Source organism: Chionomys nivalis, chromosome 5 (assembly GCF_950005125.1).
Source record: "Chionomys nivalis chromosome 5, mChiNiv1.1, whole genome shotgun sequence".
NCBI classification, from domain to species: Eukaryota; Metazoa; Chordata; class Mammalia; order Rodentia; family Cricetidae; genus Chionomys; species Chionomys nivalis.
In genome coordinates, this window is record NC_080090.1 from 39,552,143 (window position 1) to 39,624,012 (window position 71,870).

Genomic DNA, 71,870 nt, shown 5'->3' on the forward strand with positions numbered 1-71,870 from the left:
CCCCAATTTCTGTCTCTGGGTTTTTATTATTTGTGCTGCAGTTGGGACAAAGGCCCACCCATGGGCATACACGTTCTCTACCCCTCACTTGTCAGTGGAGGAATTTCAAACAGTTCTTTCACCTCTGAATCTATGGGCCAGGAAGCTACCAAGTGGCTCCCCATGCCGAGGCTGCGCATTCCTCCCTCTGCTGAGGAGCCTTCCAAGGACAACAGCCCACATGCTGCCTCGGGACCCTCCAAAGTGTCTCTCTTTGGAAAAGAGAGCATCTGATTCTGCACTGTCCAGCACAGAAAACCATCCAAAAGCTCACATAGTAGTGTCCTTTCCGGAACCATGGTGTCTGCGCATGCTTGTCCGGATGGACCCTATTACCAGGGTTAGATTCGAGATAACTGAGAATAATGCCTCTTCGAGTTCTGGAAAGGAAGTTTTTACAGTTCATGCTTATAGCTGAGGGTGGCAAAGCATCAGCCACGCAGTTTCAACTGTTGGGTGCACGTGAAGGATACGGGCACTGTTAGGATGTGCCGTAACTACTGTCACACCCGACGCCTCAGATCAGCTCAGTGGCTCAATTTATCACCAAAATGCTTCAAGTGGTTTTTTTTAATAGTGATTCCAAACAAAAAATGACCCAAACAACAGCATTAATATAAAGATATATTCCATAAAAGAGTTTGGCAGGTCAAAGAGAAGCATCACACTTCTAAAAACACAAGCATTCTTCTTCCTCTAATCTATAGAGAATTATTTAAAAAACTATAACGTCATCATCATCATGAACACACACCCACCAGTATCACCAGTATACACCACACTAGAATGTACACCTCGGCAAGTAACTGAAGGTAGGCACTCAACCCCTGAACGGTGAGGACAGTGAGCTACAGAGAAGCATTAAAGAGGAGCCCAGCCCAAGGGGGACAGACACCCGGCATGCCTCAGGAGTACCCAGTACTTAAGACACACATCATTTTCAAGAGCAGCCCAGAACAGCACTGACAGTGAACACAATGGCAGAAGAATGGCATCTGGGTGGAGGAGTCATCATGGGAGTTAGAAATAAGATGCGTTGAGCTTCTGTACAGCACCTGGTGTCTGCGGTTCGCAAGGGCCTGGCTGCAGAGTGTTGCCCTCCAGGGACAGCACACTTTGGGCCGCTAGCTGTATGTGGTCGTGAGAGGAACCTGGTTTCCAGCTAACAATCAGGAACGTGGGATTCCCCGGAGGGCAGCGGGGAGAAAGGTCAATCAGGATTCAAGTCCTGGTGGGAATTTCAGTAGCACCGAGACCAGAAGACAGTGAAGCCAAGCAAGGAGGGAGTGTGGACTGGGGGCGAGGGGGGGGCATGTCACAGCTGGTTCTTGAGACACTTAGGGAACGGAGAAGGACAGCTTGGCAACAGACATTGGGTAAGGCTGCTGAGAAAAGAATGCTGGAGAGAAGAGGCAATGAAGACATGGTGGCAGAACACTCTTACTCCTATAAATAACTATTTACATGCTTTAAGAACAGGAGAGCTGGCTCTCAGCAGGGCTTAATGCTATGGAGACACGAGGCTGTTCTACCCTGGGAGAGCAGTGTAGGCTTGGAAGGCAGTGGCAAGGTGCTTCCCTGGGACTGGCTTTGGCTGGCTCAGGCTTACTTCACTTGGACATGGCTGAGGATCCTGCAAATCCGTGGCTGTTTACACCACCATGAACCCTGTTGGCACTCGGGAACCCACTGGACCACTTATCCTCCCCTCCATGATTCTTGATTTGATCCGATGGAGCCACAAGTTGTCCTCAACCTGCTGGTCCATCACAAATGCTACACCCACAGAAGATAATAGTAGAGCATTTACCTAAGCCTTACTGAGTGGGTAGGGCCTGTAGATGCTCTTGGACTCCAAGTGGGCCATCAAGTCCCCCCTGCAGCCGTGGGAGTCATCAGTCCTCAGAGTTACTACTCCAAATGAAGCCCACATTCTCTGTCTCTGGGCAAACCCCTTCAGAGGTGCCATGTCAAGCGTGGGCAGAGGAGAAGGGGCCATCGTCTTCAGCACCAGCAAGAAGAAACAGAGAGGTCACGTCACACTGTTGCCGAAGACAGGGGTCTGACTGTGGGTGGCTTCACCTCCACATGTGGCTCAGCTCCACTTGCTGCCTCTGCTTCTCAGAAGTGATGACCTGCCTTCACTGCCTCGATGTCTGAGATCAGGGTCCTTGCCAGGAAGATGCCGAAGATCTGAAACCAAAGCCAAAGGTCAGCGGTGTAAAACAAGGGCAGGGAGCAGAGGAGCTAGTGGGGACGGCCTGCATGGACTCCCTCACCTACCCTACCAGTCAAAGCGCAAAGTGAGAACAGAGCTTGAAGTAGCCCAGGGTAGGCTACTGCATCCCTCAAGCATGGAAGAAGTCAGAGCAGGAGCCACAGACCAGAACAGATGCTCAGACTGCCTCCAGGGAGTGAACATGCCACACACCATAGGCGGGACCCACATATTTGAGTGCTAGGTCAAACTGAAAAATAACACCAACTGTTCAGAACCAGCTACCCTGTAGGCCTGATTCCCAAGAGAATAGTCTCACAGCCATGCCCTGATGTCTGCAGGCAGGAATGTAGGGGAGAAGGGAGAGGTTCTTCTACCTAAACACACACACGCTTGGGAGATGTGCTTGCTTTCTCCCCCTTCTAAGTTCTACACTTTATAATTGAAGACAGCCTCTGAAGTTATTTTTCTGCCCACTTCACGACCTTTTTCTTTCCTTTTCCACAAGCTTCTCTCTAGCCTTCTTCTGTAGTCCCTCAATGACACAGGGAAGAATAAAGAAGTGTTGTGTCGCTGCAGCCAGGTCCATTCCAGTCACCTCTTCAAGGCAGAACCACCTGACACATAAACAGAGTCTCCACTACCTCAGAAGCTGCTTGAAGGCTGCCAGTGCCTCTTACTCACGGGCCCTAGTAAAACCGAGTTTCCCCGAAAGAACTGGTTTTTGACTTTTTCTAGATTTTCCCATGGGCACCAGTCACCCCATTCACCACTGGGCTACCCATGTCTGTTCACATGAGATTATTTGTGAACAGGCAGAGCTTTAAGCCACAAAAGACAGTGGGACATAGGGGCCTCTGTGGTGAGAGGAAGACTCCAGGAAGCCCAGCCAGGGGACAAGGACAAAATAGTTCTGGAATGATTGCCCCAGCTAGAAGGAAGAGTCACCTCCCTCGCTAGAGCCCCTGACACCTCCTTAAATGCTGCTATTTCAATCAACCAGAAGGGAAGGATCCCAAAGAGGCGACAGTTACTGGCCATGCACTCAAGTACCCTGACCACCACACAGGTAATCCATACGAAGCTTACTGGGCCCTCCAGAGAGGGTCACAGTTGTCTTGTCTGTCCGCCCTAACTAAAGAAGGTCTCCCTTCAGGTAGCAGACTGTGGGGACAGAGGAGCCACAGCCCATCCTGGGTCCACCCTCCAACACACATGTACAGCTGCCACCATGCTATACATATACATGCACATGCAACTAGCCTTGGACACTCTTTCCTGGGTCATACCTGCAGTAGTGAGATGGCAATAAAGACACCAGCCACAATGTAGATGTTCCTGGGGAGCCAGCCTTCCAGAGCTTGGATGCATCCTTTTGTAAAGATGAACTCATCCCACTTGCTCTTCAACTGCAGAGAAACAGCACAGTGGCCTCAGCCTGAGCACACACAATCCCTGCCTGCCCCCAGAGAGCCTGGCTCTGGATGGGGCAGGGCAGGCACAACAACTGGATGATGGTCTTGGGGGGAGAGAAGACACAAGAGAAATCCTGCACGAGAAACACTCCAGCTTCAGTCTAGACCTCTCTCAGGGCCAGCTGCTATCCCATCTATCACTGAACTAAACAATAGCTCTCCTCTGGGAACTCAGTCTACATCCCCAGGCTGGAGACAACAAGGGCACGACAGCCAGAAGGATGGACCTGGGCTCAAGTCCCAGGTTACCCTTGAATTTTAGCTATTGTGTCCTGATATTTAGTTAGGAAATATAAGGTACAGATGAGGAAGGGGATCCCAAGCTTTCTCAGTTAAAGAAGTTGGCAGAAGAAAGGTCAGGGACTCTTTAGATTGTTTCTCCCACTGGTAAACTGGGAGTCAGAGTCAGCCAAGCCCCATCTACCAATCCTGGAAAAGCAATGTGTGGGGACCATGTAACAGCACACACCCGACTCGTACTACCTCATAAGTGGCAATCAGCCCAGTTTCCTCCCCGTCAACTCCCTCCATGTCAACATGGATGAAACATCAACTCATGCCAGGGGCATTATGGGAATTGCTGTGCCATACTTGCCCCCTCAACCTCAGATTGTGGATGTATTTGAAAATGGGTATTTGCAGGTGGCCTAGACCGTCAGGATGAGGTCTGATCCACTGACTGCTGTCTATACATGAGACCAGGACACAGGTGTACACAGAGGCAGACCATGTGAAGAGGAGGAAGGATGTGAAAACCCGAAAGATAGGCCTGGAACAGCTCCTCGACCCAGCTGACAGCTTTATCTTGGACTTCTAGGCTCCAGAATCGTGACACAATAAATGTCTGTCATTGAGCTCCCTGTCTTCACATAGAGAAGAGATCTTTAACCCGAAAGCCAGGCTCTATACAGCTGCCTCTCTTTGGCTTTCCCTATTCAGGATGCCAAAACAGCACAGTAACCTAAAAGCAACAGAAGTTCCTTCCTCCGCACTGCAGAGGCTGCAGCCTAACACCAAGGCACCAGCAGACTCAGAGTCTGGGGCTGCGTTCCAGTTAAACAGTGTCTTCTCGCTGAATTCTCACATGCTGGAAGAGGTGAAAGGCTCTTGGAATTTTTTTTTTTTTTCAGATTTATTTATGTGTGTAAGCATTCTGGCTGCATTTATGTCTTCACACCCTGTGTATACAGTAACTGCAGAGGACAGAAGGCAGCATCCATCCTCTGGAACTGGAGTTACAGATGGTTGTGAGCTACTACATGTGTGCTAGGAACCAAACTCTCTGCAAGAACAACAGTGCTCCTTATGTCTAAGCCATCTCTCCAGGCCACACAGGGTCTTTTAGTAAGGTCAGAAATCTCTTCGCTGAGGACTAGGCTTCAGCTTACGAATTCTGGGAGATAAAACACCTACCAAACAGCCTGTTTCTATGAAACTAAGGTTAACAGATTTCCAAAATGCAGATCAACTGCCCTAGTGTCCAAGAAGATGGATTTCTACATTCCGAGACACGTCCGCTTTCACAACAGCAGCCAACCATATCACCAAAACCCACCAGAGAATAGACCACAGTAGGGAGGGTATGCCTTTGTGGCTATCTTAACACATCCAAAGCCCTCACTCCATGTGGTCTGAAAGAAGCACTGGGTTTTAGTCCGCCCTAATCCAGGCATCTCCCTCTTGCTCTTACCTCCATGTAGAAACTGGAGCAAGTCACACACCCCACAAGCCAGCCTTATCCTTTTCCTTAATTCCTGTACAGTAGATAACTCTTACATAGCTTCTGTTCCCAATTCCATACTATTTCTTTTTTAAAAAATATTTATTTAATTATTATGTATACAATATTCTGTCTACATGCATGCCTGAAGGCCAGAAGAGGGCAACAGACCTTATTACAGATGGTTGTGAGCCACCATGTGGTTGCTGGGAATTGAACTCAGGACCTTTGGAAGAGCAGGCAATGCTCTTAACCGTTGAGCCATCTCTCCAGCCCTCCATACTATATCTAATGCAGTGAGAGGGTTAGTAAAACAAGGGTTTTTTAGTCACAGGGCTTTAAGTCTACACACACACGCGGTCAGACTCAGCTCACTGCAGGTTTAGATAGGACCCAAGTGAGTCCTCCTGTTTCCCCACTCCAGTTCGCACTTTTCCTGAAGCAGGAGGTTAGACCATAGACTGAAACCTAAGGAACAGTCCCCCAAAGTCCTTTGAAGCTCTGTGTTGATAATTTTACCTGAATCCTGACGTCATAGCCACACTGCGTGTTCACAACTTTTTGCTGTAAGAGAAGCAGAAAACTTAAGTCACTTTTGTCCTGTCAAAAACCTGGTGGTAGGAGGCGCTAGGAAATCGTAGCCCAAACCAGGAAACACCTGCAGAGATTCCATCACCGCTACACCCTGCAGCCAACTGCCAGCTCCCCTTCCATGCTAGCAGAGGGGTCAGTGAGCTGCTTCTGTGGTGGTTCAGCAGTGATTTTTGTAGACTCGGGGTACAGAACCGGACTTAATCTGCCTCATCAGCAAGAATACAGACCTGGACAGCACACAAACAATCTGGTTTGGCTATACTTTCAGGAAACAAAGGCCACTGAGCTTGGAATTTCATACAAATTCTTATACAAAATGTTTTTTTTTCTTCACCCATGTTTGAGGTTAGATGCAGAATATCCCCCAAAGGCTTGGTCCTCAGGGTGCTGCTACTGGGAGGTGGTAAAGTCCTTAGGAGATGGAGCTTGGAAGGAAGCCCTTAGGTCTCTAGGACTGTGTCCTGTAAGGGGACAGGGGATTCTGTTCTGTTCTTTAGCTATGTAGTGGGCAGCTATGTGCTCCTTGCTATCTTCACCAGGTACCAAATTCTGAAAGCATCAGAACCACTTCCAACACTGTCAGCCAGCGTAACTCTTTCTCCTTACATTCTAGGAATTAAATTTAGGGCCTCTTACATAATAAGTATACTCCTTACTACCACTGAGTCCCACAAACCTTTCCTCAGAGGGCTGGTTATAGTGATGGAAAACTGACTACAACAACCACTGAAAAGAAATGCATCTTTGGCACAGGTCATACAAAGCAACCAGGCAAATTTCGGCCTTGGCCACAGCTGGCCACCTTCGGGCCAGGAAGGAGGTGATTATTACACTTGCTGCACTCAGTACACCGGCACTTGCTGCGCTGCTGGACTTCAAACATTCCTGGACACCTCTGACGCCACTGTGCAACCTCAGCAAATAGGCCTCTCCCATCCAGGATCCTGCCCGGGTAATAACAGAGTGAAGGCGTGCTTCTCAGGGGCTATGACTAGGCATCACAGGGCTGTGCAGAAGCTTGTGCAGGGCTGATCTCTACTCCAGCAAAACATAGTCCTTCTCCATACATTACCCAAAGTGCTCAACTTCCAGAACCGTAAGCACTTAAGCCTTAGACTAGGAATGAAAGCAGGTGAAGAAGAGGCTAGACAATAATTAACCATGGAGTGGCTGTCCTCCATATGGGAGGTATACATAACTTTACAACCCGTGGGCTTCTGGGCACTGAAAGTCCAAAAGGGGGCAGACCAGAGCACAACATCTTCACAGTAAGGGCCGGGAGCACCCCTTGAAAAGGATGAGCTTTCTTCCTCCTTTATCCCACACAGAGCCAAGGTGCACCACTAAGAGGTTTCCCCGAATGTGTGCACAGTATTTCAGAGCTGCAAGGACCGGAATTGGATGGAGGGAGCGGAAGGAACGCACCACACTCCATCAGTGTGTTGGGAATCAGCAGCCTGGAGGGCTCTGGCAGTGGCAGGAGCTGCTGGGCTAGGGAAGGGACATACACTCACCGCAGGATCTGGCACACAGCAGGAGAAGGGCACTCCACATTTCTCTCGGCTGTAGCTGGCACCACTGCAGTTGAAGTAGACATTGAGGTCCCAGTCTTCAGGGCCATAGGCCCCACAGCACTGATTCTGAAATTGCAAAAGCCAAGAACCGCATGAGGAAGGCCAGGGTCACTTAGCCAACTCAAGGTGTCTCTGGATGGCAGAGCATATTCCCATTTACCAGACAGAGAGACACCAAGGCCCACAGAGACACTGAATAACACCAACAAATGGCAACCCGCTAGGAAGGAGCAGCAGGCATGCCATTTCCTCTGTGCGGCTCACAGCATGCTAACGTCCAGGCATGCCACTTGCCAGAACCCTCCCCTTTAAAGGCTCGCTGATGTACCCCTCTCCTAATCTAGAGAGCACTGCGAGACAAGCCTTACTCCCTGGTAAATGGTCACAGCTGCTGAATATGTACAACTAGGGTGAGCATCACCAGTAACTCATTAAACTCCTGCCTTGACCTGGGGCCACTGCCCTCCACTCCCCAGTACACTGTGCAGCTGACAATAGTCCTCATCGGCCTACAGAGGTGCAGCCCCTGCACACCATGAACAGACCCTGAGGGAGTGGCCTAGCCTCAGCAGGTCCCTTCCTACACTCACCTTTGAGGCTGGCCTGGAGGCCAAGAGCAATCTCTCCCTCCTCCACATCCTACTTTTCTAGTGAAAATCCCATCTTCCCCATCCACGCTCCTACACGATGCAAGAAGCGTTAATGACTTAGTGACCATCTAAGTCATCCCAAGGTCTAAAACTTACTGGATCCGTCTTTATTTCTAGAAGAGCTGGGCCTGGCAAAGCACAAACATTCCTCTAATTTCAATAATCAGAGGATAAGCTTGAGAGTAGCCTGGGCTACACAGCAAGATCCTGGGCCCCCTATCTCAAAAGAGACAGAGCAGAGACAGACAAGAGGCAGGAAGACAACATCACTTAGGAAAGAGCAGGGAAGAGTGCTAGAAACTAGCAGGTCATGCCATATGAACACAAAAGAAAGAAATGGAAGAGAGAGGGCAGCAAGGCCATCTGCAGGGGGCTAAAACGCAGGATCCTCCCAAGTCAGTTAGAAGGCACGGGAGCCTCTCTGTTTGCACAAACAGGTTTTGCTGGCACCCAGGCCACATGCAACAGGGTAAACAAGTTTTGGTTAATAACAGTGGGTCAGCCGGGCAGTGGTGGCGCACGCCTTTAATCCCAGCACTTGGGAGGCAGAGGCAGGCGCATCTCTGTGAGTTCGAGACCAGCCTGGTCTACAGAGCTAGTTCCAGGACAGGCTCCAAAACCAGAGAAACCCTGTCTTGAAAAAACAAAAAAAAAAAAACAAACAAAACAAAACAAAAAAAAAAAACAGTGGGTCAGTTATTTTTAGTGCTTTCTGGTTTCTCTTTGGAACCAAGTGTTCCACAGTAAAGACATTTTGGAAGCCAAGCTTCTGGGAGAGGCAAATCTAACAGGCCACTGTGGCAGGCAATGGGTTCATCCCAGGGGCTGCAGCAGCCAGTGATCCAAGCTTCCAGGTGCAGCTGCAGACAAGGGGAAGGGGCAGGAAGGCTGAGAGACACAGCTCTGCTTATTCAACTCCCTGGGGAAAGTTTCTGAGCGGTCACAGCCCTCCATCTGAGAAGGCTTCCTCCAGGCAGTTTGTCCTTCTCGAACAGGAAGGAGAAAAGGTCCCAGAGAGGAAGGGGACAGGAATAGCTCCTGTGGTGAGTCACAAGCCTGGGGGAGGAGCTCTATCCTCTCCATCCCCTCTCCATCCATGGGACCCAAGGTCCTGGGGAAAATTATGACTGAGCTGACCAGAGGTAGAGGAGATGCTCCATACCACCCTGCCATGCTGTGGCAGAAAAGTCACTGTGCAGGGAAGGCCTCATTCCCATCTCAGCTGCAGGGCACCCCAGAGTGACCAGAGGTGGCAAAGGGCATTCTCTAGCAGGAGGCCTGTGGGGAGCAGAGCTTACGGCTTTCTGAAGGGAGTCGATGAGGTTCTGTAGGTCAATGTCATCCCGATAGGATCGGATGTTGCTCTCGAAGAATTCCCGGAACCGGTCCCTCACCCAGTCCTGGAACAGAAAGGCCAGCACAGCCACGGCCAGTTCCAGGAAGAAAATGAGCACAATGGCCCCGCAGAACTGCATGGGCACAAGAAAGAGGGAGTCAGCCGTCATCAGCCTGGCAAACCCATGCACCCCACTAGATCCAGAGCCACCGCCTGCTGTATAGAACTTCATCTCCATAAATGGGGTTTACCACTACTCATGCCTCAGTTACCACGGCTGGAAACTGAGATGAGCAGAGAGGGAGGGAAAGTCCAAACCACCATTTCCTGGGAAGCAGCCCTCACTCCCCACCCCCACCCTGGGGAAAGAAGCCTTGTCAGTTGCTTCCACAGGGAGCCTCCACCCAGGCTTTATCTGCTCCCATCCCTCCACACTACCATCCTAACCCTCCACTCCCCTTTAGGAATGAAAAAACTGAGACTAAAACGCAGAGGGCATCTGAGTTCCCTACCACTCTAGAGGTAGAGTATGATCAGGACCCGCTCTGCATGAGCCAAGCAGGATCGCCAGCCACATGCAGGCCTCTCTAGAAGCATGGCTGCGCAGGCAGGCAGTGGTGACATTCTATTGGGACCCATGCAGCCATTGAGGCACAGATGAAACTATCTGTGGCCTTACAACAATACAGGCCGCTAAGAAGCTTTCTCACATCTAGGAAACAGGAAGGAGCCTGCCCAGGAAAATTGGAGATGAATCACAAGCGTGCAAAAACACGTGCACACAGTCTGTTCACGTGGACATGAGGTGCAAAACACAGTGTTTGGAAGGGGGAGGAGATCGAGAAAAATGTGTGCTTTGCTTTTCAGATGAAAAGCGCTTGACCTAATAAACTCAGCAAATAATAAATCATGAAGGAAATAAAAGTGTTTGCCTCACCAGGTGCTATTTAATTTTAACTAAATACATTTAAAAATGAAGTCGTATCTAAATATAAAACTAAACTCTTAGCAATTCATAATTCTGCCAGAAAATTAAGAACTCTACATTACATCCAACGGATTCACACCCAGGAGGAAGGAAATAGTTTCTTAATGCGACTGGCGACATTGTTTGATCTTAGCCAGGAAGGGCAAAGGTGAGCAGCAAACAAACAATCCCTTTAAAACTCCCTTTAGGTGAGCTGTAAGGCAAAGGAGGCAGGTAGAACCCCTGCATCAGCTGGTCCTATGCGGGGGCACAGCAAACCCCATTCTCCTAGGGTGAGGAACCATCATCTGGGCTTTTCTCCCCAAATCTTCCCTCCAATGAGACAGAGGCTCAAAGGCCTCCTCCCTGCTTCTACTGCCTGGGTCAGAAAAGATGTGAGCCCAGACCCCTAGCCTAGCACATCTCCTGCCTCCCACCCTCAACTCCAGGACCACTCACAAACTTGAGCAGGCAGATGTTCTCCCGGAGAGCCCCCACACAGCCTGCGAAGCCCAGTGTGAACATCACCACGCCCACCATCAAGACCAGCACCACAGGGTCGATTCCGTGCAACCGCGTCACCTTGGTAAGGTCGGACAGCACACCCTGGAAGAGGCAGAGAATACAAGGTAGCAATGCCCTTGGAATGGAGTCAAGGCCCTGGGGCAAACTCTGTCAGCAGCTATGGCAGGGGCCTGCTTCTCAAGACTCAGCCCTGCCATCAAGAGACAGGCCACAGTGTGCTCTAAACACTTCCAAGAGGCCCCGAGTCTAGTTAGCACCTTGTCCACCTTAGCCTCCAGATACTTTTCCCATGAAGTTTCCTGGTCCACATTGAAGATGGGGGCTCCTGTGAGCCCAGACCCAGATTCTTCCATGGCCCGTAGGGTACCTTGGCCAGGCCTCAGAGAAGTGGAGTCCAGTGGCCTATGGTCAAACTGGCTAAAAGCAGCCTCAAAATGAACATTTTTGAGGAAACACACTCAGCAAGGAGAGATGAAGGACTAGTGTTGCCTGGAGAGCTTTTTATGATGGCGCTGTCCTATCAGCACGGTTCAAAGAGAACCACTGTTGTTCTTGCAGGGGCTACGGACAAATAAGAACTGGTTTATCATTTTTATTCAAATACATATAGTCAGGGACTACTGAGATGGCTCAACAGGTGGAGGCACTTGCTACCTTGCCTGGCAACCTGAGTTAAATCTCTAGGACCCACATGGTAGAAGGAAGAGCACCGAACCTACTCCCGTAGGTTGTTTTTTGACCTCTGCTCATGCATATACATCACACACACACACACACACACACACACACACACGGAATAGCAGTAAAATCTTTAAAAAGATATATGGATTTATGCAATATTTAAAAATAATTATATATAACTACTGGCAACCACAATGGACAGATTCTGTGATATTCGAAGCAGGAGGAGTGGGGGAAGCTGCCAAAACAGATAGCTATAGCTACATAGGGAGCTCCAGGATCATGGCTCATACAGGTCAAGTCCATTGCAATCCCAAACATGGCCACATGGTGGCACTGTTAGGCATGGGTTACTGCCTGCAGGTCACTAGGACAGAGACCTTGTACAGCAGCTTTTGCCATCAGCGGTTCACAAGCCTCCTTGAAATTTGGAAATATCCAATTCTGCTCCTAAGACCATCACATGAAAGCTCATAGACCAAAGTGCTCTGCTTCCTTTTTCTGGAAGCAAGAGCAGGTTCCACCACAGAAGCAGGGGTGCTTCAGCTTTGGGTCCTGCTTGCTCCCCCTTCCTGGAAGAATTCTAGCTTTCCCACCTATAAGCTACAAGCACTAACCTTTCATAGGGTAAGGTCGGTACCAGGACTCCAACTTGCCCCTGGAGCTCAGACCCTCTAGAGTACCAAGTGCCCCCTTGTCTAGCTGTACAATGAGAGCTTGGTTTCTCCTTCCTCACAGACCAGCAAGCGGCACACAGGTTCTTGACCTCCTCCTTAGAAAGCCAGGGGCATAGAACCAGGCTCTATCTGCTCCCTTTGTTCTGTAGGCCAGGACATGCACTTAAGGAGTAAACATGACTGTGCACAGGAACCTGTTCACTTGGTCCCAGAAATAACAGAAAGGGTTAGCAGGCAGCCCCAAGCCTGCCTTGGGCACAGCTGCCAAGCCCAGCGGGTTCTCGTCCAGTACTGGCCTAACTGTCCATGACCTCCAGGAGCAGAGCCAACTTTTAGAGCCAAGTTCTTTCTGAGGGTTAAAATGCTACAAACCTTTCACGGCACAGTTAGTGCCTACTGAGCAGGCTAGAGGAGGGAACAATGCAAGTCCAATGGCTCTAGGCCTGGCTGCCTGGTAACCGCGGTTCCACCTACCTTTTCGCTCCATGCCCACAGCCCGACTCCAAGGAAGACAACGCCAGCCAACTGCAGGGGTAGAGGGAGGGAAAGACGAGAAGAGAGAGATCAGAAACCAGCACTAGGAACAAAGTCTACATTCTAGTCAAGTGAGCTGTCTCCTGTCCAGCGTGGCATCTGAATCTCGCAGATGAAAGAGCCATGGAGACTGCAGACAGAAGGGCCAGTGGCTGGTTTCTACCTGAGTTGGCTGCAAGACCAAAGAGGCAAGGTAAGGATGCTGAGATCAGTCCTAGAGAGACAGCCTCACGTTGACAAGAGACTGTTTCTTCTTCCTGTCCACCTTCACCCTCAACTCACTTCAGTGTGCAAGACCCTGTACTCCGTGCGACTGCCAGGGTTATCGGATGCCTCTGACCCAGCACGGCTCAGGCCAGCTGCAAGGCAAAGCTACAGGGGAAAAGCACAACCCAAGACCACCTGTTGCCCATCTCAGTCCCACAGCCCAGGGTTCAGACTCCAAACACAGACAAGCAGGTACTCAACGTGTTCACTGGTCAGAGCGGAGTCTCCTCATCACAACTGCACATAGCATGAGACAAATACACATATGCTCAGGAAATAGCAGGGTCTTAGCTGATAAATTAAGGTAAGCCACATTAAGCAGAAGAGAGGCACTGTAACCTCAACCTCCCCACTACCATCGCTCACTGACCCAAATACACCACACACTCCTAAAGCAGAGCGGCTTTTTACCATATAAAGGTCGATACCCCGTGCTCTGCAAATGGAGCTGCCTGTTCTGTTGTTGGTTTTTTCACTATCCTCTACTTTACACTATGCTGGCATTTCAATGCCATTTAGTGGGACCTCACAGTAAGTAAGCGCTAGGTTTCTCTATGACTCAACTTTGCAAGTGGTATTCTCCAACTTTAAGTGGTTTCTGCCTATTTTATTTGGCTTCTGCCTATTTTATTCAATACCAGACCCATGTAGCTGGAACAGGAAGGAAAAGCCTTGTGATGAAAACCCTGGGAGGTTTCGGTGCTCACTGAATCACAGGTCACTGTCACGAAATGCACATAGGCCTAATGTCTGGTTGTGGCTCTCTGAGGGCTCACAGCTTACCACGGTTGGTTCAGCAGGCATTTACAGATGAAGTCAGGCCAGGACTCCAACATTTCCATTTTACAAAGCATAACTCTGGCACCCAGAGAAAGCTAAGACCAAGAGACATGGCAGAGGGAAGCCTTGGTTCATCTGTTCACTGTTTCTTCTTAGAAGCAGATACTGGGTGAGCATTCTGAAGCTAGAAGACTAGTTCCCTGAGCGGTCATACACCACACTGGGTTCTTAGCAGTAAGGTCTTTGTTTTCCTGGACACTATATCCCCTCTCTCACAATGGCATGGGAAGTAAAGCAAAAGGCCACCCTACCATTCCTTAAGGTAACCAGTGACTGACTTGTCTTTCAGCAGAGTGGAGGCCTTTCATCTGACCTCATCAGAAGTAAGGTCACTGCTGGTCATTCCTCCTCCTCCTCCAATCAGGTTCAGAGACACCAAACATACATAGCTTGGAGCTGTCTTCCTCCCTTGCTGCCGCTCATCCTTCCCTTACAGATCCCACTAAATGATGGTAAATCTAATGGCTCAGTCAAAGACCCTTAGAACACTGAGGGCAGGGGCATGATGACCCAGCATTCACATAGCTTTAAATACTACCACATCCATGACCATCAACCTCACAGCTCACATTTACCATCTCCTTGTGGCCTCCAGGGCCTTTCTTCTCCAGCTCCTTTCCTTATTAAACACCACTACATCTGTTCACTAGCCATTTTGGAGAAAACTCACAAGACGGAAAGAGGCCTCATACTCACCAATTGGGACCCTCTGCTCATTTTACCTTCAAACCTTAAGAGTGTGTGTGGCCAGTTTTCTTCCTGATTCTCAGCTCCCCTCTGTCCATAATCTACCTCCTTCCAGGCCTGCAGTAAACTGGAACCATCATTTAAAACTCCTCTACCATTTGGTATCCAAAGGACTGGCCTTAATGCCCCCAGTACATACCAGAATTCTCAGGTCCTCAAAGTCCCTGGAGTAAGCCACACATCCTCCCTCAGGTAGACTATTTAATACACCGAATGGAATGCAGGTACCATGCACATAGCTGTTATACTATATTGTTTAGGGAACAATGAGAAACAGTCTTCTGTGCAGTTTTATAGCGTCTTCCATCATGGTGAATTGAGATGCAGAGCTATCACTTGCGGAATATGACTATGACCAGGTCACTCCACACTTCAAAACTCTGCAGTCACTTCCCCTCACACCTAGAGTGAAATTAAGATTCTACCACAGTCCGCCACTACCTGGCCTCAGTTCCTCGCCGCCTCCTTCCCATCATCTAGGTCTTCCCCCGAGATGTCTACCTTTGCCACCCTATATGAACTTAGTCCCTATTGGCTTGGTTCTTGGTGCAGCCCTGATCCTAACCCAAGTGGACCGTGCCTACCTTCAGCCACGTTCTCATCTGTGTGCTCGGGGCTGTAAATCACTCATGTGGAGAAGGATGGTGCAGACTGGGCCCATGTGAGAACCCCACCAAGGCTTCAAGACCAGAAGGCCCCAAGTCTGGGTTCTTCACACTCTCCTCTATGCATGCTTCTGGGTTTACTTCTGGGTCTCACGTACTCCTGAGGGCCAGGCAAGAGCCTACCTAGCCTGGCTTGCCAGGCTCATGACCAATCAAACTGCATACACAGAATTAGTGCAGTAAGATTGGAAGGTATCTTGACACTACTGCCATCCAATGTTCCCATTCAAAACCAGGCCTGCCTGACCACTGAGAGCAGTCCACCCACTTCTGGGGATCTAGGGACAGGTGAAAAAGAAGGTTATCTTGAAACAATCAGTGGCTCTCAGACTCCCCTTCCCTCCCCACAATACCTCATTTTTTTCTCCCTACATTAAATCAGCCTTAACTCCACATACACTTAGATGTTACTGAACTCACGCTGAGGTGTTTGGTTCGTTTAAGACACGGTCTCTCTATATAGGCCTGGTTGTCCTGGAACTTGCTATGTAGACCACGTTAGCCTTGAAGTGATAGAGCTCCTCTTGCCTCTGCCTCCAGAGTGCTGGGATTAAAAGCATGCACCACCACATCCGGCCTTGAGGTGCTGCTTTAACTTTTCCCTGGAGTAGCTAAACAGAAAGAAAGATGTTGGCTCTGCCAAAGCAAGTGTACAAAACTGTGCATATGTAGGCAGGCTTCAACTCATGTCACACACGGGCACGCACCCTCCTTCAAGACCCGCAGGAGACTGCTGCTGGATCTGTTACAGTCATTGTAAGAGAAAACGCCTTCTCCTGTCATCTTATAGAAAGAACTGAAGTTAACTCAGACCCAAAAGACAGGAACTTTACAGCCACATGTCTGCTCAAGGGTTCAGTGAATATTGCCCAAGGCAGGAACTCTGGAGACCAATTATGGTCAAGAACCTGCGAGAGGACCAGACAAGGGAAGTGATCGGCCCCTGGACCACATACCAGCTCCAGGAGTGAATGGTAGACCTGTCATTTCCTCCCCAGAACTCCCACAGATAGAGAACGAATGTGGAACCATGTCCAAGGTTACACTGGACCAACAGTTAGGGAGTCTGCATCAGACGGATCTGCAAGCTGGTGACAGACTTAAGAACCCCATCTAGGTATCTCGATCCCTGACAGCATATTATCTCACTACCCACAGGGACAGAAGAGTGGGCAGCACTCTGAGTCATGGGCCCTACAGAGCACCTACAGAAGACTGACCAAATGAGACAGGGCTCCACAGGAATTCTTAGGCTGCACAACCCTCAAACAACATGACTGTGTTAAGAAGGAACATTCTACGAGTCTACATCCCAGTCAGAGCAGAAGAATCTCTGAGAGTCTCTGTAAAGATTCAGAAGCAATTATAGGAGCAAGAGGTTCCATTGAACAATGGGTTAAAGAAGCTCACTGCATACAATTCAAGAATCCCAGGACCAAGGTTATTAAATGAAAATCTCTGGGCAACCTTCCCTACGGTAATTGATCAGAAAGCCCCCCCCCACATATACACATGCATGCACACATACACCCATACCCCTACATACACATGCACACACCCACCACACACATATCCACAGACCCATTCCCCCCACACTCCCATACACACTCCCATACAAGTCCCCCCACACCCCACACTTTCCCAAACCACACCCCATACATCACACACAACAAACCAACAACCCCCTCTGCATTAGTGAGGGTTCTTCTGGAGGGGAACAGAACTGGTAGGATGAGCAAGTAGATACATAAAAGGAAATTCATTAGAATATCATATAGGCTTGTGGCCCAGCTGGTCCAACAATGACTGTCTACCAACAGAAGGTCCAAGAATCCAGTAGTTGCTCAGTCCACAAGGCTGAATGTTTCAGCTGGCCTTCAGTATACACTAGAATCCCAAAGAGGCAGGCTCTAATGCCAGGGAAGGAATGGACTTACCAGCGAGAACAAACGGGCAGAGTGAAAGCTTCCTTCTTCCTTGTAATTTATATAGGCCGCCAGCACAAGGTGTGGCCCAGATTAAGGTAGATCTTCCCACATCAAAAGATCTGGATTAAAAGTGTGTCTCCCCATCTCAAACTATTTAATTAAGAAAATAATCCCAACAAGTGTGCCCAGACACTTAGGTTTTAGTTCCGGATGTAGTCAAGTTGATACGAAGAACAGCCATCATACCTTCCAAAAACAAGAACAAGATGCCCGACTGGAGCATCCTAAGTTGGCACGGGTTTCACTTATTTTGGAAGCTGCAAGAATGCCATCCCCAGTCCTCAAACAAGCATTGCACTGAGCTCTGAGAGTTTTGCAGAAGAAAGGGAGGAGGGATTGTATAAGCCAGGGGGGTCATGATGAGAGAACCCACAGAGACGGCAGATCTGAACTCATGAGAGTTCATGTACACTGGACCGACAGTTAGGGAGCCTGCATCAGACGGATCTGCATATGTGTGACAATTGTGTAGCCTGGTCTCTTAGTAAGGCTTCTAACAGCTGGAGCAGGACATCTCACTGGAGCTTAGCTGGCTTTTGCTAACCCATGCTGGATTACCAGACCCCACCTCAACCTAAAGAGAAGAGCTTGGTCCTGCCTCAACTTGAAGTACCAGGGTATGCGCAAGCCCATGGGAGGTCTGTCCCTTTCTGAATGGAGATGGAGGAGGAGTGGATGGGGAGGGGGGTAGATAGGAAAAGTGAGGGGCCAGAAGAATAGGAGGGGGAGCTGGTTGATATGTAAAATAAATGAAAAGAAAAACGTTATTTAAATTTAAAAAATGCCGCCGGGCGGTGGTGGCGCACGCCTTTAATCCCAGCACTCGGGAGGCAGAGGCAGGCGGATCTCTGTGAGTTCGAGACCAGCCTGGTCTACAAGAGCTAGTTCCAGGACAGGCTCCAAAACCACAGAGAAACCCTGTCTCGAAAAACCAAAAAAAAAAAAAAAAAAAAAAAAAAAAATTTAAAAAATGCCTAACCCAGGGCAGAAAGATTGTAAGAGCCAGAGGTGGTGAACAATTGTAAGGAAACAATATTGTCTAGATTCATGGAGACTGTGACAGTATGAACAACACCTGCACAAATTCAAGCCACAGAGAAATCCCAAACCAAAGAGGGAAGCAGCTCTATGTATTTACTGCCTTTCTCTTTTCTTTTTCTTGTTTGTTTGTTTGTTTGCTTGTTTGTGTGGTTGTTTGGTTGGGTTTCTTTCGAGACAGGGTTTCTCTGTGTAGCTCTGGTTTTCCTGGAACTCAGTCTGTAGATCAGACTGGCCTCAAACTCACAACAGAGATTTATCTGCCTCTGTCCCCAAGTGCTGGGATCAAAGATATGAGCTACCACCCCCAGACCTTTTTTTAAGAGAGAAAGAACATGAACTTGGGTGGGCATGGAGTGGAGGATCTGGGAACAGTTAGGGTATAGTAAAGAATATGATAAAAGTATGAATAAATTTTTTTAATAAAAAAAAAATCCCCTCACCATAAGCTTGCTACACTTTACCCAAGTAGATCAAGTGGCAATAAAAGTGTGAACATCTAAACCCTGCTAGATTGCAAATTAAGAGCATCCACCCAGGACTCAATGGCCTTGGCCCCTTGACTGATTGCTCTAAACACAAGTGTAATGCTTCGGCAATTCTTGCAGGCTCCACACATCTTAGCAAGGCCACATTTCCAGGATCTGCACTGCTGACCTCTGGTTCATGGTAAATCTATTTACACTGACTCAGGTGCTCAGAACCAATTCCCTGGGCCTCCTTATAGATATCTGAGGTAAGCAGAAGGGAACACATTAAAAATCCATGCAGTCCAGGATCCAGGGTCCAGGGTCCAGGGTCCAGGGTCCAGGGTCCAGGGTCCAGGGTCCAGGGTCCAGGGTCCAGAGTCCAGGGTCCAGGGTTGATCTCCTGCAATCTGGGACTTTCTCAACACAGATGGCCCTACTCACAGTTAGGTTGAAAGAACTGGGGAAAGACTCTAATGGAATCTGCTCACAGCAAGAAGCCCTGCTCTCCTGGGTTCAGGCAGAGCTGAAGCCTGAAGGGCCACCAGGTGACCCCCATACACCTCTACCTGTTGCACTGAAGACATTGCATGCCCCTAGTGGTGGTTAATTGTAATCTCCAGCTTCTGTAATTTAGAACCAAGTGAAGGACATTATCTCTGGATGTTTCTAAAAAGGTTTAACGGAGGGGTAAGACCACCATTCCACAGATCAGGAAGAAGCCCCAGCTTTCATCTCTCTGCATCCTGATGATGAGCAACCATCTAATGCTCCCGCCACCACGATGAACTGTACTCTCAAACCATGAGCCGAAATAAAACTCCCTTCTTCTTCTTCAGTGGCTTTCGTCAGGTGTCTTGTCCCAGCACGGAGAAAGTAGCTATTACAGTCTTACTCCAGGCAGTTCCCAAAAGGACTACTGTCCTAAGAAAAAGTCCCCTTTTCCAGAGTCTCAGCTTCCCCTTCTGGAGAAAACAAGAGATGCAGAGTTCAGGAAAACATACCAGGAAGGATGCAGACAGACAGCAGGGTAGAAAACAGGAGCCTGAAGAAATTATACTATCAAGTTTGTTCTTCACACATCCCAAGGCTCTAAGCAGTCACCCATCTCTGGGGCTCCATCTGACAATCAAGCACCTCATGGCTTTGCTTTGATACCTAAGTCCTGCCAGCAGGATGCAAAATCATGGTCATGGACTATCCCAGAACAAGAAATCCCAGGGTGAGTTCACAGACTATTAGAGATACCTGCGTCTCCTTCAACTGCCTATGATTCAACTAAATCTGAGGTCATATTGGCCTCCAGGAGGCACAGACCCTAAAACAGCAGTTCTCAACCTTCATAATGCTTCGACCCTTTAATAGTTAGTTCCTCATGTTGCATTGACTCTCAACCATATAATTATTTTCATTGCTACACCATTAACTAATTTTGCTAGTTAAGAATTGTAATGTAAACAACTGTGTTTTCCGATGGTTTTAGACTACCCCTATGAGGAAGTCATTTGACCCCTCCCCCCAGGTTGAGAACTGCTGTCCTTAACCCAACCTGGCCTTGAAAGTCCACTCAGTGGGCTGAGCCTTACCTGGGTCATAGTACGTCATTGGGGTTATGTAGCCCTGTCTACTATGAATGAGGACCCTGGGAGTTCAAAACAGGGCAGCGAACCTCTTTCCAAATAATCCCTTATCAAAAGTCTTAGCTGAGGGCTGGCCAAACGGCTCAAAGAGAAAAGGTATGGAAAACTGATGACATGATTTGATCCCCAGATCCCACAGTAGGAGAAAGCAGACTCCCTAAAATTGCCCTCTGATCTCCATGTGCACACCATAGACGCTAATAAATAAAATAAAATAAACACCCATTTTAAAAGTCTGAAAAGAACCACCTCTCAACGGAAGTTTGAAAGGTCGAAGAGCCATGGGGAGGCTAGGCCTGCTTCCTCATTACAGGGGAAATGGGTCCAAGGCAGGAGGCACCATGCCGGGGTCACAGAGCTGTCACAGGCCAGCTTTTCCTCCCTCCGGGGGGCAGCTGTGAATGAGAAGCAGATGGCCTCTGCAGCACTGCAGGGGACCCAGCGAGCGGCCTGCTCCAGGGGCAGCTTAGGGTGACACTGATAACCTAAGCCCCACCCAGCAAAGGTTAAGGAAAGACAATGGAGGAACCAAGTTATTACAGGGAGGCTCTGGGCAGCACACCAGCAGACTGCCTCTGCCTTCACTGTCCCATATTACATAGGGAAACATCCAGGTTACAATACCAGGGCGAAACAGTCAACATTCTGAGTTCTGTGTGTTCCCTGAGCTCTGCTGCAACTGTCCCACTGGCTGTGAACACTGGGAGAAGCCAGAATTGCTAGACAAATGGATAGATGTGGCGGCGTTCCAGTGAAAATTACGTGCAAAACAAGCAGAACCAGGTCTGACGTGCTGGCCACAGGCGGCCAAGCCCAGCACTAAACTATCACATTAAAATCATCTGGACTTATGGATGAAGACAGGATTTCCTTTAATTCAGCCACGTAAACTCTGGGTATCTCTAACTCTGGTATGTTTTTGTATTATTTTAGCAGATGTGAACAGCTTACAACTGTATAGAACCCATCGACACATGCCTATAATAAAGTGTTCCACAACACCATACTGTTATGGAAAAACATTCTCATCAAAAACTACCTGGTACCCAGGTAAAAATTCCTTAAAAAAAAAAAAAAGAAAGAAAAGGCCCTGTAAGAAGGTGGCAGAAATCAAAAAAACAAGGGACAAAGGAATGACAGCAAATTAACAAAGACTTGAAGACAGATACATGCACGCTGAGGAAAACATAGGTGGCAATGCAGAAAGGAGCAAAAGACACATACAAAAAGACTCCTGTGGGTGGGGATCATGGTACAGGCACCTAATCCCAGAACTCAGGAGGCAGAGGCAGACAGATCTCCAGAGTCTGAGGCCATAGCGAAATCCTGTGTCTCGCTCTGCACAAAACACAGTTCACACGGAGAAAAGGAAACACGGGAGTGCCCTTTGAAACACAAATAAGGCGAGAATTTTCTCAATAGAACCCTAAGAGCACAAAAAACAGGCCCAAGAAAAAGAAATTACACACACACACACTTAGGAAGAAGCAGTTTAAATGAACAGACATCCTACAGAATGGAAGAGAAATCTTTGCCAACTACATTAGACTAAGTGATTTAGGTTAATATGTAGAGTTACAAAAAATTGAACACTAAAAAACAAACCAAAATAAAAAGAAGAAGAAAAATAAGTATTCAAAGTGCCAATAAATCAATAGGACCATGAACCGAATACAGAGTCTCACCATGTAGCTCTGGCTGGCCTAGAATTAACCATGTAGATCACACTGTCCTCAAACTCAAGATGCCTCTGGCTCCTCAGTGCTAGAATTAAAGGTACACTAACACATGTGCCTTGCCTCTGCCCCCCCGGAAATATTTGTGGATTTTTTGCTTGTTTTTTTTTTTTGTTTTGTTTTTTGTTTTTTGTTTTTTTTTTGAGTGCTCAACATCAGGGAAATGCAAATTAAATTAAAATTAAAACTACTTTGAGATTTCATGTCACCCCGGAAAGAATGTGAAGAAGGCAAGCACTGAATGATAAGGGTTTGGGGAAATAGGGGCCCTTACACAATGCTGGTGGAGTATAATCTACTCAGGCACGATGGAAATCATTGTGGAGGTTTCACAAACAATCTCATGTGTGGATGGCGGCCAGGAAACTAGAGGGCCGGTGAGGCGGAGTAAAAGGCTTCAAGGAAGGGGTGTGGGGTGATGATATGAAGGGAAGTGGAATACTGGGAGTGGAAGGATAAGGCAGGGACGGGAAGGAAGGGAGGGCAAGGCTAAACCAACACGAGGACTGTAGGAAGCCGCCGTGAAGAGTACCAGCGTGGAGGCCACAAGTTGTCATGGTTACTTTCTTTGTTCTCCACCTTAGTTACTGAGTCAGGGTCTCTGGTTGAACCCAGAGCTCAGAGTCAACTAGCCCTGCCAGCCACCTTGACCCGGGAATCTGTCTTCCGAGTGCCCGCCCAGGTTTTATGTGGACTCTGGAGATCTGAATTCCAGTCCTCACTTTGGCTAGGAAGCAATTTATCCACTGAACCCTTGCCCCCGCTGTTCAACAGAAATTTGAAAAGTGATTTCTGAAGAAAGAAGACAAAAAACAAAGCAGTACAAACAAGATGGAACTGAGGCACTCCCACAGGGCAGGCAGCCCTCTCTGATAGAGCTGCCATGCCAGTGATCTACTGGCACGCGCGCGCACACACACACCTTGTATTGGCAAGCATCCTGTGGATATGTAACAACCATACGCCAGGCACTAGCCACCATGCACAAGGGACAGCCTTTCTCCTTAACTTCCTTAGTGGTCTCCACTTGGCACATGGCTGAGGCATCCCGAGGTGAATACTCCTAGCCACACCTTAGTTGGAGGGGAGTCCCTGACATGGCAGTCCTTGCCCTCTGCCTTGGCAAGGCTGACTCTGAGAACACATGCACTCCTACTTATGCCAAGAGATAAGGAGCCTCACTTCCTGTGACTGTAAGTGGGTAAGTGTGTCGGCCAGGTCAAATCAATGCACACACCTTCTGACCCACTAATCTCACTCCTGGGAATCTACCCGAGCAATAGCTCCCTTCCTTTCCTACAGGGAAGAACCCGTACTGCATAAATCTGTACCAGTCTCTACAGTCTTATCTAGAACAGGGAAAAGCTGAAGCAACCTAAATGTCTCACATAGGAATTCCTACAAAAAATACAACCAGAAAGACCTTGTAGCAACCAAAATGTCCTCCGCCTGTGTGTTGGTATGATATGCAGCCCCCAGCCAGGTTTTGAAGACACTACCCATGAGGACATTAAACTACACACATCTACAGAGAGGCGGTTGCAGCATGGAGAGGGGTGCATGTTATTCAGGGATGTGTTGTTGAGTCTTCTGGAATTCAGGCAATTACAAAGGTGCATTCAATAATACTTTTATTTATTTTTATTTTATGTACATTGGATTTTTTATTGTTTTTATTGAGCTAAATATTTTACCCCACTCCCCCTCCTTCCTCCCTTCTTCCCATACACTGATGTTCAGCCTGCATATAAGTCTGTGAGGGTGACAAATCCCCTGGAACTGAAGTTACAGTCAGGTGGGAACGCTCATGTGGGTGCTGGGAATTGAACTCAAGTCCTCTGGAAAAGCAGCCAGTGTCCTTAACGGCTGAGCCATCTTTCCAGCCCCTCAATAATTATTGAAAGAAGAGAGAGCATATCTCAGCAGTGAAAACTACATTGTTTCATTCTTAAAACAGATTTTTCATATGCATCATTTAAAAGATGGAAGTAAAGGAGCTGAGAATGCAGTTCAGCTGGTAGAACGCTTGCCTTGCATGCATATGAAAGCCTAGGTTCAAACCCCAGCACTACATAAAACAAGCAAGACAGCAGTCTGTGCCGGGAGAACCATCAGAAATGCAAAGTCATCCACAGCTAGTGGAGACCTTATCTTAGTGGAGGAAAAGGGCGTACAGGGGGTGGGGAGGATGGAGGGGTGGGGAGACAGAGAACACAGGTGAAGGAAGCTGGGAAACAAACTGCAGTCAGGTCAGGGTCTCATACAACAGTCAGAGCTCACTGGGAAAGGCCAATTCTCCATGAACTGGGGGGTGGGTTAGGACTGCTCCCCCAGTCTTCTTGCTCACTCTCTGGAGTAGCGCAGCTGTCAGTCCTAGTGTGCCAGAGTAGACTGGGGCTCATCTGGTAAAACTATCAGTAACTTCTCCCTTGTTGAGACTCTTGACTCAGATTATACATTATGTTCACCCTACCCACAGGAGGTATCAGTTACTGGGAAGGAGTGGGCTGAGATGTTCGAGGTTCCTGCCCCACTGTCTCACTCAGAAGCAAGGTTGCCTATTTACAACCAGATACAAACTCATAAAATTGACAAGCTAGAAAGCTAGGACTTAAACTCACTGAGGTTGTCAATGGCAGGGTGTTGGCTTTTTTTCCAGCTTTTTTTGAAAGTAAAAACATACAGAAGGTTCTCCTAGTGGTGTAGCACAGACCTGATGCCTCCATTTTAATCTGCCTCTAAAACAGATCCAGGCAAGTGCTTTATTTGAATTTGGGGAAATTACACTCAATGCTTATGGAAGCAAGCAATCTTGACTTGTGGATCATACTCCTTGAGAACATTCAAGAAGCAAATTCAGGGCAGGGTGCCTTCTTTACAAAACTGAGCTGTATATGAACATAGACAGGGCAGTCCACAGCTCCTCCTGTCTTGCTTCCCCAGTTTCTCTTCCTCTGTCTGCTAAAATGAGACATTTCTTATATTTCTATGAAACACACATGACATAAAATTTATTTTAACCATGTTCAAGTGTACAGCTCAGTGAGATGAAGTACATCACAGTAGGGCCAATCATTTTCACCACCCATCCAGAGAGCTCCTTTTATATTACAAAGGTGAAACCGGACCCCTTAAACAATAATTCCTTGCTATGGGTTGATTGCGTTCCCCAAGATTCATGTGCGAGAGACTGTCTCCATTGCAACGGTGTTGAGAAGTGGGGCTTTCCGGAGGGCAGTAGGTCATGAGGATGAATGGATTAATTCATTACTGTTGGAGTGGGCCTGGTATAAAACTGAGTTTGAAGGATACAGATAGAGCACAGTAGCAAAGCGCATACCCAGCACATACATGGCCCCATGCTCATGCCCAGCACTACAGGGAGGTGGGGGAGTGACTGAATTTGGCCTCCCTTTGCACTCTTTCATTCTTTCATCCATGTGACGCTTCCACTAGGCTATGGCTTCCCCAATCTTGCCCTTCTCTGCCTCCAGAACAGTAGTTCTCAACCCTCCTAAAAACACTGCTACCCTTTGATACAACTCCTCACGTTATGGTGATCCCCAACTATAAACTTATTTTCACCGCTACTTGATACCTGTAATTTTCTACTGTTATAAATTGTAATGTAAATACCCGTGTTCTCCAAAGGTTTTTGGCAACCCCTGTAAAAGGGTTGTTGAGCCCCCAGAGGTCACAACCCACGTAAGCTGAGAGCTGTTGCTCTAGAACCATGTGCCAAATCAACTTCTATTGGTTAGAGGTGACCCAGCTGGAGGTGATCTGAACAAGCGGCACAGATGGACTATGACCCTCCCATTTGCTCATCACCTGGCAACCAAATTCTACTCTTTGTGTCTGCCTGTTGACTACTCTAGTTACTGAGTGGGGCCATCTAGTCAGTATCTACCCTGAAGTGGAATCTGATTGTTATTTTTGTATCTGGGTTATTTTACTTAATATAATGTTCTAAAGGTTCATCCACACTGTAGCATGTGTCCTAGAGTGACCAAGGCTCTCCTGACATGTATATGGAACATATCCTTATCCATGGATGATCGATAGTCACAGGTTGTTTCTACCTTTTGGCTACGGTGAATAAGGTTGTGCATACTGGAGAACAGACCCCTGACATTCTGCTTTCAGTTCTCCTGAGTATATATCCAGAAGTGGGGTTGCTGGAGCACATGGTAATTTCATTGTTAACCTGAAGTAACATCAGACTGCAATCATGGATCATTATGTGTTTCCATGACAACAATGTACAAGGTCACAGATTTCTGCACATCCACATCAACATTTATTTTCTGCTTAAAAAAAAAAAAAAGAAAAGAAAAAGAAGGAAAAGAAAAGGAAATACATCACACCTTAGTGAGTGTGAGGTAGTATCATATTGTGGTTTTGATTTGTTTTCCCTGGGTTGAACTGAGACTCTAAACTAGAAACAGGTCTAGCACAAGGAGAAAAGTTTGTGTGTGGGGAACGGGCGAAGGGATAAAACAGTACTAGTGTTCTCAAACAAAGTGGTAGGCTGGCTAGAAGCTACTTTCTGCATCACCCTGTGTAAAGAACTTCACGAAGCCCAATTCTCTGCTTGCAAAGAGCAGCATCCACTTCTTACCAAGTGGAGGATGGGCTCTGGGAACCCCAGCCTCAAAGTCAGAAAAAAGCAAACTGACGAAAATCATTGGAGTGCTACAAAGATCTATCCCGACGTCTCAATGCAGCTACTCTATCCTATGACCTCAACCCGGTCACAGAAACATCAGGCTGCCATCTGCACACTCAAGCTGGCCTACTGAGCAGTCCTTCCCCACCACAACAAAGCGAACACAAATGCTCCATGTGGAAAATGATCCAGGCTTTGATTCAAAGAAATCCAAGAGAGGGTGGGGATGAAGACGAAACAAAACCAGCTGTAAGAAGTTCATTTCCAAAGCTGGATGATGGAAGCACCAGGCTTGTTACATTTCTCTACTTTCTCCATCTAAAACAGAAAACGCAGAAGCCATGTGGACTTAGCATGCCATTTTCTACTTTTTCTGAAACCTCGTAAGGGAGACACAACAGGCAGCTGAGATCAGCTCTCAATGATAACACCAGGCTTTTCAAGGTCACTGGGTTCAGGAGGGAGGCCAGACTGTGTCCAGGTGTCCATAGTAGGCTGGCTTACTTTCCTCACTGAACTGGGAGCTTCCCAGGTCTCTGTGAGTTTCAGTGCTTGGGCCTCCCTCCATATTCTTGTATCCTGCCCAGGGTAAGTGAATCCCTGCCAGGAACACAGGGGACGGTGGCCAACACCAAGGGGCCCAGCCTCCCGCTTCCACTCCCATCCATGGCCAACACCAAGGGGCCCAGCCTCCCGCTTCCACTTCCATCCATGGCCAACACCAAGGGGCCCAGCCTCCCGCTTCCACTCCCATCCATGAGGACATTTTCTCACTGTTCCTGTTTGTTCCCTACTCTTCTGCCCCAGTGCTCGCTAACAAAAATGATTAACTCTCGACCACAGACACTAACTGCCAAGTCTGCACAAATCCTTAAAATACTACTACATACTTCAACCCAGCAGGCTTGCCACAGTTCTGGACTCACTGAACTCCACTGTTGGAGTTTGCTGCTGCTGGTGCAGTGTTCCCTGGATCTGTTACAAAGATCTGAAGGACAGAGGCGACCAGGGACTGGGCCTTGACAATAAGGGTATTGTGCCACCTGCAGCAATTGGGATGAGTCAAAGGTCAAGTCAAAAGCTAAGCAGGCAAGGTCAGGGCACTTGCTTGGGAAAAGAGGGAGCACAGGCCCTCCATACAAAGAGCGAAATGCAGTCTAAGAAGCCCTGCAATACACAGCAAGAATGGAGTGCAGGCCTCTGTGCCTAAGAACTGTAGCGCACATGACTATCTATCTAGTCAACTCCTCGCCTCTTTTGCTTCCTGGCCATGAGGAGAGCAACATGGTGCCACACACTCTACATCACTGCCATCTGACACCACAACCAGAAACTAAAATCAACAGTCCAGGTGATCATGAAACCTCTTAAAATGTGTGCCCCAAATCAACCTCTCTGTTTTTAAGTTCGCCACACCTGGTATTTTGTCAGAGCGCCAGAAAGCAAGCACACACATTGATATCCAGTACCGCCCTACATCGGGAGCCAAGCTGAAGTTGGTGATGGAAGACTGTCTGAGCACAGGGAAGTCTGAGTTGGATGCCATACTACTGCAGTCCACACTATTTCTCTGGGACAGAAAATCCTAAGTACACAGATAAATCGCCAGGACATGACGTCGTAAGGTCGAAGTTGAAAAGGCAGGAATTAGAGGGTGCATCTCCAGAACGTCACTGGCCAGTCAGGGAACACCTCAAGATCTCCACACATACCTCGTCCAAGTTCCACCTCAGAACATGGCTTAAACGGCCTTCTCCCTCCCTCTGTAGCCACTCTGAAGCCAGATCACACCACCCAATACAAACAAAACCTTCTAAAAGTTAAAGAAATAGAAAGCCAGGGATGGTAGCATATGATCATAATCCTAGCTAATCAGAACACTGAGGCAGGGGGATCATAAGTTCAAAGTCACCCTTGGCAACTGTCTTAAATAGGGTCTCTATAACACCATGACCAAATGTGACTTGGGGAGAAAAAGATTTCTTTTACCTTGAAGATTACAGTCTGTCACTGAGGGAAGTCTGGGCAGAAACTCAAGCAGACGGGAACCTGGAGACGGAAACTGAAGCAAGAGCTATAGAGAAATGCTGCCTACTGGAACCTCGTTTCTCGTGGCTTTTCCAGCTTACTTCCTTACAGCACCCAGGACCACCAGCCAAAGGTGGCGCCACCTATAATGGACTAGGCCAAATCCAGACAGATTTGCCACCTACATGCAAATCTTATGGAGGCACTTTTCTCAGCTGACAGCTGCTCTTCCCAAATGATTCGAGCTTGTATCAAACATTAAACTAGCCAGGACAACAATTAAGATTATCTGAAAATAAAAACTAAAGAGGGCTGGGGTGTGGCTTAGTGGTAGAGTGCTTGCTTAACATGCACTCAGCCCTGGGCTCAAATCCCAGCACTGTGAAAGAAGAAAGAGGTAAATAATAACAACACCCTTGAGACTGGTGTGGCCTGAGCTTCCTAACACCTGGCCTGGCCTGTGTCGCCTTACTCCAGCCTCACAGCTGCCTGCTGTCCTTTGCTCAGCTCACTTCCTCCTCTACACAGGCAGCCAGACAACCTTTGCAACTACTATTCTGACTGGGTCTTTCCTTTCCTCTTCAAACCGACAGGGCTGCCTCTTCATTAATACTCGGGTCTCGGTCCCCGAGCTTACTTTCTGCACCCTTGGCTCAGCGTACTCTGCCAAACACATACACAACAGCAAGGAGCTGTCCTGCCTACCTTCCGATGCTCTTATACCACTCTTAGGAAATCACTTTTTGTCCCTCCTCAACTATCCCCTTCCAGGATACAGCAGAGAGCCTGGTCCACAAAGTACTTAGCTGTTCATGTCTTCCCAAGGCATTGTTGGGTTAGGAAGATAGCATCGTCACTCCAAGACTGTGTCCAAAGGCTTCCTGAGTCCTGCAGACCCAGGGCAGGGGGTAGGGTGAGGGTGGGTGGGTGGAGCCCTTAGTCTGACTTTTAGTCACCTTGGTGCACCCACGACATTACTCCTGGCTGGTTCTAAGAGGACAGGGACCATGGAACCTGCCCACATCTTCCCAAGGCCTCCCTGTCTGGTCATCAGAAGTACAGGGAGAATCAGGACTCAGTGATGAAGGTTCCGACCAGGAGACCATGGCGGCGCCCCAGGACTTACCCAGAAGACGATGTTGTAGCTGAAGAGCAGGTACTTGTACCAGCAGCTGACCTCGGCATTCGAGTATCTATAATAGTGCATCTTCTGAGAGGCGGGACCTGTGGGGACAGCGACTGATGAGGCACAATCAGCTTTACGCCTGCTCCCCAAGCGCAAAGGCCACGCTTCCACTCAACTTCCAGAAACCTCCACTGCTCCCTCATGTCCACTTGTTCATCTAAATACAAATGTTCTAACAGTGCCAATTAGAGGCTAGACAACAGCCAGGTTAAGTCAGCTTCCATTTAAAAACAAAAACAAATGGAAAAATCTGAAAAAAGAAAGGATGAGAACTTTGAAGTGTCTTCAAAGTATCAGAAACTCTGGAACCTTCTCAACCATTTACTGCATCATCTTCTCAACCGTGCATTGATTATTCCACTCCACGCCAAGGACAGTGGAGTTCAGAAAAGTTATGTGACCATCCCAAGACAAGGGGATAAACACAGTGGCTCTAATCCCAGCCTTTGGAAGACTGAGACATGCAGGCTGCTGTGAGTATCAGGCCAACTTAGGCTACACAGTGTGACCTCACCTATAAAAAAATAAATCCATAAATACGAGGGTAAGGACGGAGTCCGGAATCTGTACCATAGAAAGCAGATTCCACTGTCCACATTATTTTATCCACCATAGCCAACGAGGAAATGAAGACTTGGAACACAGGAGGCACAGTGGGAAGAAAGCTGAAAGATGGGCAGGCTTGTGCAGGATCCAACCATGGTGCCGGCACAGAAAGACTATTAAGGCTCCATGTTCATTTGTCTGTTGTCTGAGACAAGTTCCCATTCTCAGCGTGTGGAGAAGTGAGAAGGCCCCGTCTGGATAGAGAGGCCACTGAGGCCCACAACAACCAGCATTCACCATCACTCCATCCTCCTTCCTACCTCCTACGCTATCCTACATGACCACAGCTTTGCCCTCCTGGCCAAAGGCAAACAATCCGGACTATCCTGTCCCTGTAGGAGCACTCTTGGAGCTGTGAACAATGTATGTTGTTTCTTGTCTGCCTGCTCAAAACACTCACAAAGCTAGGCTGCCAGTGTTACTTCCATTTATCCACCACCCCCAGGAAGAAAGCATGGATGAACGGTGGGACAGGAAAGGTGAAAGCGGGGGAGGGGGGCAGGATCTGAGGCATCAGACTGTAAGGGGGTACCACCATCTCCGCACACTCAACACCACCCCACACGTACATGCAGACAGGCACACAGCAGCCTAACATCTACCCCACCATCACCCCACTACCAGGACACTTCTGTGACACCGCCCTCTAAGGATGAGTGGGGACACACTCTGCCTAGTGCTGCAGACACCCGCACCACAGAACCACACAAGCAACAACACGGGGAAGCTCAAACTCCTTCAGAAATGAAAGAGTTCAGAAAAAGGCACAGGCACCAATCGTCACAGCATGGCCTGACCAATCAAGTCCCTGCCCCATTGAGGCCTTGGGGACCTCAACTGAAACAGGTAATATATGACAAGTCCCTGGCGCTACCATGAGGGAGGGCTTCACCTGACATCATCGGAGTCCGCCCCACATTTTACAGGCTCCAGCCCCGCCACCATCTGTGTAGGTTTGGTTGGGCTCTGAATGTGTATTAAGCTTCTTGGGTGACTAGGCCATGAAGCCAGATGCAGGCCTGGTGGAGCGGCTATTACACACCAGAGGGCCGCGTCTCTGTGGGAGCCTGGGAAGACAGAAGAGCCCTGCTGTGTGGGTGCAGCACCTTGGCCAGCTGTAACGGGCCCTGCAGACACCTAACCAGAGAGGACGTTCTTCAACACAAGCGCTGTCTGCTTCATTTGAGGACATTTGTACGAAAGGAAAGATAATTAGAGACAACTAGATGGTCCTCTGTAGGAGTTAAAAATTCAGCCTAGAGTTCATTAACTCTAACCCACTTAGCTATTGAAATGTGCTGTTCAGAGAGCAAAATGTCCCAAGTGCTAGGAACTCCGTCCCTTAGAGACAAGACTGTCCTGTCCTCAGAGCACCAAAGGCACCCCTTTTTCCAGGGCTCATGGAGAAGCTGGGGGAAACAGGCCACACAAGCACCCAGATGTTCACAACTCCTAGACGGCACTCCATGGCCACCATTTGGCCCAGTGAGGATAAGAACTCTAAGCCCCCTCCATCTTCTCACCAGCAAACACTGTCTGCTTGGCCTGGCAATATTGACTCACTGTGTGTCCCAGCTCCAGGCCTTCATGATTATCCCATGATGACCATCACAATACAAATCCCAGGTCTCTTTCAGTTTTAGCAAGTTCAATGTGGATAACACAGACCCACACAGAAAACTATCCCATGGGGAAATAGCATTCTGGAGTGTAGTACGTTCTCCCTATTCAGGGTGATGTCTTCTCTCCCCATTTGGTTCACCCTCCTTCACCCCACAAGCCCCACAACCAAACAGGAAGCAACTCTGTCTGCACAAATCAGAAGCTGGGGTCCAAACCCTCATCAAAGAACTGCAAGTCAAGACCTAATTAAAAACCCCCACGTGCAGTGACTTCCCAACACTTGGCACCTCACGAGGTCTGGCTGCAGGGGCCACACACTCCCTTACTGTCCAGGGCACAAGGTATCACACCCATACAGCATGCCCCGCCTGCTACTTACAAACCAAGAACATGCATGAGCATCATCTCACTTCCTTTGAAATGACAACTCAGACCCTGGGGTGGGGTGGCCTCCTGATGGTACTGATTTCCCCATCCCCAACTCACAGAAAGGGAAACCGTTTCAATGGCAATAAAAAACCCTACTTTCCAGCTTTCTGCCATGAGTCTCAGGAAGGGAAAAACGGTGGTGGCCTTGGGCTCTCCTTTGGGGTCCTGTTGTCTCCTGCTGGCCAGAAACCCAAAGATGTATTTTACAGCTTACACTGTAGAACAACGGGAATACTTCTTTTTCAGCCTGGTCTAAACTTGTCCTCTACAACAGGGCACAATGGTCTTCAGCAAAGCTAAGAATCAGCAACTCAAAACTTCAGGGGCAGAAAAAGGACTGAGCACTCATGAGCCAGCTGCCCATACTCTTCCTACACTCACGGCTGTGAGGACACTAGAAACTAGACCTGACCCCAAATGACTCCAAAGTGTCCAGGGTCCCTGACATCTCACCTAATGTGCAAAACACAGAGTGAAGGCAGACCTTAGCCAAGTATCTGGGGTAACTGGAGGTTTCTCGTCCCACCTGGTCCCATAGCCACTTTGAAAATAACTACTCTGAGGCTTAATATTAATTACAAACTGTTTGGCCTATTAGCTCAGGTTTATTATTAACTAACTCTTACAACTTAAATTAAATCATTTCTATTATTCTATATTCTGCCCCAAGGCTTGCGGCTTGTTACCTCACATCTTGCTTCTCCAGTAGGTATTGGCATCTCCCTGACTCCGCCTTCTTTCTCCCTGTCTCTCTGCTTGGATTTCCCATCTGGCTCCATTCTGCCTGGCTATTGGCTAAATCAGCTTCTTTATTAACCAATGGCAATAAAACATATTCACACATACAGAGGGGCATACCACATCAAGTACTAACCCTGTTCAGTTGACACCAATACTCTTTACCTTAACACACACGCACACACACAAATATACACAGATGGACGGATGGACAGTCAGAGACTGACTAATTTTGGCTTCCTAAAAGGCAGTAAATTATTCAGACACTAGCAGACCTAGCAGAGAAGAATTTAAAAGGTACTCTATATGCATCCAAAACAATGATCATACCTCAACCATGAACTCCAAGAACTCACAGATATAAAATAAAGCATTTACTTGGTAACAGGAAAAGTGGAATTACCTTATAGTGGTGAGCAAGCTGGTTAACAATCTGAGGGGGATTAAATAGGCAAAATCAATCTAAATAGTTAAAGGACACACTACACCTGCAAGCATGCACGCGCGCACACACACACTCTGGAGAGCAGGATGTTCAGATCCATCTCCCCCTTAATCATCTTTTCTTGTGAGGCATCCAGAAGGTGGGGTGTAGGAAAGTGTAAGACTATGGCAAATTTCCACATGATTAAATCCCATTAAAAGAATAAAAGAGCCGGGCGGTGGTGGCGCACACCTTTAATCCCAGCACTCGGGAGGTAGAGGCAGGCGGATCTCTGGGAGTTCGAGGCCAGCCTGGTCTACAAGAGCTAGTTCCGGGACAGGCACCAAAGCTACAGAGAGACCCTGTCTCGAAAAACAACAACAACAAAAAAAACAACAAACAAAACAAAACAAAAGAATAAAAGAAACATAAGTCAGGAAAGCTTTCTGGAGGTGCAGCACTGCTAACAGGTAAATGTGACATGACTCAAGCGCACAGTAAACAGTGGCTACGGATGGTGTGCAGAATGAAAAGGGCAGCATACTTTATAGACACAAGCATCCCTATCACTGAAAATAAAATCTACAGACTATCCAGGGACACTAGCTCCTACTTTCAAATTTAAGAGAATGCCACCACTTTTAGAGGTAAGAATGTCTGCACACTGCAGGCAGCAGACGGATGTTACCCTCAGAAAAGTCAACAGTCATAGAAATTAGATCTGGTCACATCCTAATCCAATAAACTCATGACTAAGAATTGCCTCATGAAAATAAGCCAGCAGAAGAAAATGAACATGCACTGAGTAAGAAACATGAACATCGTGGTTTGTAATTACGGAACAATTTGTAGGCATGTGGGGAAAGGCCAAATGGAAAAGCAGAGCACGCGAGGGGGTTGCATGGCGTGGGTCTATGAATGATTTTCCACATTTCCACCATCACACTTGCCATTACCATCTTGGCATTATACACACTGATGGAGGCCACTGTGGGGGAGTGGAGTGGGGAGCCCATAGTCATTATTACCAGAGCTCCCTGATCTGACTATCATATTAATGCTGCAGCAATCTTCCCCACTGACTTCCCAAAATTTAAAAAATTAGCACCTGTTCAACTATAAAATATTATTTCCAATTCAGAAGAATGAAGGTGAACTGACAGATCAGTAGACCACGGCTTTTCAACTGACATGATTTGACCCTGGAATGTCTCCTGCAGGCCCCTGGAGGACAGCATCAGTTGAGAAGGCTGTGGGTCTTTAGGAGGCAGGCCTGGCTGGTAAGAGTAGGTCATTACGGATTGGTGTTTGAAGGTTACAAACCCACCTAGCTTCCTTGTCTGCATATGCTCCTACTACCAGAAAGTTCCATAATACCTTCCTTGCTATGACTGACTGGACCTCCCTGAACTATGAGTCAAAATAAACCCAGAAAATTAATTAAGTTGCTTAGGTATTTTGGTCACAGACATGAGAACAAATGCACCAATTCTTTGATTATAGTCCACTGTGATGGCATTTCCGGGACTAGAGATGTAGGAGCAGCACTTCCCTAGCATACATGACCCTAGGCTCAATCTCCAGTACTGCTATGATGGATGGATGGATGGATGGATGGATGGATGGATGGATGGATGGATGGATGCAGTGTGCATACTTGCATGTACAATTTCTTGAAATTCTGCTCCTTATCACATGCTATGCATTCCTTATTCCCTGTCGTTTTGAATGTCTAATCTTATTTACATACAATGTAAGAATCAACTGTCACAACATGAGAACCCAACAATCATGTTGAGAAAAATGGTAGACCCCAGCCTTGCCCCTGGGTTCAGGCCTTTCCCACTTAGATTGCATTAACTTCTAGCTGACTATGCCAGTTAATCTTATGTCAACTTGACATACATACAGAGTTATCTAAAAGGAGGAACCTTAATTGAGAAAATGCATCAGTGAGACCCGGCTGTAAAGCGTTTTCTTAATTAGTATTGATGGGGGAGGGCCAAGCCCATTAAGTGTGGTTTCATTCCTCAGCTGGTGGTCCTGGGTGCTATATAGAGCAGGCTGAGCAAGACATGCAGGAGCAAGCTAGTAAGAAGCACTCCTCCACGGCCTCTGCATCAGCTCCTGCCTCCAGGTTCCTGTCCTGGCTTTCTTCAATGATGAACACTGCTATTGAAGTGTAAGTCAAATACGCCCTCTCCTCCCCAACTTACTTTTTGGTCATGGTGTTTCGTGGTAGCAACAGAAACTCTAAGACACCGACTCTCATCTTTTACATCTGAGTACCTCTTGGAATGACTCTATATGCTTCCATTAGTGCTACCTGGCTCTTACTTTAGAGCATTACTTGTTCAGGCCCCACTCTGGAAGATGATGATTTAACTCTATTCCCTACCAACCCCATCTTTCCCTAAACCACTCCCTCATGCTTGTTCTATCTCCATCTAATTATAGTGACACTGTAGAGCTGACTGCGATCATTTTCAGAGTTGGTATTATGATGAGCATGTGAGCTAGCAGAATGAGCCACACAAACTGGGACTGTTTTCCTTTTCTGGTAATTTTTTTCCCTCTAGAATGATTATTTTTGTTGACTTGGCATCTTATGGATTTATCAACAACCTCAAATTCAAATGAGAGCTGCCGAAATCTGCTCTCAGTAAGTTCTTATGCATCGGATGTTCTATTCCTATCCTCAGAGCAGAGTTTTCCAAGGTACTGGACAGATGAACACACAATTCTCTTTGGGTATTGCCCCAGGAGGTCCTGCCTATACTTAGTGTTGTGAGAAATCCTGAGATTCTTGATAGGGTACAGGGTTATCTTTACCTTTAAGTAGAAGTCTAGGCTGGGAGTCAATTTCATACAGAAAGTGAAGTCGCCCCTTCTCCACTGTCTATATTCTAAGCCTAAATCTATTTGATCCCAAATCTTTGTTCTTCACGTTCTTTCTGTAAACTTATGGGGTTGTCTACACATATACAGAGACTTTGACACTGGTCTACCTCATGCAGGCGGTTCCACGGGAAAAGGAGCTTCCAACACGAAGATAATTTCTTTTCCACAAAGTGTCTCCCTCCAAGAGGCCACCACCCTCTGCAGCCCCTTTTAGTAGATGTGGGAACCTGGGCTAACACTTGAGACACCTTACATTTTCCGCCCTATTACCCACCACCCACCTCTGAGCTCTAGCTCCCGAAGACTACTTTAACGTTACCTCCTACTGCTTCTTAATAGTTCTATGATATTTTTGCTCAGCTCTTGTTTTTTAATTACTTTTTGCATTCTAAATGTGCCTTTAAAGCTATAATCTTGTTCTTATTTCACACTATTGCATTTCTCTTCCTCCAAACGAAACGTCTGAACAGCCTTCCTCAAAAATAGCTCTTTCTAAATAAGCTGTTTCTCTCAAGATTTTTTTTATTGCTGTCACTCATGGTAGGTACTTTCCATATGTCCAGTAATATTTAATTAAGAACAAATAAAATGTGTCCTTTAGCAGGAAGATTTCTATCTAGGATGATCTGGCTGAGCCATGTGCTAAATCCATGTTGCAAATATTTTTGGGTTTAGAAATGTTGGTCTGTTTGCTTTTTGCTTTTATTTATTGAGGTTTCCCCAACCAAGCCACCAGTGCTCTAGAAAACAACTGGGCTGGAGAGTTGAAACAGTGCGGTCTCGACATGAACCCCCCAAGAATACCTGAGTCTCCTAGGCTCAGGTCTGCCTGCTGTAAAATAATTTCCAACGTTCTATTATTATGGGAGGGGGAGACAGAGCAGTACCACGGAGGACAGAAGGAGTCTAGGATAAAACATCCACCGTGCTCATGTTTACTGACCTCACCCCACCCTCCTCTTCCCTCTTTTTTTTTTTAATATTTATTTATTTATTATGTATACAATATTTTGTATGTATGTACGCCTGCAGGCCAGAAGAGGGCACCAGATCTCATTACAGATGGTTGTGAGCCACCATGTGGTTGCTGGGAATTGAACTCAGGACCTTTAGGAAGAGCAGGCAGTGCTCTTAACCTCTGAGCCATCTCTCCAGCCCCTCCTCTTCCCTCTTAAAGCATTATCTGAGGATTCCATACAAGTGCCCGTCTCCTCTTTTTCCTGCCAGAATAACCCGGTGTCATCAATTCTTACACCAGATCACTCAGTCACTTACTCATAATTTACATTTTTCTTCCTATTACCCACTCACTGATGCCCAAACTGGCACACTGATTCCTTTATTAAATCCCCCTTAATTTACACGGTATTTTACGAGAAAGTAAAGTTAGATGTGTCTGTTCGATCCACATGTTCACCCATTACGCTCTGAGGAAGGAGTTCTGGGTGCCGCTTTTTATCTAGTGAGGTAAAAACATCAGGAATCATAATCTACTATGAAGAGCAACAGAAACTCTGTAACTACAGTTACTAATCAACTGGTCTTAACATGGAAAGAATGAGAGGGTACAACACACAGTTGTCTCTGGACACCTGTAGGGATGGCACGGAAGCCAAAACCCAGGCAGGTCCCTTCAAAAGAATGTAGGGCCAGCCAGATGGCTAAGCAGGTAAAGGCGCCTGCCACCAAGCCTGATGACAGAGTTCTATCTCTGGAATCCCCATGGTGTAAGGAGAGAACTGCCTCAAACACTCACAGACAGACAGATATAAATAGACAGACATACATACACATGTACAAACGTGCACAGGAAGTATGTGGTTTTAAAGAGGTATTCTTCACCGTGCAGCTTATGTATATCTTCTCAAAATTTAAATCATCTAATGCACTATAAATACTACGTAAATTGTTGCTTGCTGTATTGTTGAAGGAATGATGTTCAGGCAAGATATCTGCGCAGACAGACATACCCTTTTCCTTGAGTATTTTTATTCTGCGGTTGGTTGAATCCATAGATTCAGAACCTGTGGGTATGCAGGATGGTCTGTAATTACATAAGCCCTAAAAAAAAAAAGCAAAGCTCTTTCCCGGCTGAAGGCAAAAGCAGAATGCACAGGCACCAAGCATAAGCAGTTCTGTTTTACTCTTGCTGGTTTGAGGGAGGCACGTGTGACCAGAGAAGGTAGGAGTTACGCCTGTGCACAGCCCCAGCTGACAGTCAACAAGGAGACAGGGATCTCTGTCCCAAAGCAGCCAAGGAGAAGATTTTGCTGCAGATCATTAAAGCAAAAATCTGGGGTAAAGTTCACTGTCTCCTCCTCTCATTTCCAGATCTGCTGTCAGTTCTTAACCTCTAGGACTCAGTTAGCTATCTAGGGCATGCGGTTTTGGTGTTTGGTGGTGCCACACCCAAAGGAGCCAAGTTCTCGCTCACCCAACCGTCAAGGGAGGCCAGCCTCCTTCAGGCATTCCTGGGGCCTCCATTCTCGGCAGCTGTCAGTTCTCTCCTCATTCTTACTTGCCATCTTTGGACCGTGTGCAGTTTAACACCAGGGATCAGATAACAGCACCAGGAACTCAACTTTGCCAGAAATGCAGATCTCAGTCCCCCTCAACTCAATCAGTAGTTTAGTAAGACTAAAGATGTGAGACCCTGATAGCAACAGCTCTCTCTGCTGCAGATGACAAATCATGACAGAAGAGAGTAAGAGAGACAGACAGGCAGGAAGATGTGGCCAAGAGAAAAGGAAGCCAGAGGACAGTAAACAAAGGGAAACAGTGTTGGGAAGGCGTGGCTACAAGTGTTCTTGACCTACCTTGCAGAACCTGACTAACCATAGAGCAGCAGCTGCCTTGCCAGTTTAGGGCAGGCTGTGCTCTGTGTGTTCACCACCCTTCTGTAAGGTAGCTCCAAACTTCAGAGCCTCTCTCTATTCCTGTCTTGTCCTTCAAGCCTGATCCCTAAGCCTCAGGCAAAAAAGTAGACCAAGGTCCACCTCACTTAGGTCCCTAAGTCAGTACACACCCAGGCTCTGAGACAGTTGTTCCTGTTCCTCTCCTCTCCTCCAGGGGACTGCAGCTCAGCTCTTCCTCCCTCACACTAAGTCCTGAAGGTCTCTCGCAGCCATCTCCATCCACTCCTCTCCCACTTGCCCTGTTTGTTCTGAACCCCCAACCTATCTCAGTTCACTGAGTGGGTTCACTACCCACTCCTAGGCTGCAACTGCCCACTCCCTTCACACACAGTTAATGATCCCTGACATTTCTCCTCCCTCTCATTCTCCAGAGCAGGCCATTAACCAAGAATCTATCTTTTCACAAGGCTTCCAAGGCTCCTACACACTCATGCCAGGCCCTTCCCAAAGGAGGCCCTGTTTCATAGTGCTAGGACCCTTCTGAGCCTCCAAGTAGCACTCTCGGGCCCTGGATGTTCCCACTAAGAGGCTTTAGAAATAATAGGGTAGCAGGAACATTCATTCACAAACTCACAGGGAGGCCCCGGAGAGCAGGCTAGGGAGAGGTAAATGCGAGTGGGTACAGAAGGGCAAGAGTTCTAGTAGAAGAGAAGCATGTGATAACATGCCCAAAGAGCTGCTCACTACCCACAGGAATCTCACAAAGCAACCATTTTAGGCCTTAGCCCAAGGCACTGCCACCCTACAAGCAAAAGAAGGGGCTTAGCTCTCTGAGTCACGAGTCAGACCCAAGAGTCAGACATGTCTATGGCCTCTGGTGACCCAGTCCCTAGCTATCTAACACCCCACACCCAAGGCCTACAGCCACTAACTAGGATGAGAAAGCGGGATACCCTGGGAAGACACTATAAAGCTTTAGAGGAAGCCGCTTCCTTTATTACAAGAACTACCCTAAAGGATGGTTGTGCAGGAGGAGATGAAGGTCCCAAGTCTGTGGGGACCTCGCCACCACAGCCTGGGAATCTAGCCAGCCAGTTCTGAACCCTGCCAGGCTTTCCAGTGGGCATTGTGTTCTATGTGCCTGGCTTCCTGTTAAACCACTGAAGATAACAAATTAAACACAGAGTTTCTACCAACAACTCACAACCCCAAACCGGCTGAGTGTCAGGAACATCAACAGGCCTCCTGGCTAACTCAGAGAGTCAGCTTTTGTCTGCTTTGGTGCCAGCTGTTGCTGCATAGGGAGAGGTGCTAAAGGAGGGTGTGTATGCGTGAGGGAAGGGGCACTACGGGGTGTGAAATGGAGGTCACCTAATTGAGTGATTTTTAGATTTATTCTTTTTATGATTTTTTTTAAAGCTACAGGAGCCTTTGTTCAAAAAAGCTCTGACCCAGAAACCCTGCATGGTGGCAAGCAGAGTGGGTCACTTTTCTCTGCAGTTAGCTGGCTCCATGGGGTGCCCATTGGAAGGAAAATGTTGAGCTTGGTCCAGCTGAATCCACACACACAACATGCAGATTAGTCCAGATGTTTCCAGAGGTTCCTTCAATAAAGACTAGGATAGATCTGGAAAGCCACTTATTAAAAAAAAGAAAAAAAAAAGATAAACACACAAAAAAAGAGCTCCTTACAGGAAAATGCCAAAGGAAAAATGGAGGAAATTGTGAAGTTAGATTATCGCCACTCAGGAATGTGACTGGAATAACCCATCCTGTCAGGATTCCTACATTTTCAAATGTAGGTCTCCAAGCACCTCCCCAAGGGCACTGACTAATTGCATAGGGCAGCCTAGTAACTTAGATGTGGAGAAACCAGCTGACAGCACACTGCTGCTCACAGCACCAGGAATGAGTCAAACTGAGTCAAACGCACCTGGCACCTCGTGTGGGTCCCCAGCAGAAGCGCCCGGAGCCACACTGCTTCTGTAGGAAATGTTCCTGACGAAGGTGCATGACCTGACTCTAACTGTGCAGAAACATCAACCGAACACAAATTACAAGTGGTTCCGAAAAATAAGGGGCCTCAAGTCAAAACACAGTCTGTATCTTTTTCTCTTAAAAAAGGAGGAAGAGGGAGGTGGTGAGGGGGGAGGGGAAGCAGCAGCAGACAAAACATTAAGGCAACTAGTCTGCAGGCCAAGCAGAGGTTTTCAAAATGATTCATCCCACAGCTCATACAACTGCAATCAAAGCTTCGGTGCAGCATCTGCAGGCCCAGGTGCGGCAGGCCCAGACACCCACAACAGCCATGGCCAACCTCCCTGGGTTACAGGTTCATTTCCCAGCCTGTCAATAGTGGCGCACACCTTTCATCCCAGCACTTGAGAGGCAGAGGCAGGTGGACCTCTGGGAGTCTAAGGCCAGCCTGGTTTACAGAGCAAGTTCCAGGACAGCCAGAGCTATATACAGAGCAATCCTGTATGTAGTTCATTTCCCATAGAATTTTCCCCTCTGCCATCAAAGGCAAAACCATCCACCCACATGACACAGGGTTGACACTGTCAAAGTGTTGTATACCTCATAATCTAAAAATGTTAAGTCCTGACAGAATATCCACTGTGGTCAGTTGCACACAATGTGGAGAATCTGGGCCAGCTCACAGCACTTGGGGGTAGGCAATAACAACTTAGAAGGCTAGTTGTATCCCCAGAACTCTGGAGACATAGACTAGGCCCTGTGCCAATTCAGACATTCTCCAGTGGGCCATACCACCAATGGTTTCCAGACCAGCAGGGCTGAAGACAGCCTGCTTGGTATCCCCTTGTTGCACAGGCTAGCTCAGCAAGTGACCCCTTTGTTGTGGGAGAGGACACTTTATGGCTTGCTTCTGCCTCATCAGGGCACAGTGCAAATAACTCCAATGAAGAGCTGGGCGTGACACGGGGACTCAGATTTCAGCTCCTGAAGACAGCAAGCCAGCACAGGAAGGCAGAACGCGGACCAGAAAGTGTTCCCCAGAGCAGGTGGTTTAGGCGTCAGGTGGGTGAGGACACAAGTTCTACAGGCACACAGGCACGAGAGCAACAGTACTGACTCATACATACATGCGGACATGCAGCAACTAAGCTAGTTGCAGACAAACCATCGAACCAGACGCACCCTCCAATGCATTTTATCAGCAGAGCTCCCTGTGAACCCCCAGCTATAGACTGGGCACTGTGGACAGTACCAAGACAGAGCCACACAACCACCTTGGAAAGACCAACACTAGGGTGAGAGCCACTCTTGAACTCTACAGTTACTCCTGATGAAGAAAGAGCCAACTCTGGAAAAGAGGACTTTGCTCCAATAACGAGGTCTCTGCTGGTCAGTCCAGAGCTCTGTAGAGCTGCCAGAACTCGACCTGCATGCCTAATGGGGATATGAAATGTTCGCTTTTGTCTGGGCTGCTCCCATCCCCCACCCCCACCCTGCTTCTCTAACACAAGGAAACTACATGAGAGAATTCTGAATGATATATATTTACTCCTTGTCTCCATTTTCTTCTTGCCTAAAAGGCAGAACAATTATGGTTCTGAGATGTTTAAACCTTGGTGCATCCAAAACTGCATGGTATGTACAGTATACTATGTTTTGAGACATAACCCCACTATCCCCCCTCCAATACGGTATTCTAGAGAACTCCTCCAACCTTTCCCTGCTTTCTGAGAGAGTTGAGTCACTCCGGGCCTTCCTCAAGCAAAGCAAAGCTACTCAGGGAAGCAACCAATAAGACTATGGACAAAACAAGTAACAAAGCCTTGCAGAAGCACAGAGAAGTGAAGCTTGCTGGGGAAAACTAAATAAAGATGAGTACTCAAGACTATCAAATGAAAAGAGGAATAAAGAAGAGCTCCTTGAAAAACTGGGACTCACGGGTGGGAAACTGTGGGCAGGGTTAGCAGAAGGGATGGGAGGCGGTAGGCAGCAGGGGGGCAGGTGGGATAAATATGAAATCTTTCCCCAAAGCCCGAGACCAGAACACAGAAGCTAGCAAGTGGTGCAGAGCCACCTCAAACATGCTCTTGGAAAACAACTTCAGCCAGTGAAGCAGTCAGTGCCCTGCTCAGCCACCCTCCTGCAGCAGATGTGGACAAACACAGACACCCACAGTCACACTTTTATGCAGAGACCTTGAAACACTCAGTCCTAAACAGGAGGTCTCCATCAAATCCCTATCCTCAGGGCTCAAGAAACCCCAAAGAGGAGACAGAAAGAGTGTAAGAGCCAGAGGGAATGGAGGATATCAAGGAAAGAAAGCCCTCTAAATCATGTGACTAGTGCACACGTGACCCCTCAGAGACTGAGGTGGCATTCCCAGGGCCTGCGCAGGTCTGCATCGATGGGTTCCTGGAGCTAAAGCGAGATGTGGCCATGTGCCTAGCTGCCTAATCCAGAAGCGATCTCCAATGTATAACCACTTGCAAATGAAAATTTATTTCTTCCAAAGGGAGTCTCCCTCGAGAAACACTACTCTTAAAGGTAGGCTGCATGCCCGGCAGTAGATGGCCAACAGAAAACAAACTCAATGGCATCTTTGGAGGTTCCTTGTCTCACAAGGTTGTATTAGGGCTTTTCCTTTAAAAAAAAAAAAATTATTCTTTTATTTGTCTTTTTACCCTACAGGTCCTTTGCATATATTTTATGGCTTCCAGTTTAGTGTTTCTATGGGATTCCTGAGTGTGCAAATGGAGTGGGTCTCAGTTTCTTGTGTCTTCTCTTTGACTATCAGTTTTGTCTAATTCTGATGTGTTAGTTTTTGTTTATTTTATTACTATCCCTTTAAAAAATAAACAGAAAACATCAATTTGTAGTCGCTCACCTGAGCTATTTACTTGAACACCAATATATACCAAAGGATCTTCGTCCAGAATGTTTTGTGTTTCCCCCAAAATGCAAACCACACCTACAGCCTGATTCTGACTCTGTCCTCCAGCTGGTAAAAGCTGAGGAAGACAGATGGGGTGGGGTAAATGGTACCAGATGGTCCACGGAGGCTCCAATTACCCACTCAGCTCCCTGCCCCACAGATGACCTCACCAGCAGACTAAACGGGCTCACTGGATCTCAGCTGCTCCCCCAGACAACCAGCACACCTGCAACACACTGCACACCTGAGAAAGGGGGGACACAAAACCGGAGTTTCGGGCCGATTAAAAGTACACAACTTTACAGGAGACCAGAGGGTAGACAGCAAAACCACAAAACACTGGCGAGGTGTGAAAATAACAGGGCAGGCGTCAGGGTCAGCGCCTCTCAGACTTGAAAGTGCACCCAGCGCCTGGGAATCTCTGAAAAGACAGCTCTGATTGGCTGATCTGAGGTCAACCTTCTCCCACAAGGCTCTGCATCTCAAAGGCTCCCAGGTGATGCTGATGCTGCTCAAAAGGGAGGCTGAGCAGCCAGAGAAGGCAGGTCAAACAGAGGTGCCTGGAGGGCAAGTCACCATCAGGTGATAGCGTCTTCACTGCCTCACTGCGTGTGAACTTGCAGGGATCTGCTCCACGTTTCCATTGTGGAATTAATTGGTATTTTAGTGTAGCCCACCTGATGATCATGGGATTTTTCTTTGTTTTTGTGGACTGAGAGAAGCTAGACAGACTCCTGAGCAGTGGGTAAGCCCTTTTCCACTGAGCCCCACCCCAGCCCTCCGTCTCACAGCTGTGAGAGCTACTCTAAGCAAATGAGCGAAGCCTGCCTCCTGTGAGGCCTTTAGACTTCTTCCAGGGTGGGGGAGCCGTTATTTGAGGAGATACACGAGAAGGTCCAGTGACAATCTGTACCTGTCCTGTGCTCAAGGAAGGGGACAGCAGGACAGCAGATGGGACAGGGAGCAGGCAGGGTTGATTAGGCACAAGGATCAAGTGCTGAGGCTGGGTGGTCAAAGGCAGATAAAGGGCCACAATCCCATCCTGAAAAGATGCCAAGAAAAGAATATTTTGCCTCTTCTTAATAGACACAAAATTTAAACACTCACACAGAGTAAGAAGGTAAGAAGTTGTGGGGGGAGGGAAGGATATATGAGGTGTATCCTGGTATGACCTCACTTTGGGGAGAGGTAAAACAAAGAAAGCTTTATTTCTTCTCCCTGGATCCAACAAGAGAGGGACTAGACCAGTAAAGGAGGAACCACGTCCATGTCCACTCAGGACCTCTCCAGGGAGTCGCTGGCTTTGTGCTCTCAAGAGTCCCCACGACCAGGCAGGGTAGCAGTGCAGCTCCAATGGGAACCACAGACCTCTTTAGGGCCACCAGCCAGAACAGCAGGGGAGAAACGGCCTGCAGAGAAAAACCCTTTATTCAACATACCTATCTAAAGCCATTTTCTTCTACGAGATCCTAAAAGAACAAGGGGCCTTCAAGATAGTGACCCACTCTTTAGGAGTTAAGACTCACAAAACTAAAAAGGTCACAGCTAGAACCTTGCCCACGTTTGTCTGAGCAACCCCTCCCTCCATTATCCAGTCAACGGCCTACATTTAAGGAAGAGAAATGCCAGTGGCCAGCAAGTGTACCTCCAGGACTCAAGCCCCTGCCTCCAATTCCTGTGCTTTAATCCTAAGCAACTTGGGGAGAAAAGGGTTTGTTCCATCTCACACTTTCATGCATTTGTCCACCACACAGGAAAGCTGGGGCAGGAACTGAAGCAGAGGCTTACTCTTTCTTACCAGCTTACCTTCACGGTTTGCTCAGGTTGCTTTCCAATACTGCCTAGAACCACCAGCCCAGGGACAGCACCACCCACAGGGGGCTGGACCCTTCCATGTCAATCACTAATCAAGAATATGCCCCACAGACTGACTTACTTGCCTACAGACCACTTTGATAGAGGCATTTTTCTCAGCTGCGGTTCCTTCTGCCACATACCCTAACGTGTTGATAAAACACTAGTCAGGACAACGGAGCAACCTGCACTGTGACCCTGTCTTCTGGAGATCACTTGGATACCTCCGAAATGGGGTCCATATTTTACACGTGTAACAGTGAACTCCAGCCCATTCTGATCTGAGTATGCTACATTTGCTGACATGAAGACAGTCTAATATGCAGGGTTTTTTTGCGCGCGGAGAGGGGGGTGGCCCCTAATTTGAAAGATAGGCTCAATCTGAAGATAGTGACTTCTGAAAGAATCAGGGTTTTTTTTGTTTTTTTTTTTTTTCTGGACAAAAAAACTACCCTACATTTCAAAAGGTAACAGCTCTGACAGCTCCTGGTGTGGCTTAGACAGGAGACAGAAACGGCTGGGGCAGATCCACCCCCAGGGAGAAATGCCTAACCCTGCAGTGAGAGTCATCCTCCAAAGAGAATGCTCCTTGTGACCAATAAAACTGGGAATGGGGAAAAAGAGAGACATTGAGAGTGAGAGAGCAGGGACTGCTTCCCTTCGGTCAGAGAAAAATCATCACCACCATAAAACCAAAATAAACAATTCCTCCGTTTCTCTGGCACCCAGACACTGATAAGTAGGAGCTGTTCTTACAGGCCTTCAAAGGCAAGCTTACCATACTGTCAGGAGGTGCTTCTGCTTAGGACCAAGTGACCAGTTCCCACCCTTTCTCATGAGCATGCATGTGCGTGCACACACACACACACACACACACACACACACACACACACACACACACACAGCAATGGCCGAAACCTAGTGAGCACCCCTGCCTTGGCTCTAAGAGTCCCTATATGACCTGGTAAGAGGAAGACAGAACAAAGGCAACGCTAGGCCTCCCTGGGAGATAGAGGTACATCTAGGGAGCCACCAAGCCTTTGGCCCAGTAGGTAGACTTGCACCATGAAAGCTTCCACTGGTTCTGTGCCGGCCTTCAAGAGCTCAGAGATGGCTAAACAAAGGAGAAGAGCTGTGCTCTGCTCGGCAGCGGGGGTGGCTGCTGGCTGGGTTGCCGGAAAGCAGGCTTTTCTGTAGCTGGGAGCTCAAGGATTGATGAGGGACGCAACACAGGGTGAGCACAAAGGCAGATGGGGGCGCCTACAAGACTAACAGCAGCTGAGGCACGTGCCTGGCCCCCACCCAAGGGTGCAGCTGGGCATCGAGAGCTCTGTGGACATGCTTCCCAAGGTAGTGGGCAGGCGGCTGATGAGCCAGCCTGGGCATCCTGCTCCTTCCCAGCTGTTTTGATTACAACCCAAGGAGCACCAAGCAGATCACATGACATGAAAGAAGAAAGGGATCTTTACACAGGTGCCCACAAAAGTCACAGGGAGAGTGAAGGCAGGGCTGGAATCTGAGAACTGTAGGCCCAGTGACTCAGGGCTGTCAGCAGACCTCCACTAAGCACAATGGCCTCCAGCCGTAGTTAACAATAGCAGCCCTGGCCCCTCCCTCTCCACCCCCCCTCTCACGTACCCCCCTCCCACACACAAATCCATGATGGGAGGCATCAGGAAACCAGGGCAGAGATCGTGAATGGCTCCACTGTCATCACTAGGCCCGCCTCCTTAGCCTCACAGGTCAGGCCTAGCTGTCACCAGGCCACAATAGAAACCTCTGTGCTACAAAGGGCCAAAGCTTCCAACAGCAGAGCCTCCAGCATTGATAGTTCTGGGCTCCTCATGGGGACTGCATGTGACTGCAGTGGTTAGGAGTCCTCTGTATGGGAGATTGGTAGGGGTACAGTTCACAAAACACTAGGTCGGGGCATAGAATGGAGTCCCCCTAAGATCTCCCTGCTTCTTTTCTTGCACTGACCTTGTATGGGGCAGCCACAGCTACATGGTGAGACAGCTATGGTTGGCTATTTCAGGGGGACACAGGCTACAGGAAACAAGGAAATTGTCAGAAAACTTTAGGAAGCCTGTGCCCTCTCCTACAATCCTCTCTCCCACCCCAACCCCTCCTCTCTACTCAGGAAGGACCTATTCAAAACAGAAAAACCATCTACCATTTACCTGGAGGTCTTCATAGGGAGTTTTACACCAAGCCAATCAGACCCAGCTGCAAAGCAGGCAGGATACCAGGGCTCCCACAGCAGCGGAGGGAGGCCTGATCCTAGTATCGGCCCCTCTAACTTGTCTGAGACCGACCAGTTCCAGCTTGCTTTCACACTACCCAGAGCGTAGGCAGCTCCAACTAAGCACACACTGTGAGAAGCGGCCTCCCTGCACACCTCACCTGCCTCCTCCTCAGACGCCATGGTACACTTGTGCGTGCACAGGCCTAGTGGTCACAATACAGCCAAGAGTTCTACATGTGCTCATGGAAAGAGCATAGTCTGAGCTGAGCCACAAGAAGAAAAGGAAGGAAAGCAGCACATGCAGCCTCCTGCCAACTCAGTCCCCAACGGCAAAAATAGAAGATCCCCCTCAGCTTCAAACCTCAGAAACTTCCCTTCCTCTTGGAGTCAAAGCAGCCATGTTTCTAACAATCCCCTCAATGCTTCAACTCCACAGCAGACACCTCAGGCCCACCTGTATGTTCAAGGCACCTGACAACCAGGCTTGTGAAAGCAAACACTGAAAGCAACCTCAATGTCCATCAAGGGGGCTGAAAGAGTGAGTCAGTCAAGGCTCACTCTGCAGCAAGATGACCTGCTGCTGCTAACAAGAATGGAGTACAGTCTTTTCATGTATGTGTGCTAAAACGGGACAATCTCGGGATAAACCTCAGGGAGCCTCAGTAAGGACAGAGCAATGTAAGCTGCATGCCACTGTGGGAATAAGCAAGAGAGATAGAGAGAGGGGTGTGTGCATGGGGGTTGTCACAATTGACTTGGCTCTTAACATCTGATGCTGGAGGCTTTGGGCTTGGGGGGGTAATGCAGCTGAAGAAGTCAGAAGTATGCATTTCTGTTATTTCTTCTGGGTTGTTTTATGATACAAAAAAAAAGGTGAAACTCAATTCAATGTGTTTGCCTAAGGTTTTGGCTAGAGGTACCATAGCCAGGTGTACTTGCATATACCTATAATCCCAATACTCAGAGTACTGAGGCAGGAGAACAATTTAAGAGTCAGCCTAGGCTATGTAGGAAGATTCTGTCTAAGAAAAAGAAAGAAACAAAGAGAGAGAGGAGCGGGAAGAGGGGGAGGGAAAATATTTCATGAATAGCTCTCTTTAGGCAGCATCTGGCATCTCCCTAAGACAAGATGCTCTGGGGGAGGGGAGGGAGAAGACACTAAGTCGGCCAGGGAGGGAGTACAGGCCTGGGAGCCCACTCCACTCCCTGCTTACTTCATTCACCCTAAGCCCACAAGCAGAAAGTTTTCCTATTGAAGAAAAGCAGATTTTGACAGTGGCAGGAAGGAAACTAAGCTACCCCACACCAACGGCCACCTATAGGATTCCAAGATCAAAGGTGTTTGTCTGTCTAACAGCGTCTGTCTGTCTGTCCCAGGGAGGATGAAACCAAAGCATCCTGCAGATCCTTCTCCAGGGGCCTCCCCAGCAGCCAGCAAGGCTCCAAGTCTTAGCATTATGAGCCCATCCCCATTTTAGCAGCTAAAGAAAGCTATTTCAACAGATTTCTAGGCCTGGCCCCACTCCAAGGACAAGCTAAAAAACAGTTTCTCCAAAATCTCAGCTTAAAACCCCAACCCTTAGCCACGAAGCCGCATGTACCTTTCAAGAAACGGAACCATAGCATAGGGTTGAGAGATGCATTCCTGTGTCTATTCTTGCTAAAGGGTTACACATACGGTCTAAAAGCCCCCCTTTAATGGGTGTGTCAATAAGTACTCTGCACTAAAAAGCACTGATGTACTACTTCCTTCACGTGATTTTGCCCCTAAGGAATAATACAAAACCCATCCCAGCCTCTCTTGCTGCCTAGGGGATGACACAATGGCCATTAGAGCAAGTGGGGGCCACGGTATAGGGAGAGACCTGAAGAACAGGGAGTGGTCCATGAGCACAACCCTGGCTGCACACAACTTCAGCCCCAGGAACAATACAGCTGGCTGTTTCATAATGGCCTCAAGCTCACAACTACCCAGGGCTCAGAGAATGAAGGTCAGGGAGGGGACAAGTGTGCTTTCCTGACTGTGAAGTGTTCAACAAATGACTCCCCCCAAAACAAGCACAAACGGGATCTCAAAGCTACTAGGACCACCCTAGCAACAAACCTAAAAGCTGGAAGCACCTCCTGCTCCCCTGACAGGGCCCAGTGCAAGGTCAAGGCATGTTCTACCAGGAACCCCACAACCTTTTATTATTTCTTCAAGGTTCCCCACCTCAGGGAGGCTCTGAGTCTCCAGGGCATATCTATCCTGTTTCACCATACTGGTCTCAGGGGAAAACTTCAGAACTTAGAGGGGGTTCTGGGCAGAACCTGCCATCACCGTGGTACCTAGGTCCATCCTTTTCCTATGCTTGTGGCCATTCAGGGACACAAACACTCTCCACTACCACAGACTCTTTTCTTGGCAACACCCCCCCCCCCAACTTATCCTGTTTATGCCACGGCTTGTATTCCACAGGAAGCAACTAGGACAGCAAGAGACAATGCCCGTGGAGAGGCAGGGTGACTGCAGAGAACACGCATGATCTCCAGTCTGCCTCTGCAGGAACAGCTACTAGTCATGGGGCCTTCCCTTTGGAGAAGTGAGTAAGCCCTACTTGCCGCCAGCAGGTTTTCCTCAGAGCAGAAGGGAGCCTTGCTCCTAGAAGACTGAGATGAGAAGAGCTTCAGGCAGACAGATCAGTAGGTCACCTGCACCAGGGACACAGGGATGGATGACCAATGAAAGAGGGGACCAATGAAAGAAGTCTCCCTCTTGGAGAAGGGAAGAACATGCAAATCAGAAAGACAACTGGGTAGACCCAGGGAATGGAAGGGAGAACCTACGGCTCCTCTACTGTGCAGACCCAGGGAATGCGAGGGCCCACTCATGGTCCCTCCATTGTGCAGACCCAGGGAATGCGAGGGACCAAATATGGTCTCTCTCTACTGTGTGGACCCAGGGAATGGAAGGGACCACCCATGGCCCCTCCAGGACCCAGAGCAGAGAAAAGAAGAAAGTCCTAGGCTGGTAGGGGCTGCAGAGTGGTCCCACTGGTTTGTGTAGGACTGGGGAAGCACAAGACAGAAGCCCCTCTGCAGCTGTAGAGGATTTCAGAAAAGAGAATGCCCGTGATCGGATAGCCAATAGACCAGAAGCCCAAAGTTTGGAGATGGGGGCTGCAAAGACACGAGGTCCTGTTGCAGAGGGGAAGGAGACTGAGACACAAGGAACCAGTCAGTACGAGCTGCAACAAAAAGACTAAGGTTTCAATGGTGACCACCTTCAGTTCTGGAGCTTTACTGACAGTGTCAGAGGGAATGGTACTGGTCAGGAAACCCCCACAGGAGAAAATGTCACTCCTGAGAAACAAATGCGGGTGATCATGAGCCTAGCCATGTAATAACTCACAAAACGGAACAAAGGATACTGAAAGGATTCAGGCCTTCACCAAACTTTAGCCAAGTGCTCTAAAGCCTCTGTTCAATCAGCTCTGTCCAATCTTGGATTTGTGGGGGCCCATTCTCGCATGAATCCTGCTAAGTCAATTTATCTCCCAATTTATTACCAAATTCCTTATCCTTCTTTATCCCCCACATAATACCTGGCGACTTGGCTTGCCTTGAGGAAGAACCCTGTGAGGTCTATTCAGCTGAAAGTGTCTCCTACGCTCAAAAATTCTCTAGGATCCTGGCATACTGCTTCCTGGCTGTAAGTTCTGACTCTCCTAGGGTTCTGGAATTGAGCCCAGTCTCTCTCCCCTACTTAAAAACCCTGTTGCAGCCATCTTGAATAGCTCACCTTACCACGTTAACATCATTTTCTTCTTTAAACATGGAGTTCCTCAGTGTTCCAGGACTCAAGGCCCCTTCCCCTCACCCAGAGTATCACTAACCCTTGGGTATGGAGTTGGTCACCTCCTACAAGCCTCAGAAGACTGGTTTCACGAGGCCCAGGAGTACAGACCTGGTCAAGAAACAGAGAAGCCATGGAGAGGGGCATTTAGTGCCAGCGTGGGAAGCAAAGAAGCAAAGCTGGCCATCATCAACACTGAGACTATACCGTGCCAGCGCTGGGAGTCCCACCAGAGCATGAACAGTGTAGGGGTCTGGGGCACTAAAGCTGAGGTAGGTATTTTCCTTATCCTCTGAAACTTTGAAGGAGACCCTGCTGAGGACTCCCTGATCATGCTAAACCCATTTCCCCACCACACCAACCTCAGAAACTGACAAAAGAGATTTATCTCAGGGGACACTCATTCCCTTCTAGTTGCTGTAAGGACCCTGGTTGGATGTCAGAGCTACAACATCCTCAAAGTCCCTGTTTTTGAGTGTTTGATGGGCTCTACAGCATACAAGATCACAGACCCAATGGCTGGAGCAACAGCCAGAAAAAACCCAGAGAGAAGGTTTACCAGCCTTTGACCTGGCTCTTCCCCAAATCTTCCCCACCACCTCAGGTCTGCAAGATGACTGAGAACTCAAGAGTCTAGAGGACACCATTAGCTTACTTCCTACCAGTATGCCAACAGCCACTTTAGACATCTATTTTGGTCCTTAGACACAGTATACAGACCAAGAGAGCCCAAGGAGTCTGACTGATAGATGTGGGCTCTGGCTGCTTAAAGAGGGAGGCAAAACAGATCCTAAGAGGTGAATAAGTCAACTGCAGTCTGTCCAAGCCCACTTACACTGATTACCAGACCTACTACTTCCAAAGAGAAAACCCACAGCCCCACCCAGCCCCACCCAACCCTCAAGGGTGGAGGAAGCAGAGTTCCCAGAATCAGCTGTTGGTAAGCACTTGCTGGGAACTGCCCGAAAGATAGCAGCTGTCCCCAAACAGCGTCAGGGTCAGGCCCAACCCAGAAGCCTGAGACTGTGGTTCCTCAAACCTGAAGTGTGTACTGGATTCTCAGCAGCCAAGACAGGCAGGGCAGGTCTGATTTAGCTCCCTTCAAAGAGGAGAAAAGATGTAACTCCAGTCTGGGTTGCACAGCTAGCAATGAGACATCAGCCAAAGGCTGGCCTCCTGACTGCCCGTCTGCAAGCTGGACTGCTGGGCATCTTCATGCTGAGCGGACAGGTGCATCAATTGTCGCACACAGGCCAGGTCCTTTCCTGAACCAAGACAAGTACTTGCTCTGTCTGAATCAAAGCAGAGGGATGGAAGAGAGTGGCCAGGAGACCACGAAACCCAAAGTAATTTATAAGCTGGAGGCGGCACCACTACACTGCAGGAAAAGGCAAATCGAAACACTGCCCATTCACGAGGCCAAAGACTCTGAAAACAACCAAGCACAGCCTATTCTGGTCACCGGTGACCAGCCAGGAGCTGCAACAGGCCTTTATGTCTCCTGCCATTGCACAGAGGGGAAACAGGAGCCCTGAAAAAGCAGTACCCATGCCTAAGAACCAATGGCAAACCAACCTTCACAAAGAATAACCCAAGGTCTCCCCACCTCTACTCACGGCCCCTGGCTGATGTGCAGACAGAACACAAAGCAAAACCCAGTGTGGCTAGAGAAAAGCATCCAACAGGTTTCTATCCTGTCCTTCCCTCCAATCACCCTAGCAAGTAGGCGCTCTGCTCCACACGCACTGTCCCGAAGCTTGGCCCCAGTCACATGAGCAATTCTTGGAGCATGGAAACGAAGGGCACCTCTACCTGCTGGCTTCTAGGAAAAGTAACTTCACGTCCAGACAAGGACGGGAAGTGCAACGTGCTCAACAGTCACTGGCCACAAGAGAAGGGTGGCCAAGCCTGCTTTCCTGCCCACAGGCCACAGGCAGGATTATCTCTCTGCAGACACAAACAGCCAGCAGCAGGAAACAGGGATTGTCACCTCCATTAGCAGCCTCTAGGCTGGGACTTCCTGCTTTAGAATAAGCGTGGGAATTAGGTAATGAGGAAAAGGGCACTGCAGGCGCTCCAGTAACTTCTGAAGGGTCAGAGGAAAGAAGTACGCAAGGTCTTTAAAGACCGCCTCTCCATCCCTAGGGTTCAGTCATGTTTATTAAGCATCTACCTTTCAAATGGGGCAAGCCCATCTTTAAAAAGCATTTCTTTGATTAGTTTACAAAAGCGTTCTTGGTGGCACAGAGACAAAGAACGAAACTAGGACCCAGAGCTTGAGGAGAAACAAGTGACAGCCAAGTATAGGCTTCCTGCCATTCACTGTTTCTGACTTCAACCCCAACCCCACCTCCACCCCCACCCTGAAGGTGACTACAGACATGTTACTTGGTGCAGCCAATGAAATGCCACTTCATTATGCCACATCTGCCACAAATGGGCAGAAACGATACGAGTCAAGACTCATGGGGCTATGTCTAAGTGGCTGGGAATATGAACTGGGAACTGGTCTACAATAACGGCATCATAAAGCAGATAAGTGATGCTATGTAAATGTGGAGATGGGAAAAAAAAAAGACTTTGGTATTAACCAATCAAACCCTGATCTCTACAGAAGGCATTGACTCTCCAGCCATGCTTGCAATGCTCTGGCCTTGTAGGGCAGACATTACAGTCGGGGCAAACCATCAGGAATTTAGGGGTGGTATGTCCTAACTAACCTTGGTAGACAGTTGAGATACGTGGAAGCTGGGCCTTAAGGGAACCTGTACTGAAGGACTCAGTAGTTCCGCCTTGGGTCATGCTTTTGCACTATGTTTAAGCAACTCCAGGAGGAAGGCATCTCTTAATGAGAGGCTCCAACTCTCAGGCAGAGACCACAAGGAAATCACTCTGACCTTTCTGGGCCATAGTTTGCTCATTTGTAAAATCAGGTAGTTAATGTCGACCACATTGAGTTGTTTCAGGGATTAAACAATTAAAGGAAGGCTGAGACAGTGGCTTAATGTAAGTCTCCATAACTACTAAGCCTTAACAAACTCACTATTATGCCACGTAAAAGCTGTACATTTGATCATAAGTTCACTAGATTTTAAACAAGCAACGAGTTCTCAGGACTGGCATACTGGTATTTTTAGGTGTTGTAAAAAATAATTCTGTTTAACTTCTCTGCTAAAGTTAAACAAGGTCAAATCCCTAGGCACATGGTGGCCCAGGGTAAGGCCCCGGAAGTGGTTAAAGAACCCAGGGCTTCCCTGCACCCTGGCCTCTTTGTAATTTCGCCTCATTTCTATAACCTGCAGGGCAGGCTCCTCCCCACCCACACAAGGCATGAGTTTCATCCTCCATCAGAAACACAGCAAGGGAGAAGCCGTCACCTGTTCTCAGAGAACACACAGTTGCCAGTTGCACTAAAGAAGGGGGGGGGGTGTCTTCCCAGAGCAAACAACCCTTCCCCTTTGGTGCCTTTTCTTCTTGGAAATAACCAAAACCTTTGGAGGATCAGTGGCTCAGATGGTTTGACTGAATGGAGCAACTAGGCCTAGGTCAAGCTCATATCAATAAACACCACTGACCACCTACTGGTCAGAAGGTATGAGCCCAGGAGTGCTCCCCTACAGTACAGGGCACCGCAGTCTCTGAAACACATTAGGTGGTCCAAAGAGGGTCCAAAAATGTAGAGAGGTTGCAGAATGTACAAATGTAGAAAGTAGGGCAGAAGAATTATGAATTCAAGGCAACCCTGGCTTACAGAAGACCCTGACTCCAAAAAGAAAAACATTCTCAGAATAGGCTACAAGGCTTCGGGACAGCAGAAGTCTGCACTTCTTTCTAAGGGTTCCAGAGCCCAGGAGTTTTGAAAGGAAGGGTGTCTCCATGCAACCTCTGAGCTGTTAGAACGTGGGGCCCCAGATTTCCCCATAAAGAAGGAAGCACTCAGCAGGCACCAACTTCTACTTAGAAGTCAAGGGGCTGTGTAGAAACTGTCCAGTATTTGGCAGGCAACTGACCCACAATCACCAATCCTAGGGACAACCTCCTAGAGAGCTGGGAACACACCTGCTACAGACTCCAACCCAGCGTCCTGCACACGCTGCCCAACACATCTCGATGTCCCCAAACACCACCGTCCTTATACAGCCATTAAGTGTTCACCATGGCTCTGCAACCAGCTCCAGGCAAGCACTGGCTTAAGACACTGAGTTTTGGGAATACTGACCGCCTCTCACCGGAGAACGAGTTTCACTCCTCTAGACAGCAGTTTCTGAGGTTCAGGAACGAAGTCCCCATTCGCACACTTTCCCCACCCTCTGCACTGCACGCCTAAGAGGGAAGGAATGGGGGCTGCAACATGGGCCGAGCAAAGGTACAGCTAGAACCAAAACTTGTCCAAAGATCGGGTTAGGTCAGGGATCGGGCTTTACTTCCAAACACAGCCTCTAGCGACCAGCACCGAAATGCCGGCGTCGCCACCTCCTCAAACTCCGGCAGGACAGCGTGGGACCCGGAGGCTGGAAGCAAACTCAGGGTGGGTGGGGGCTGGGCGACCGTCCCCCTCACCCTGGACGCGAGCTGAAGAAGGCGCCCTCCGCTGGGCTCACAGGTGAGGAGCGGCAGAGCCCAGGCGGCAGCAGGGTGCAGCCACACCTTCCGGGGCGCCCGCCGAGCCTCTCACTCCAGGTAGCGCCCGAGTTGGGCTCAGCGGGGTCCCGGCGGCGGCCTCCAGAGCTCGCGGGCGGTCTCAGAAGACAAAGCCCGCGCCGCCCGCGGGGCTGCCCCCCGCCAGGCAACGGAGTCCCGGGGCCGAGCGGGGACGCAGGGAGCAGCCGCCGCCGTCCCGAGGGGACGCTCACGAGGACCAGCCCGAGACAATGAGGACAGGCCCGACGCTGCAGCGGGGCCGCGCGGTCTACTTACCCGGGCGTGGCAGCGGCGGCGGCAGCGGTGGCGGCGGCGGCGGCGGCAGCACGGCCCGGTCGGCCGAGGAAGTTAGACCAAGTTCGGCGGCGCAGAGCTGGAGGGCGCGACTCGGGCCGTCTGAGCGGCGGGGGCGGGGCGCGGAGGGGCGGGGCCGCGGCGGAGAAAGAGGCGCCGCTTCCCTGCGCCGCTCTGCCGCCCCACGCGTCTGGCCCAGCCGGGCCCCGCCCCCGACGCTTGCTCCGCCCACACTAGGCACCGTCCCATCGCTCGCTCCTCCCCCGAAACCGGGCGGGGCTCACGCCGCTCGACCCGCCCCCTCGGCCATCAATCCGCACTCCCACCGCCGGCTACTCCTCCCACCTTGATCTCCACGCCCCGCCCGTGCCCCGCCCCCACTGCTCATCCCGCCCCCACTGCTCACCCCGCCCTGAAAGCTGCCTGACTTGGGTAGTGGAGCGGATCCCTGGCCCGCCCCTTTGTCCGGCTCTGGGCGGTGCCCCAAACGGGATTTACCCGGATCCTCCCTCTCGGTGGCTCCGCGAAGCTGGCGGAGCTTGGATTCCGGCCAGTCACTTGTGGCGGCCAGTTGAGCGCTTGGCAGAGTTAAGCTATGCAAATGCCCCTCCGGCCTTAGTCCCTGACCCGGCGGGAGCTGATCCGGGGAGAAAAGCGAGTTGTGAGATTCCTTGTCTCAGGGGATGACTCGGGGTGACTTGGAGGTAGAAAAAGATTGGGGGGAAAAATGGCTGGTTTTAAGATGGAAGGCGTTCCTGCCTAGCCTTGGGAGCCAGAGGTGGGGATAGTCCTCTAGAAAGAGGTGGCGAGTCTTAGAGACTCTCCCCTTCCAGTCTCCGGGCTAAAAATACCAAGCTTCCTTTGGCTAGCCTGCTGAGATTCGTACATCTCCTTTATGCTGAGGAGTTGGCTGGGATAATTCTTGGAAGTGGAAGGCCACAAGGACAGGCAGGTAGATGTACAATGGTATCCACACCGCTGTGATGAAAAAGACGACCTGGTCCCAGCCTCTGCCTGCGTGCCTATAGAGCAAAGCACAACCTTGTTCCTTCTTGGTAAACTCAAGTGACTTTGGGAGAGCTGAGGGCCAGGTCTGCTCCTCCTGGGAAACACAAAAGTGGCATGAGACTGGAACCATGTTTTTACACACGTAGCCAGCAGGTTAAGTTCATTGTAAAGAGAAAAATCTAGAAAGGAGTATTTGCATTGTTTGTTGTGGTTATTAGCAACGGGGAGGCTGCCTGTCTCTAAAATACTCCAGACAGCACAAGGACCTGTCCCTGGCAAGGAAACCTGTCCACATTGTCACATCTATTTGGCCAAAATGCATGATTGGGTGTCCAATGTGTGAGCACGGGGCCTTGTGTTTATGGTGGGGGTGGTGCAACAGAAACCTCTCCCTCCACACAGTGGCTTTTTTTTTTTTTTTTTTGGCAAAGTTTCTCTGTAGCTTTGGTGCCTGTCCTGGAACTAGCTCTTGTAGACCAGGCTGGCCTTGAACTCACAGAGATCCCCCTGCCTCTGTCTCCCGAGTGCTGGGGATTAAAGGTGTGCACCACCACCTCCCGGCTCACGAAGTGACTTTTAGTAGAAAAGACAAATTTCAAGTTGAAATCAATGCTGAGACAAAGACAAGGGGCCTGGGATAGAGAATAAAAGTGGGCGTGGTCAGGAGACCTGAGAAGGTGATGTTGAAACTGAAAGCAAAAGAATGAAGAGTTAGCCTTCTGGGAAAGTGGCGGGTAATACAGAAAGTGCAGGCTAAGGGCAGAGAGTGCCAAGGCCTTGAAAGGGGCACACTCTGAAGCTGTCAAGGAACTGAAGGAGAATTGGATAGCTATCATTTGAAGCCTGGTTTGTAAGTTTGGGGATGAAGTAGAGACCAGGAGGAAGAGCCAAAGAGAAAGAGCCTTTCTGTTTTGTTCCATTAAAGGGTTTTTGGAAAACACTAACATTCTGATTTGCTGCCGTGGGAAGAGTAGATGTAGCAGTTGTCGGGCAAAAATGAAAAGCAGGGACCCAATTAAACTTTGCCCTAATCTGAGCCGAGTATGTGGAGCGTTTGATGTGTTAAGATGCATACTTGAGAGAAACTGTTTTGGACTTAAGGCCAGGAAGATGGATGTAAGAGGATGAATTGTAGAAATGAAGGGGTAGGTCTCAAGTTTCTTCCAGTGAGTGGGAAACACTGCCTCATTTATGGGGTGGGGTGGCCTGAAGGAAAACACCGCTTCCAGGAGGACCATCAACAATCTTGTTTTAGCCATATTGACTTGAAGATGCCTGTTAGATACCCAGGGTTGCTCAATCACTAAGAGCACAGGAGAAGGGGCTGGGGTGCATTCTGAGATGGATTCCAGTGGTAAAGACCATAGGCGCTGAGAACACCTAATGGGAAGATAGGCAGATGCAGAAGAGAAGGTTCAGTGGGACCCAGGGAGTGAGACCGGATAGGAGGCAGGAAAGAACATTGAGAGACAGGCTGGAGTCCAGAGGAGAACAAAGGAGTCTACATGCCTGTGCCCAAGACTGAGAAACCTGTTAGCTGTGTTAGATGCTGCTTGGGGCTCAGGTAAGATAAGGACAGAGAAGTGTCCCTTGCATGTAGCAGCATGAAACAGTTGCTAAACATGCTAAGGGCAGTGTTCCTGGAACAGTGGGACGGAAGCCAGATGGCATTAGACCTATTGCACACAAGTAACCCAATAGGGAACAGAGAACCATGAGTGACCCCACTAAGGATGTGACACACTGGAGGCTTCGGTGGCCTACTACATATGATCATGTGACTCAGTCCCAGCCGGTAAGAAGTGAAAGTGTGCAATTCTAAACTGGCTTTATAGGGAAGCAATGTGCTTTTCCTTGGCCAACATTCTTTGCAGGAATGTGCTGGTGAAGGCCATGGCTGCAGTAGCCATGTGTGTCTGTAGTGGAAGTCCTATGTGCAGAATGTTGATGAACCAAATTAGGATAACTGGATTCCCAAGGTCTGGGGAGTCACCCATTCTAAGCCATCTACCTATTTACTAGGAACATGAAAGGAAGAAAATTATATTGTTCGCACTTACTTTCATCTTTCTACTGCTGGTAACTGTATCCATTTTAATTAATTAATTTAGAGGCAACGTCTCTGTAGCCCTGGCAGGCCTTAAACTTGATATGTAGATCAGACTGGCCTCAAACTCAACAGAGATTTGCCTGTCTTGGCTCACCCAGTGCTAGGGTTAAAGACACGTGCAACCCACTCTTTCTAACTTTCCTTTGTGTTAGTCTATGAGGGGGCAGGTTAGACTATGGGGAAAGCCACAGGTTAGTACAGTGATGAGAATGATGGAGAGGAGGGCCGAGTGATGATTCCGAGCAGCGGATGATCAGGGGTGGGATAGCAGCCCCTCTGTTGGATGAATGAAGTCATCACCACTAGTGGAAGGAGAGGGTGGGAGGTCACGAAGATGTTTCCAGGGAGGGGAGATGTTCTCACCTATTGATTTCCTGGGAGTAAAGAAGGTTGTGAATATAGGACAAGATGGGAAGAAAGTAAAACCAGCACTGTGAACCAAGGACCGGTAATGTTAGGTCCTGCAGACTGAGCAGCCTCTGGGGACATTTCTCTCTGGGCCAGTGGGCCACAGTGCTGCTAGATGTAAAGAGGGTGGGCTGTTCACAAAGCCAACATGGCTCAGCCCACCCTCAGTAGGCCTCAATGGACAGGGGTAACTAACACGTACCTGCTAGCCTCGGGTACCTCATGAGATTCTTACAGCAGCATAGCATAGCTTCCCAGAGCACAGGAGTATATATCTATTTTGTTTTCACTTATTAAAAAAATAAAAGGACTTAGAATGAAGGCAGCCCTAACCCTATGATGTAAAAGGGTTGTACAATAATCAGTGGTTGAATATACATCTGGTAAAAGAGTTATATGGTGATTTACTTCGCAAGCTAGCCCTCCAATCTGTAATTGCCTAGAATATGGCTGAATTACAGTGTAGCCTACAAGCTTGACATGGATTACAGGAACAGGAAACAGGAGTGGAAAGAAGAAAGCAAGCTGAGAAGTTTCCTCTCTTGTCTTTGCTATAAATAAAGCTTTGGGTAGAACTCAGTCTTTGTCTTTCTCTGTTCTCGTCTGCAGTGGCCTGTCCTAAGGCTGCTGTGGCCATCCTGGGCTTACTTTACAGAACCTCTGTGTGCACAAGCAGGCATGGGCTGGTGGTGCCTTGGGTTGAAGAGACATTTGGTGACTAGCTCTCCTCATTCATAACTTTTTGTTTTGTTTTGTTTTTTAACACAGGGTTTCTCTGTAGCTTTAGAGCTTGTCCTGGAACTAGCTCTTGCAGACCAGGCTGGCCTCAAACTCACAGAGATCCGCCTGCCTCTGTCTCTGGAGTGCTGGGATTAAAGGCGTGCGCCAGCACTACCGGGCCATTCATTACTTCTTAACCTTAAGCAAACTGTGTCACATATCTGAGCACTAGAGTTCTTTCCTATAAGATCAAGACCATAGACATGTCTATCTTATAATCTCATAATACAAAGTGACCACAGCTGAAGGAATAGTTCAATGGAAGAATACTTTGTCTACCATGCATGAAGCCTTATGTTCAATCCCCAGCACTACCACAAATGAAGTTTACAAAGCTTTGAAAAACACTGGAAAAGCTATAAAGAAATCCTTTGACTATAAATTATGTCTTCTTAGGACCAAACTCCCAGCTCTCTTCACAATACTGAGGACATCTTGGTGGCAAACACAGGGACCCAACTTAAACTGCTTTAGACAAATACAGATGGAAGATGCTACATTCAGATCACTGACAGCGCTGAAAGAGCTTGAAGCCAGATTTGGGGCTGGTGTGAATAAATCCAAGGGAGGATAATGATTGGTCCAGTTCTAGTCCCATGCCCACTCTCAAACCAATTACTGTGAAGGATAGGCTGCCGTATTTTCATATGTCCTTGTCCTGGGTCCAAGCCAATAGTTCCTGGCACAGGGCTATGCCATGAAAAGGAACAGTGTATGCAGGACTCACATCATAATTCCTGATAGAGTCTGGTGTACCAGATGTCCCGAGGTCCTGGGCACTGGCGGAAAAGTTTTAGATGGCACAGTGACACATTTGTGCTTTCAGAAGCTCTCTATGGCTGAAGTAGGAAGAGCGGCTCACAAGCAAAACTACATGCTGTTGGTTCTGAAGGACACTACTGCAGTGGTTTAGGAAGAAGATGAGGAGGAAGTGGAAAAAAGTGGGCAGACACAGAATACATTTAGGAGACAGAACTGATAAGGACCATTTGGATATGAAAGTGAGGAATAAGGAGATACCATATTCTGCTGCATGACAGTGGCATTAGTCACTAAGCGACTGTGTATGCCTCCTCTCTCTCTCTCTCTCTCTTTCTCTCTCTCTCTCTCTCTCTCTGTGTGTGTGTGTGTGTGTGAGAGAGTGTGTGCGCACGCACATGATGAGAAGTGGTGACTTAGACCTTTTCTGTTTGAAGTGCTTCTTGAACAGAGGAGAGTAGTCCATTGCTCTATAGAGTTTAGAATTGATACCTCAACAGAATCTCTAACTTTGAGAATTTTGTATCAGTTGGGAAATTATGCTCCCTTTTTTGTGTAGTTGTATCTTAGGGCTTTCATTGCTGTGAAGAGACACCATGACCATGGCAAGGCTTTTAAAGAAAACATTTACTCAGGGTGGCTTGCTTACAGTTTCAGAGGTTCAGTTCATTATCATCGTGGCAGGGAGCATGGAGGCATGCAGGGAGCATGGAGGCATGCAAGCAGACATGGTGCTGGAGCTCACAGTCCTTACATCTTAACTCAGAGATGACAAGAAGTCAACTGACTGTCACACTGAAAGAAGCTTGAGCAAAACAGACCTCAAAACCTGCCCACACAGTGACACACTTCTTCCAACAAGGTTACATTTCCTAATACCTTCCACTCCCTTTAGGGGCCATTTTCTTTCAAATCACCACACCATGTATTTATATGCATGTGTGCAGGTACACACATGTATGTCCATGTGTTATGTTGATGCCAGAGGACAACACTGTGTATTGTTTTTATTCAGATGTCATCCACCTTTTTTGTGACAGGGATTTCTTTCATTGACTTTGGCTCTCTGATTAGGCAAGCCCCAGATACTAATTTGTCTCTGTCTCCCTAGCAGTGGGATTATAAACCCATGCCACCATGTCTAGCTTTTTTATTTTTAAATCATGGATTCTGAGGGGTAAAACTCAGACTTCCAGACTGAGCCCTCTCCCGAGCCCCAGAATTATGCTTCCTTTTTGTAACAACGACTCAGCAACTAACTAAATGGTTTTTGTTGCTGGTGGTCACTGCAGTTGTTAAAAGTGACTCTTTCATGACACAGGGAGACATCTAAAGCTGTTTGACATCTCTGCAATGTTACTCTGGTTACAGATCAGCTGGGCTGCTCTATTCTGGTCCTGGACAGTAGGCAGACTTCATTCTCAGAGTTGACTTGTGGTGATAAACTGGTTATGCTGGCTCCAGTTTCTCAACTAAAAAGAGAAAGAGAAAAGAGAGGGCTGCTCCACTCTGTCTCAGGAAAGCAGTACTTCCCACAGAAAGCCCTGCAGACTTGTGGGTCATTGACCAAGACTGCTTATGTGGCAAGAGCCTGTCTCAAAACACAACAGACGGCCATGAAAAAGGAAGAAGGCTCAATGACAAAATCTAGACGACACAGAGAAGTAAGATCAGCCCAGAGAAAAAGGAAGAGTGGCTAATGAAGTAGGAAAAGAGCCAGGAAAATGGTTTGTATGAAAGGTAAGAGGAAATGAGGTTTGGGGGAGGTGAGATTGAGTCCAGAGGAACCAGTAAGACAGGCTGAAAAGGGCATGGTGGCTGGGGTGGGTGAGAGATCTGTTTCAATGGAGTCAGTGGTCCAAAGCCAGTTGACAGTAGGCAATACATGAGACATTAGCTGGAAAATGATGAAGGGAAAATGTCTTGAAAAATGAAGGGACAGTAGCCCATTTGAACATGTGGCATTGGCGGGCCCTGCCCTTCACCCCAATCCCTCTGCCTTGCCAAACAAACAAACAAACAAACAAAAAACCCAACTTGTTACATTCCATTCCTAAAGCTAGCTATCAAGGTCTATTCCCTTATTTGACTACTTCTTCCTCCTGAGGTTGACTACCAAGGTCCAGCAATCAGAAGCCCCTTTGGTTCACCTAATTATCATGCCCACTTATAATCAAACACCTCATCCTATCACGGGGTTTACCCCTTTACCTTTATAAACCACCCTTTGCCTGTGTGCCACATCTGTCTCCTCTCTATCCAAAGGTAGTCCTTTGTCTCTCTGGGACAAATACCTCTGCCTCTTTTCTTTGTCCCCTATCTCCTTTACCACCGCACCCTAGCCTATTATAACACAGACCTCTGCTGTGGGACAATGGTCTTGTACCCTGTCACTTATATTTTAAATAAATGCTGATTGACCAGTAGCCAGGCAGGAAGTATAGGCAGGGCAACCATGCAAAGAAGTAGAGGCGGGACAATGAGTATGGGAGAATTCTGGGAAGAGGATTCTGCAGTCCACAGTTGTGACCCAACCTCAGAGGAAGCAAGATGTGAATGACTCACCAAAAAATGGTACCAAGCCATGTGGCTAACATGGACAAGAATGATGGGCTACTTAATATAAGTTATAAGAGTGAATAAATAGCCTGAGCTAATGGGCCAATCAGTTTATAACTAATATAGACCTCTGTGTGATTGTTTGGGATTTAACAGCTGCAAAACTGGACAGGGCAGAAACCTTGGTCAACAGACCTCCTCTTTTTGTCTTCTCAAGAATGACACCTGCAGGGTCATTTGCTGCTGTTTATCTGCCTGAGTCAGAAAGCAGCCACTTTAAAATTTCTCTCCACCCCTTAATAAAGACTCTCTCTGTGAAATTGGGTGTTTGAGTGATTTGTACCTAATCTGGGTCTGGAAGGGAGCCCCCCACTGTGGAATAATCTGCTTCAAAAGAAGGTCATGGATATGCATAAATGATGTCAGGAAGAGGCAAAAGAGGAGAGTAAAGAGTGTGGGGGAGGAAAGCCCCCGAGGATGCTTCTGGGACAGGCAGGAGGGGGTTAGGTTAGGTTTTAACCACAGACTGGAAGAGGGCTGGACTTTCATGCCACCTGGAAGAAGGGGAGACAGGGTAAGGATGCAGATGTCAATGGTTAGGCTCCTGGAAGGCCTAGGAGGAAAGGTCCACAGAAGGCAGTCAACAAAACTCCAAGCATATCAGAGAAACGGAGGCAAGAAAGAGATACACTTGTGAGAACAGGCAGGCAAAAATGTTTCCAGAAGGACTGTGAGCCTGACCGAGATGGATACTTGGACCCAGAGTGGCGTCCATCCCAGAACATGTGGCCTGCTCCCCGGCCCTCAGCAGCTGGTGTCAGTACAACTGCAGATAGCGTGGACAGTAGACGCTAACCACGGTTTGGGTTTTTGCCAAAAGGGCATGATAGAAAAACCAAAAGTACAGGACTAGCAACATTCCCAGTATGGTCGTTGGGATTAAACTCAGGAGCTCACAGTTAGATGGCAAGCCCTTTACCAACTTAGCTATCCTCATACTAACCAGCCTGCTTAATGACTATGGGCTAGTGGGGAGGAGGGTTAGCAGTAGGGGCTGCTAGATCGGGAGAAAAGGGAGTCGGGTGGGGCTAGAGGATGCCGTATGTGAAAATGTCAGAAGTGGGGACCTGAGGTCGTGGTCAGGGAGAGGCTTGTATCCTTAGGAGTTGGTGCCCAAGAAGGAGGAGGTCAGTGATCAGAGAATGTGGAGAGGCCAAGACGTCAGTTTGAGGATGAGTGAGAGTTACCTTACCAATGTATGTAAATGGTAGTTGCCAAAGGTCAACAGCTTTGATAGATCTTTCACTCCGAGATCATTTTTGAATTGGTGTAGCCATTCTTAAAATAAGAGTCCCTGAAGAAAATGAGAAAAAAAGGAGAAATTTATTTTAACCTGTCATTCTGTCAACAGTCTCTACCTCATTTATTCTAGAATGATCTAAAAAAATTAAAAAAAAACCCTTCAAACATCCAAGCACCTTTGTCTTTTGTTTGTTTGTGTTTTTTGAGACAGGGTTTTCTGTGTAACAGCCCTGTCTGTCCTGGAACTTGCTTTGTAAACCAGGCTGGCCTCAAACTCACAGACATCCATCTGCCTCTACCTCCATAGTGCTGGGATTAAAGGTGTGAGCCACCAGCACCCAGCTAATCCGAGTACCTCTTACTCTGATGGATAACTGCAGACTTAACCATGAGACTTCTGCCCTCTAAAGGTGTCTGTGATAGGAGACCATACCTGAGCATAGTGGGAATGTGATGTGTGGTAGAGGCTGGAAGGGAGCTAGCAGATCCCAGTAACAAAGAAGTCCATCCCATCTCATCCCATCTACAAGCTGTGGGCAGGGGAAGTAGAAGCTTGCTTATTAGGCTGTCTCTCAGTATCCTTCCAGCCCTCTCTTTGACCCAATCATAGCTACTTCTAATGGGAGAATATGGTTACAACAAAAAACAAAACAAACAAACAACAACAAAACAACAGATATGATCTTATAAAACACTGTGGGGAGATAGGTCATAAAGGTTAAAAAGAAGGGCCTAGGGGTCAGACTTCCTGGCTAAGTCCCCAGTTGTGATCCTAAAAGGCTGTGCTCATTCTAACTTGAGCCAACGGAACTATGGGATATGCTCAGACGTGAAAGCCACTGGACAGTGTAAAACGTGTTATACTTAGAACAGTCTCATATGTTATGACTTTCCAAAGTGCTGCATCGGTAATCTAAACGTGAATAGGAGGCTCTGAGGAGTCACCCAGTCCACAAGTGCTGGAACCAGGACGCCAATTTTAGGTCTGGAATGGAGTCCCCTCCATCTCATGCTCAGGGATTCAAAGATCTCCATGTTCAGACCCTGCCAGAAGGAGAGACCCAAGATGTACCCCTGCTCCCACCGTAGAGGCAGAGGGGAGGCTCACCCTGCATCACCCAAACAAAGAGGGGCACAAACGGATGTTCCAGGCATCTCTGTCCCTCACACAGTTAAAGGGTGGGGCATAGCTGGTCTCTTAGGACAATCCCTTAGGGAGCAATAGATGGTAGTAGCAGATTTCTAGAGTGCACACTGCCACCTAGGGGTCATTCTCTGAATCTCTGAATTTATCAGAGGGTGTGTGTGTGTGTCTGTGTGTGTGTGTGGTGTATGTGTGTGTGTGAATGTATGTGTATATATGTGTGTATGTATGTGTGTGTACGTGTATGTGGTGTGTGTGTATGTGAGCGTGTGTGGTTTGTGTGTATGTGTGTGAGTGTATTGTGTGTTTGTGTGTGGTATATGTGTGTGGTGTATGTGTGTATATGTGTGTGTTTGGGGGGGGGTTAGAGGTCAACATTCAGTGTCTTCTGCAATTTTTGTCAACTTACTTTCTTTTGGGAGAGGGACAAGGTCTCTGGTGCCCCCCACAGTCTCCAGCTTTTGAACGTTTGTTCCTCAGTTGGTCCTGCTGTTTGGGTAGGTATAAGAAGTGTGGTCTTGCTGGAGGAAGTATGTCCTAGTAGATTCTGCCCTAGGACCTCCAACTAGCTAGCCACAGGCCCTTGACCCTGATACCAATATCAAATATGGGATTCCATATTGTAGATTGGGCCTTAAAACCAATCACAAAGTGTCTGAATTACTCCCATGATACCTGTGCTATTACCGCACCAGTAGGCATCATCTGGGCATGGCAGCCATCACTGTGGCTCACAGGGTCCCCTGCCCCTGATGGTTAACTTCCTCCTCTGGAAATATGCCTTGCACCTTCCAGCACTATGAAAGCTAAGCAGTAGGGACGAAGTGACCAGGTCAGCACCAGCTTGATTTCTCTACATTCTATGACTCAAGTATATGACATCTTCAGCAACACGGTCCTGCTGTCAAGTTTCAGAGGGTAACCAAGAGCAATGGCAGTAATCTGCAATGTCTGGGGGTGTCTTTGGGACCCCACTGCTCACAAAGTTCAAAGGAAGTAGCCCATTCATGGAACTGAATGTTTTATTAGCTAGCTTGTAGTATATAGCAGAGGAGTAGTTTATTAACTTTATAAAAAGAGGGTACAAAACTGGGGGAGGAGGGAAATGGGAAGGGATTAACAGAACAAGTTGGGGGTGAATATGATCAAAATATATTGTATCAAAATCTCGAAGAATTAAAAAGTTATAAAAGAAACAAGAAAGATTAAATTATGAAGTTTGGAGCTAAGTGGATAGAACTGGAAAGAATCATTCTGAGTTTGGTAAGTCAGACCCAGAAAGACAAATATCGCATTTTTTTTTATCATATGTGGATGCTGGTTTGGATTTTTAGATATGCATGTTTCATTTGGAATACACAGAGATGAGGAAGCTAGTATCGGGCCATGAGGTGTCTTTTAGGGGCCGTGAGACAACATACAATGATATAAGGAGGAAAATGAGAACCATGGAACAGGGAGGGTTAAATGGAGTCAGTGTGGAATGGCAAGGTAGAGGAGGATATACAGAGAAGGCTAATTAACACTAACGACATTTCAATATGGAAACCTACCACTTAGAAGCATCCTAGAATATAAACATATGCATAAATAAAAGGAGTTTAAATAGAGTTACCCTATGACTGGGGAAGATTCACTGTCTGATTTGAAGAGTTATTAGAGTTTAGTGACTTGAATTTCATAAAGTAAGTCACTTCATAAAGTAAGGTAAATTTTGGTTTGTGATTAGGACAGAATTTCCAAAACCTTCTGAAATGGCTCTAAATGTGCTGAATCGTCCTCAGCACTGGTGACTATAAAACCACAATGTCTATCAACTTTGAAAAGCATCAGCGATGCTCTACATCCTGCAGCCAAGTTTCAGTTCTTTACATAAAAACAGGTGCACCATCCTACCAGTGCCCACCATGCTTTTTAAAAATGTAGTGTCAGTGTGTATATTAGTGTGCAATGCACACTTGGGTGCAGGTGTGGTGGTCAGAGGACACCTCTCTGGAGTCCATTTTTAACTTTCACCCTGCTGGGGCAGGGTTTTTTGTTTTGTTTTGTTTTTACCATGCTGCATATGAAAGACCCCCGGTGTGGGGAGACTCTCACTCAAGTCTTGGGATAACACAACCCCCCTAGTAACTCACGAGAGACCGTCCTCCCTGCAATCACACGAGGTTTATTGACAGGTACCGGTGCACTGGGGCTGAGACTCATAACCCACGCAGGAGAGGAGTTTGACCCCGAGTGACGGGGAAAAGGGGTTTTTATAGGAAGAAATCACAGCCCAGTAATCCGGAAGGGGCAGGGAGGGTGTCACAGAAAATTCTGAAAATACCAGTGATGATCACAAGGGGGCAACTCCCTGCCTCTCAAGATCACAATCAGCTAGTTCCTGAAACACAGTATTCCAAAAATACCAATGATAATCACAAGGGGGAAACTCCCTGTTTCTCAAGATTATTCTCAAGATTACAATCTAACTTTATCTTCAGCTAGTTCCTGAAACACAGTCACTGAATCGGCTAATCCTAGATTTCTGATTCTTTTCTCCCTGCTTAGATTTTTGGCTCTATTTTTTCCTGCTAGGGGGCTCTGGATTTATCCAGGTCGTTCACATACTCCAGGTTAGCTGACCCATGAGCTCTGGGAGGCTCTTCAGACAGCACCTCCCATCTTGCCACAGGAGTGCTGGGTTAAGAAGTACATTATTGTATCCAGCTATTTATGTAGGGGTTCTGGAGAGCAAACTCAAGTTGTCAGGCTTGTATGGTGTGCTGGTTTGAAAGAAAATGGCCCCCAAGGGGAGGGGCACTATTAGGAGGTGTGGCCTTGTTGGAGGAAGCTTTGAGGTCTCCGCTACTCAGGCTCAGTGTGAAACACAGATTGTTTCCTGTTGCCTGCAAGATGTGGGAGTCTCAGCTCCTTCTCCAGCACCAGCTCTGCCTGCACACCACCATACTCCCCACCATGATGATAATGGACTAAACCTTTGAAACTGTATGCTAGCCTTCTCAATTAATGTTTTCCTTTATAAGAGTTCTTGTGGTCATGGTGTCTCTTCACAGCAATAGAAACCCTAAGACATGGAAATCACTTTCACCCATCGAACCATCTAGTCAGCTCATATATATAGCAATTTGCCTGGGGTCTTATAAAATATTTTCAGGTTAAAGGGGCTGTAAGTACAAAGAAAGAGCCCTGACATAGAAGACCATGAACAATCTAAGTGGGTGTGGCATGGTTGTGTTGCCAGGAGAGGACAGTGATGAGCAACATGCGAGCATATTCAGTCTGTGCCTCTTGCTTTTAAGACTGCTGATGCCAAGACATACATAATGAAGCCGGTGTAGAAGTGCATGCTAGCGAGCACTTGTAAGCATATTTAGTGTGTGTGCTGAGGCAGTCTTGCAATACTTATGCTGTTGTTCTCGATATTTAAAGGTGTTTAGACTTAGAATCTGGAAGATGATCACATTTAATGCTTAAGTGTTTGGGGAAATCTATTGAGTTCAAATTATAAATCCCCAATCTATTCACTGTAGTAGTATGTGGATACGGGGTGGTGGGAGGGGCAGTTTCTGTTTTCCTTCACTGAAAGTTAGGCAAAATGTGGAGGTAGCTATCTATGTTCCTCGATGTGCACACAACCCCATGGTCACCCTCAGAGGCGCTGGGAAGTAGGCCAGGAAGCAGGCCTGAACATTCTGCCTGGGGAGAGGGGAGTCGGTCCTGTGATGTCTCTGCAGCCCAGTGGTGGAGGCGGGGAATGGGGAATGCCCTCCTGCACTAGGGTCTCTTAGGCCCCACCCTGTGCAGTCCAGTGGTTTGCCTCAATGTTCTCATGAGCCACAAAAGCTGTAAAGGAAACAAGAGTCAGATAAGGGGAGTCTGGTCTCTGCCTGGCAGAGACTTCAAAGGCTCCGGGTTCAAAGGGCAAGAGGCACCCACTGCCTTAAGAGTTGGCTGTGCCTCAGTTTTCAGGCCCCTCCTTCAATGTATACCTTGGTTTCCAGATCCCTCTTTCAGTGCCCCTAACCCTGCCTGAAGAACTCCAGTGTCCCCCACCTGTGTTCGGTTTGAGCTTCACTGGAGGCAGGCTCCCGGCAACAGCAGGCCTCCTGTCTCTAGCAAGCTAAAGCTAACCATGGTCTGGAAGAATGGCCAGGGCCACCTAGGCCCACTGGCTCAGGAAGC

At 48.1% G+C, this 71,870-nt stretch overlaps 1 protein-coding gene across 3 annotated transcripts; it reads right to left on the reverse strand.

Annotated features, from left to right (window-relative positions):
• Positions 1 to 589: 589 nt before the first annotated feature.
• Positions 590 to 57,749, reverse strand: Tspan14 (tetraspanin 14). 3 transcript variants are annotated; one of them, XM_057770892.1, is made up of 9 exons: positions 57,598 to 57,749; positions 30,202 to 30,299; positions 12,931 to 12,981; positions 11,033 to 11,179; positions 9,569 to 9,739; positions 7,561 to 7,686; positions 5,972 to 6,016; positions 3,547 to 3,666; positions 590 to 2,232 (listed from the first exon to the last, which is right to left on the reverse strand). In XM_057770892.1, the coding sequence occupies exons 2-9, from the start codon at positions 30,280 to 30,282 to the stop codon at positions 2,161 to 2,163; spliced, it is 813 nt and encodes a 270-aa protein (XP_057626875.1). In that variant the 5' UTR covers positions 30,283 to 30,299; positions 57,598 to 57,749; the 3' UTR covers positions 590 to 2,160. The 3 variants fall into 3 exon arrangements, with proteins under 3 accessions (XP_057626875.1, XP_057626878.1, XP_057626876.1); XM_057770895.1 differs by lacking the exon at positions 57,598 to 57,749 and adding an exon at positions 57,105 to 57,121; XM_057770893.1 differs by lacking the exon at positions 57,598 to 57,749 and adding an exon at positions 48,781 to 48,875.
• Positions 57,750 to 71,870: the final 14,121 nt, after the last annotated feature.

Coding starts and splice junctions, on each gene's coding strand:
- Tspan14 (XM_057770892.1), bottom strand. CDS start 30,282: ATGCACTATTATAGATACTCGAATGCCGAGGTCAGCTGCTGGTACAAG. Junction 12,982..30,201: donor GCTACAACATCGTCTTCTGG/GTAAGTCCTGGG, acceptor CTACCCCTGCAG/TTGGCTGGCGTTGTCTTCCT. Junction 2,233..3,546: donor TTGCCATCTCACTACTGCAG/GTATGACCCAGG, acceptor CTTTGGTTTCAG/ATCTTCGGCATCTTCCTGGC.